The sequence below is a fragment of the Plecotus auritus genome (genome assembly GCF_963455305.1).
Source record: "Plecotus auritus genome assembly, chromosome: 7".
Taxonomy (NCBI): Eukaryota; Metazoa; Chordata; class Mammalia; order Chiroptera; family Vespertilionidae; genus Plecotus; species Plecotus auritus.
The window spans coordinates 96,769,582-96,841,670 of NC_137774.1; the positions used below are offsets into that span (position 1 = coordinate 96,769,582).

General features: G+C 40.0%; 1 protein-coding gene across 1 annotated transcript; it reads right to left on the reverse strand.

The window, feature by feature from the left end:
• Nucleotides 1-15,966: 15,966 nt before the first annotated feature.
• Nucleotides 15,967-43,256, reverse strand: PRRC1 (proline rich coiled-coil 1). The gene is made up of 9 exons (XM_080679062.1): nucleotides 43,123-43,256; nucleotides 37,350-37,512; nucleotides 36,692-37,081; nucleotides 34,644-34,804; nucleotides 31,540-31,642; nucleotides 26,368-26,531; nucleotides 23,645-23,748; nucleotides 22,041-22,143; nucleotides 15,967-18,757 (listed from the first exon to the last, which is right to left on the reverse strand). The coding sequence occupies exons 2-9, from the start codon at nucleotides 37,492-37,494 to the stop codon at nucleotides 18,548-18,550; spliced, it is 1,380 nt and encodes a 459-aa protein (XP_080535188.1). The 5' UTR covers nucleotides 37,495-37,512; nucleotides 43,123-43,256; the 3' UTR covers nucleotides 15,967-18,547.
• Between the last annotated feature and the right edge of the window lie 28,833 nt (nucleotides 43,257-72,089).

Sequence of the window (72,089 nt, forward strand, 5' to 3'; positions counted from 1 at the left end):
TGGTCAGTGCATGTCATAGTGACTGGTTGACTGTCCCCTGGTGGTCAGTGCACACCATAGTGAGCGGTTGAGTGGCCTTAGCATATCATTAGCATATTACGCGTTGGTTGGTTGAATGGCCAACCAGACAACCAGACACTTAGCATATTAGGCTTTTATTATAAAGGAGGATAACATGGCCTAACCATATGCCTATGGAATCAGCTCTAAAGCTAAGGGCTACCTGGGAGTCATATAACATACATACATCAGAGGCTATTTTCTGCAACCATATTGGTGTCCTTGGGTATTTCAAAAACAGCTGGCAGAATTAGTTTTAGATGTTGAATTGGTGCAGTAGAGTACCTAATGAGTGCCAGGTAAAACATGCCCTTTCTCACAGCATCATTTTTGTGTGCAACTGGCCTTGGGTAACATGGCACTATTTCTAGCAGTCCAGGGTGCATTCTATCAGGCAACTGGACTTGAAAACTAGATATGTGTAAGTATGTGGCTATAAAACCATTTGAAGTGTGTGTTTATGGTATTGGTGATACCTCTTCTAATTTCCCAAGTATTACTTAAATATTTCACATTTTTATATAAAATATGTAATTAAGATGAAAAAAGAAAAATTATTGTTGTAAAACTTTTCTTTAAATTTACTCTGATTTCTGACAGCATTCAAACTCAATTTTCTTTGAAGAACAGTTATCAGAAAATAATTTCTATGTTGTGTCCTATGGGACACATTAACAAAGATAGTGAGGAGAGGTAGTAATTTTAATACAGGAGGTAGTAATTTTAAGCCATTTTAACAGAATTTTAGTGTAATAATTAGTCTAGTTTTAGACCTTAGCTCTACCAACAAAATTAAATATCCTAAATTAGACATACTCAATCCGTAAGAAATAGTACAAGGGTCAAATTAATAAAATGCATTAAAATTTTTCATAGGGATACCTACAGGATAAAATTGATTCTGAATATAAAAAGTAAATAACCATTCTGGTTTATACTACTTTAGACCAAAACTTTTAAATATACCCAGATTCTTCTGATGAATAAGCTTGTTTTCAGTAATAGCAATTAACAAAATCTATGTCAGCCACTTAGCTAAGTATAAATGTCACTGATCATATATAAAAATGTTAGTGACTCACTGGCTTGAGTGTGTATATAACTATTTTAGCCATTCATCTATTGATGGATACTTAGGCTTTTACGTTGTTTCTATGTCTTGACTATTATAAATAACTAGAGGCCCGGTGCATGAAATTCATGCACTCGGGGGAGTCCCTCAGCCTGGCCTGCACCCTCTTGCAGTCTGGGAGCCCCCAGATCAATGCCCTGCAGAGGGAGGCCTTGTCTACCATGCCAGGGCTCTGCAGTTGATGGCAGCCAGCACAGCGGGAGGCCCTACCCACCCAGCCCAGGCTCTGTGATCCATGCTGTGCAGAGGGTGGCTCTGCCCACCTTGCTGGGGCTCTGGGGTCAATCGCAGAGCAGAGGGAGGCCCTTCCCACTGGGCCGGGGCTCTGCCATTGATCCCCGCCCACAGGGAGGCCCTGCCCACCTTGCTGTGGCTCTGTGATCAATGCTGCGCAGAGGGAGGCCCTGCCCACCCAACTGGGGCTCTGTGATGGGCCCTCCCAGCCGTGGCAGCTTGCCTCGGCCCTCACAATGGCAGCTTTGTCTGGAAGGACGTCCGGAAGACATCAGGTCTATCTGGTCTAATTAGCATAATACCCTTTTATTAGTATAGATGCTGCTATGAACATGAGGGTGCAGATATCTTTTCCACATAGTATTTCCATTTATTTTGGATATATTCCCAGAAGTGAAACTGCGGGATCATATGGTAGTTCTATTTTTCATTTTTTTGAGGAAACTCCACACTGTTTCCAAGTGGCTGTACCAATTTACAATACCACCGAGAGTACACAAGGGTTCCCTTTTCTCCACATCCTTCCCCAGCATATGTTGTTGCCTGTATCTTTGATGCCAGTCATTCTAACAGGGATGAGGTGATATCTCATCATGGTTTCGATTTGCATTTCCCTAATGATTAGTGGTGTTGAGCTTATTTTCATGTACCTGTTGGCCATTTGTATGTCTTCTTTGGCAGAATGTAAATTCAGGTCTTTTGCCCATTTTTAATGGATTATCTTTTTTTGCTATTGAGTAGTATGAGTTCTTCATATATTTTTAATGTTTAACCCTCATCAGATACATGATTTGTAAATACTTTTTTTTTTCCCAACCAACAGGTTGTCTTTTTATTTTGTTCATTTTTGTTGTTGTCGTTGTTCATTGTTTTGATGTAGTTTCCCTTATTTTTTTATTGTTTGTGCTTTAGGTGTTATGTCCAAAAAAGTCATTGCCAGGAGCCATGTAATGGAGATTTTTTCTTATATTTTACTCTAGGAGTTTTATGGTTTTGGGTCTTACATTTAAGTTTTACTTGATTTCAAGTTAATTTTTTGTGAGTGGTGTAAAATAGGGGTCTGGGTTCATTCATTTACATGTGAATATACAGTTTCCTCAGCACCACTTATTGAGGAAACTGTCTTTTCTCCATGTATTCTTGGCTCCCTTGTCAAATATTAATTGACTGTATATGCATGGGTCTATTTATGGACTTTGGATTCTGTTCCATTGGTCTTTGTATCTGTTTTTATGCCAATACTACACTGAAATTACTATGGCTTTATAATATAGCTTGAAATCAAAAGTGTGATGCCTCCTGCTTTGTTCTTTTTCCAGATAATGCATTGTTAGTGTATAGAAACACTAATTTTTGTGTTAATTTTCTGTCCTGCAACTTTACTGTGTTGTTTGATTAGCTCTAACAGTTCTTTTTTGTGGAGTCTTTAGAATTTTCTATATATAAAATCATGTCATCTACAAATAGAGATAATTTTACTTCTTCCTTTTTAATCCTAATGTTTTTATTTGTTTGGGGTTTTTCATTTTTCTTGTCTTCCCCCCCACCACCCCGCTCCCGCATTGCTCTAAGACTTCCACTATATGTTCAGTAACAGTGGTAAGAGTGGGCATCTTTGTCTTATTCCTAATCTTAGAGGAAAAGTTTTCAACCTTTCACTGTTGAGTATGAAGTTAGCTCTGGGCTTGCCATATACAACCTTTATTATGTTAATGTATATTCCTTCTATACCTAATTTCTTCAGAGTTGTTTTTTTTTAAATATATTTTTATTGATTTCAGAGAGGATGGGAGAGGGAGAGATAGAAACATCAATGATGAGAGAGAATCATTGATCGGCTGCCTCCTGCATGCCTCATACTGGAGACTGAGCCTGCAACCCGGTCATGTGCCCTTGACTGGAATCAAACCCAGGACCCTTCAGTCCATAGGCTGATGCTATAGCCACTGATCCAAACCAGCTAGGGCAACTGTTTTTGTTTTTGTGTTGTTGTTGTTTTTATCATGAATAGATGTTGAATTTTCTCAAATGCTTCTACGTCTATTGAAAAAATCAATAGATTTTTTTCTTTCATTCTATTAATGTGATTTATCACATTGATTGATTTGCTGAGTTTGAACCATCCTTGCATTTCAGAGATAAATACCATTTGATTGTAGTGGATGATCTTTTCAATGTGCTGCTGAATTCTGTTAGCAAGTATTTTACTGAGAATTTTTGCATCCATATTCATCAGGAAAATTGTCATTTCTGGTAGTGACTTTGTCCGGTTTTGGTATCAGGGTAAAGCTGTCTTCCATAAAAGAAGTTTGGGAGTGTTTGGTCCTCTTTGATTTTTTTAAAGAACAGTTTGAGAAGCATTGGTATTAATTCTTCTTTAAATATTTGGTATAATTCACCAGTGAAGCCATCTGGTCTTGGGCTTTTCTTCACTGGGAGATTTATGATTACTGATTCAATATTTCTACTAATATTATTCTGTTTATATTTTCTATTTCTTCTTGATTCGGTCCTGGTAGATTGTATTTTTCTAACAATTTTTCTTTTTTTTTTTTTTTCTAGGTTGTCCAGTTTGTTGGTCTATAGTTGTTCATAGAAGCCTCTTAGGATCCTGTGTATTTGTGTGGTATTAGTTGTAATGTCTCCTTTTTCATTTATAATTTTGTTGACTTAGGTCATCTCTCTTCTTCTTTTGGTTACTCTAGCTAAAGGTTTGCCAATTTTATCTTTTCAAAAAACCAACTTTCATTTCTTACTGGTCTAATCTTTACCATTTCCTTCATCTGTTAACTTTGGGCTCAGTAGTTTTTTTCTAGTTCCTTAAGGCATGAAGTCAGGTTGAGATCTATTTTTTAATGTAGGCAAAAGTAGTTCAAAAAGTCTTAGAACTACTTTTGCTGTGTCTCATAAGTTTTGGTATGTGTGTTTCCATTTTTGTCTTTGGATACTTTTTTATTTTCTCCTTTAATTTCCTCTTTGATCCATTGCTTGTTCAGGAGCATGAATGCCAGGAAATCATGACATTTCAAGTTTTTCTCTTGCTAGTTTTTTTTTCTTAATTCATACTACTGGGGGCAGAGAATATAGTAGTGTGATTTCTTGGTTTTGCTAAAACACATTTTGTAGCCTAATAATATATAGCCTATTCTAGCAAATGTCCCATGGACACTTGAGAAGAATGTGTATTTGCTGGATAGAATGTTCTGTATATGTATGTTGAGGCCATTTGGCCTATAGCATTGCTCAATTCCACTGATTCCTTACTGATGCCATGTAGATGATCCACCCATTGTTAAGAGTGGGGTACTAAAATTTCTAATTACTATTATATTGCTGTTTATTTCTCCTTTTAGTTCTATTAGTTTTTGCTTTATATATTTAGGTGCATAAATACTTACATTTGTTATACCTTCCTGATGAATTGACTCTATCCTATCTAATAAAAGAGTAATATGCAAATTGACCATACATCTGCTACACCCATAAGCCACGCCCACCAGCCAATGAGGAGTATGCAAATGAACCCAACCAAGATGGCTGCGGCCACAGAGCGAGCAGGAGGCTTGGGTTTCCCCGGCAATGGAGGAAGCCAAGCTTCCTGCATACCCTGGCCAACCCAGGCCTCTGCTCAAGGCTACAAAGTTTCAATTATAGAAGATAAATAAATCCCAGATACCAGGGCCTTCGCTTGGGTCATCAGGGGGGGGGGGTGGCTGGCCTGCAAACCACCACAGGCCCCTCACCCAGGCTGCCCCATGCCCCAAGGGAACCCCACCCCTATTTCAGGACACCCATCAGGGCAAACCAGCCAGCCCCCACCTGTGCACTAGGCCTCTATCCTATCTAATAAAAGAGTAATATGCAAATTGATGGTCACTCCAACACACAAGATGGCTGCCCCCATGTGGTCAAAGATGACTGCCCCATGTGGACACAAGATGGCTGCCACAAGATGGCCAGCAGGGGAGGGCAGTTGTGAGTGATCAGGCCAGCAGGGGAGGGCAGTGGGAGGGACCAGGCCTGCAAGGGAGGGCAGTTGGGAGGGACCAGGCCTGCAAGGGAGGGCAGTTGGGGGCGATCAAGCCTGCAGGGGAGGGCAGTTAGGGGTGACCAGGCCAGCAAAGGGGGGAAGTTGGGGGTGACTGGGCCTGCAGGGAAGGGCAGTTGTGGGGGGCCCAGGCCTGCAGGGGTGAGCAGTTGGGGGGGGGACCAGGCCTGTAGGGGAGGGCAGTTAGGGGCAATCAGGCTGGCAAGGGAGCAGTTAGGCATCAATCAGGCTGGCAGGGGAATGGTTAGGGGGTGATCAGGCTGGCAGGCAGAAGTGGTTAGGGGCAATCAGGAAGGCAGGCAGGCAAGCAGTTGGGAGCCAGCAGACCTGGATTGTGAGAGGGATTGGGCCTAAACGGGCAGTTGGACATCCCTTGAGGGGTCCCAGATTGGAGAGGGTGCAGGCTGGGCTGAGGGACACACACCCCCGTGCACGAATTTCGTGCACCAGGCCTCTATTATTATATAATGTTCTTCTTTGTCTCTTATTAGTCTCTGTTTAAAGTCTGTTTTGTCTGCTATAAGTATAGTTATCCCTGTCTTTTGTTGTTGTTACCATTTGCTTGAAATGTCTTTTTTCATTCTTTCTATTTATACGTTTAAGGCTATGGTGTATCTCTTATAGGCAGCATATTATTGAATCTTTTTTTCTTTTTATCCATGCAGCCACGTCATATCTTTTGATTGATTGGATAATTTAATCCAGGGGTCCTCAAACTTTTTAAACAGGGGGCCAGTTCACTGTCCCTCAGACCGTTGGAGGGCCAGACTATAGTTAAAAAAAAACAAACCCATGAACAAATTCCTATGAGCACTGCGGGCCCGGGACGAGTCGGCTGCTAAGCAGGACAGACAGCGGCACCCGGCGAGCTGTATAAATGTCCTCAGTGGGCCGCAAGTGGCCTGTGGGCCGTAGTTTGAGGATGCCTGATTTAATCTATTTAAATTTAAAGTAATTTTGATATGTAAAGACTTACTATTGACATTTTTTTAATTCTTTTCTGTTTTGTAGATCCATATTCCTTTTTTCTTATCCTACTGTCCTTTTTGTTTTTTGATGCCTTTTGGAATCATTATGCTTTGACTTCTTTATCATATTCTTTTGTGTAATTACCACAGGTTTTTCCCTTGTGGTTACCATAAGGCTTACATAAAATATCTTGAAGTTATAACACCCTATTTTAAACTGATAACAACTTAACTTCAATAGCATTCCTAAACTTTAAACCTACACTTCTCTCATTCATGTTTTAGGTTATTCATGTTACAATATACATATTTTTAATATTTTATAACAAGTAAAATATCATTTACTTATGGTTATTTTTACATTTTAAATCTTTTTTATTTTTTTCAAATTTTAATTATTTTTACTTTTCAATTACAGTTGACATACAATGATATATTAGTTTCAGATGTACAACCCAATGATGAGACATTTATATAACTTAGGAAATAATCACCCCCCAAAATCTGGTACTCACCTGGCACCATACATAGTTATTACAATATTATTGACTATATTTCCTATGCTGTACTTTACATCCCCATGACTATTCTGTAATTACCAATTTGTACGTCTTACTCCCTTCACCTTTTTCCACCCTCAGTTCTTTGTATCTCTATGTCTGCTTATTTGTTTTTTTTTTATGTGTTTTTTTGTTTTGTTTTTGTTTTTAGGCTCCACATATAAGTGAAATTATATGGCATTTGTCTTTCTTTCTTTAATCTTACTCAGCACAATCCATGATGTTGCAGATGGCAAGATTTTTATTTGGTAATTGCTGAGTCATATTGCATTGTATATATACACTACTTTATCCATTCATCTATTGATGGACACAGGTTGTTTCCATATCTTTGCTATTGTAAATAATGCTGCAATGAACATATGGATAAGTGTCTTTTTTATGTAGAATTTTGGGTTTCTTTGGATAAATACCCAGACATGCAATTGCTTAGTTCTTTTTCTGGAGTTTTGTTCTGTTCTTTCATTTGAGACATATTTGACTCCTCATTTAGGCTGCTTCCCTGTGTTTGTGTATTATATAGAGCTGCTCTCAGTCTTGATAGAGTTTCCTAATGTGGTAGGTGTCCTGTAGGGCCCAGTGATGGATGGAGTATCTCCAGTCATCCAAGCCAGGCTCTCCAGATGCATTCACCTTGTGAGTTGTGAACACCCTCCTGTTGTAGTTGCACCTTGATTGCTGTTTGCCTACCAGTGGGAGGGATTTATCCCAAGGCCAATTGGCTACAAGGACTGGTGGTGACTACAGTGGAGGAGCTACTGTGCAGGAACCGACCCCAGGGAGCAGGACTCACTTCAACAGGGTTCTGGTGCCCCATGAGTCCGCCCACTGAGTGTGTTGCTCAGAAGGTGGTTGTGTGGTACTCCAGTGTGGTCTGAAGCTGTCCACCAAGGACTCTGGCGACTCCAGGGAGATACAGGAGAAGATCAGCCACTGCTCTTCTTGGGGCTACCCAGGATGAGCTACAAAGCAATCTGCAGATGGATGCTACTTATGGCGGCCAAGCTGTGAACGATGCTGGTTGCTACTAGTGCTGTGCCTGGGGCCACTTAGAAAGAGGTACAGGACTCCCTGAGGCCACAGGCTGCTTGTTTAGGGTTTGTGAACCTTTGAGAGATTTTAGGACAGGTCATTTGTATTGAAAAGCCACTGGAAATGGCTTGGGTGGGCCTGCAAGTTGGATGGGACAAGGTCTCAGGAAATCACCAGGACAGTGTGAACACTTAGCCCAGTTAATGGAGACTCAGATATGGTGCCATACGCCAGTTCTATGGGGGGTGGGGAGGGCGGTCAGCGAAGGAACAATGGCCTCTGCCAGTACTTGGGTCTGGAGAAAGCTGCCCCTCCAGGGCTTACCCTGATGCCAATTTAGTTCCTCACTGTATGTCCCTGGCACCTTTCCAGCTGCTGCACCAGCACTGAAACTTAGAGCAAGTAAATCTGAATAAGTCTGTGCAAGGGTCTTTTAAAAGGAATGCCTGAGACACCAGCAGGCCCCTGTCTCACTCAGCCACAACCCTGCTGATTTTCACAACCAGAAGTTATGGGGACTTCTCTATCAGCACTGGAATCCAGGCCTGGGGTGTGTGTGGGGGGGCGGGAGCCAGGGGCGGGTGGGACTTGGGACCTGGAACTGGGACCCCTTATTCCTCGGGGGGTCTTCTGAAGCTGAGATAATCCTCCCAATTTTAACCACCACACATGGGAGTGGAACAAGCCCATTACATGTCCCTCCTATTAGTCTCTATGCAACTACTTTATTTCCTTAGTTATAGCACGTCTATTCAGCTAGATTTCAGGTAATTCTGAATGATGGTTTTTCTGCTATTTGGTTGTAATTTTGATGTGGTTGTGGGAAGATGAAACTACCGCATTTACCTATTCCACTACCTTGACAGGAAGCTCCCATTTTATAAACTAGAGTTGTAAGTGCATTATGCACCACCATTACCATTTACAGAATCTATTTTTGACTATATATTTAATATTACCAGTAAATTTCAGACTACTTTCTGTTTTTATAATGTTACTTAGCATCCATTTACTTTTACTCAAAGAACTTTTTTAGCATTTCTCACAAGGCAGGTAAGTCTCCCTCAGCTTTTGTTTGTTCAGGAAAGTCTATCCTGCTTTCATTTCTGAATAACGGCTTTGCTGGGTATAGATTCTTGGTTGAGTTTTTCTCTCAGTATTTTGAATGTATCATCTGATCCTATCTTGGCCTAAAACATTTCTGTGTAGAAAACATCGATAGTCTCATGGAGATTCCCTTGTAACTTTTCTCTTGCTGCTTTCAAAATGATTTCTTATTCCTTAACATTTGACAGTTTAATAATATGTCCCAATATGTTCCTACCTGGGAGATATTATCAATCTATTTGGGGTCCTTTGGGTCTCATGGATTTCCATTTCTTTCCCCAGGTGGGGAAAGTTTTCAGTCATGATTGCTTTAAATATACTTAAAAAACAAACAAAAAAAAACCTTTATTGTTGAAAGTATTACAGATGTCTCATTTTTTCCCCATTGACCCCTTCTAGCCCACAACTGCCCCCCTCCCCACACTATTGTCTGTGTCCATGGGTTATGCATGTATGCATACAAGTTCTTTGGTTAATCTCTTCCCACCCACTCAACACTCCTGCCTTCCCTCTGAGATTTGACAGTCTGTTTTATGCTTCTATGCTTTAAATATACTTTCTGTCCCTTTCTTTCTTCTCCTTCTGGAATTCCCACAATACAGGTATTGTTTCTTTTGATGGTGTCCCATTATTTCCACAGCCTTCTTTCTTTTTCTCTCTTTTTGGTCCTCTGACTGGGTAATTTCAAATGTCCTCTATTATAGGTTAGATTATTTCTTCTGCATTGTCAAGTCTGCTTTTGAAGCTTGCTATTGAATTTTTCAATTCAGTCACTGTATTTTTCAACTCTAGGAATTGTTTGGGTTTTTTCTTTTTTGAGTTTCTGTTACTTAGTTGAACTTGTTTTGCTCATGCATTGTTTTCCTAATGCATTTAGTTGTCTATGTTCTTGTAGTTCACTAAAGAAAATTACTCTGAAATTCTGTCTTCCAGTTCATAGATTTCCATTTCTTTAGGGTCAGTTATTGAAGATCTATTACCCATTTCCCCGAAAATAAGACAGTGTCTTATGTTAATTTTTGCCCCCAAAGACACGCTAGGTCTTATTTTCAGGGGATGTCTTATTTTTCCACGAAGAAGAATACGGTACACATTTATTGTTAAATGAAAATAAAGGAAATTTATTACCTGTATACGGTACGGTAGTACGGTAGTTGTCAATACAAACCAGACAAACTGTGAATCCTACAGTATCAAGAATTTACTCATTTATTCAATGACAATCATGTCATCATCTTCTGGAACATCATCATAACAATCCAATTCCTGAATTTCCTGGTGAATTTCTTGTGACTCCATTTCTTTCAGAATCAGTGGACCAAATCTCTCATGTTTAGCAATAGCCCTGTCTTTAAATGAGTACTTCTTGTCAAGGTAGCCTGCTCGCAGTACATTTGCAATGCAACTGTCAGTGATTTTCTCCCATGAATTCTTCACCCAAGTCACAACTTCTTGCAGTTTAGGTTTCACAAAGTTTCCACGCTGATTTCTCTCCATTCTATTTTCAATGTAGTCATTAATTTCCATGCGCAAATTGTCTTTGAATGGCTTGTTTATTGCAATATCAAGAGTCTGGAGACAGGCCGTCATTCCTGCGGGAATCATTATCTGATCTATTTTTCTTTCGTGAAGAAATGTCTTCATGTCTTTAGCGCGGTGAGTGCTGGGTGCATCCCAGACTAGCAGACCTCTTTGGCTCCCTCGCATAACAAGCGGCAGCATTAAATCGACCCACTTCCTTATAACTGCTTGTGTGGCCCAGGCTTTTTCAGTTTCAAGAATAAAAACGCCCAAAACATGTTCAATCTTTTCCTTCTTGCCCTTAGAAATTATTAAAGGTGGGATTTTAGTGCCATCCAGATGAATTGCCAAAATACAGGAAACACGGGCACTTTCGTAAGCAGTGGAGGGAATGTACGCTAAGGAGGCACCCCACTGTTCAATTATTGTTTGAGATGATTGGCCCATAAACACTGCAGTTTCATCCATAGCAATCATGTTGGAAAGATTATATTTAGAGAAGTCAGCATCATCAATAAAGGACTTGAATGCAAGTGCTCGCTTAATAACTTGAGTATCTTCCAACCTAAACAATGTTGTAGATCTTCTTAAAGACAGTTCACTTCGCTGAAGGAAATTATCCAGCCAGTGTTGTGATGCTTTGAAGTCTTCGGGGGCTATGTCAAACTGTGGTGCCATTGCAAGGGCAAATTCTTGAATCTGAGCCCTATTCACAACCAAAGCCTTTGCTCTCCTGTCAACAACCCATTCACAGATCAGGTCTTCCAGCTCGGAAAATAATGGTTGCCGACCTGATCCACACTTGTGCTTTTTAGCATTTCCCTTGTCCACTTGTTCAATGAGGTTACCATACTCTGCTCACCATTTTCAGACCAATCGGATACTCAACATCTTCTCTTTGCAGAAAGCAGTAAGATTTTGGCCCCAAGAGTCTTCCACGATTCCTTTCTTGTACTCCACGGAGTAGCTTTTTCTTTTTGCGCTCATTTCTAGGAGTAAAAAAAAAAGGAATTGGGGTATCAAGGTGGGGGGAGGGGGATCACTCAAAATGACACAGGGGGGATCAGAGGGGGGAATCAAAATGGCACAGGAGAATCAGAGGGGGGATTACCATTTTAGTAACCCCTTTTGATCCTCCTGTGTCATTTTGATTGCCCCCTCTGATCCTCCTATGTCATTTTAAGTGATCCCCTTCCCCCCACCCTTGTGCCACTGAACACCTTCACCAGACATCCCCCCTACCCCTTTATCAGACATTTACCCCCTGGGGCCTGCCTGGGGACTGTCACTGGGCTTGCTGGGGCCTGGATCTGGGCTGGAGCCTGGATCTGGGCTGGAGCAGGGTCTGCCACTGACTGAGAACCTTCAGTCATCATGAAGGTGGCCGCGAGCATCAGGTAGTGTCACCAGAGACAGACCAGCACTCGCCACCTTCGCCACGTCCCGTCCGCTCTAATCCTCCTGTTCTTCTACACGCATCTGCAAAAGTCTCCTCCTCTCTCCCGCCCCGCGCTCACCGCTCACTCCGACCTCCGCTCCTGCCTCCACACAGCAGTGATGTCAGGACTCTGCGTAACGTCACTGGTTGCTAGACGCCAGTCGGGGCGGCCCTAGCGACCAGTTTACGGTAAATTAATTTTCATTCTGAGACAGAGCCTGGGCCTTATTTTTGGGGGATGCCTTTTATTTCACTCAGAAGGAAACCTGTAAGTAGGTCTTATTTTCAGAGGATGTTTTATTTTCGGGGAAACATGGTAGTTTCCTTTGATGGTATCATGTTACCTGATTTTTTGTGATTCTTAGTTCCTTACTTTGGTATTTGTGCATTCAAGTAATTTCTTCTTCCAGACTTTAGAAGTTTGCTTTGGCAGAGATAGTTCTTCACCAGGAAGCTCAGCTGAGGGTTTCTGGGTGTGTCTACTGGTAATGCTCTTGGGGGTAGTAGAGAGGGTTATCAGAATCTATTTATGAGTGAGCCCACTCCTTGAGCTCTAAGCCAGGAGTAGGGCAGAGATGTCACTGTCTGAAAACACTTGGATAAGACTACTGGATTGATTCCCTGCCTAAGTGAGGTGGTAGGATGTGTTCCACAAGTTGCCTAGGTTATCTGATCAGGTTTACTAGATATTCAGGACTGGATTCTATACTCAGTAGTAGAAGGGGCTATAAATTAGCCTCCATGCCCTGGGTGGGGCCCAAAGCATGCACAGCTTGTTGACAGGGGACTTGATCAGGCAAGGGTATGCATTAAATTCCCTGGCCAGACAAGGCCACCAGTTTTGCTCTGCAAATAGGGAAAGCCACTGGCTATGCTCTCTGTTCAAGTGCTACTCTAAGTAGGGCTGTTGGATGGGCTTCACAGTTTCCCCTGTGCTTTGGTTAAGTTCCCTGGTTGGGTGGGCTGAAAACTGTATTCAGCAATGAGTGAGGTTACAAATTCATTTCCCTGAACAGGCATTGAGAGAACCAACTCCAAAGCCAGATTCTGTTTATGGCCGGGACCCAAGCTGACCCATGCTTCGTTCCTGGCTAAAGAGGTTTCCTGGCTTTGCTCTGCAGACTGTCAGCTCTGCGTGCTGGACTCTCTGCTCAAATGTTGATGGGCTACTTAGCTTTCCAGGTGTCCCGCCAGGCTTTTTGGTTGGACAGGCCTGGAAGCGTCACTGCATGGTGAGTGGGGATATTCTCAGCTCCCCTGAGGGGAGGGCCAGTTCCAAGCAGCCTCCCAGGTTTTCCCAATCAGACCAGACTTTCTGGTGAGAAGTGAATTATCTCCCCTGACTGTGAGGAGGGGGGTAACACTCCATACCCAGCCCTGACTTTGTTCTGTGCATTCTGTACTCTGTTCAAGCATTGAACAGGTCCTCTTGCCTGTTTTTCTGTGCAGATGGAGCCGGAGTTACACTCAGCAGTGAGCTGGACTATGACTCAGCTCCCCTGCCTAGATGAGAGCACATTCGGCTCCAGGGCTCGTTAGGCATATCTGCACCCTGCCAAGTTCCCTGGTCAGACTGTGCCACTAGCTTGGTTTTGCAGGTGAGCAAAGACACTGGTTTGGATAACTACTTAGGTGCTGCAGATAGGAACTCAGTATGCCAAGATCCAAATGCTGGTTGTTGTAAGCCCATCCTCACTTCTCTGTTACAGGTTCCCAGTGGTTAAGTTCTGCAGATTTCTCTGCAATCTTCAGGAAGCGAAACAAATGGAGGCTCTTAAGTGACCCCCAACTCTGGGAGAGCTGGATGTCCACCCTGAGCTCTTTCCCACTGAAGGGACCCATAGGTCCAGGGGTTTACTTCTTGGCATAGTACTATTCTGGCCTGGGGGAAGGGCAATGTGGTCAACATATAGTCCGTCCTCTTAGCCTTGAAAACCAGTCTGCCTTGGTCTTTGATGTAGGAAGGTGCTCCAGCCTCATCCCCATGTTCTAGGATTCTCTCAGTGGTGTCTTGTAATTGAATAGTTGTTAGCTCTTCTTGCGGGGGAACAAAATCAGGAACAACCTGTCACCATCTTGGTGACATCATTCTCTTTAAAATATCTTAGGACATGCAGAATGAGTCAGGAAGCGTATTATAATAGTGGTTCTCAAAATATTTTAAAAGGTATTATTTTAAAAGTGCCTTGCTTGAAGAGTGGTTTAACAATTAGAACATTTCTAGCTTTAATCCTAAAAATTATACTCAAAGGTAAACCTAGTTTATGGTTTCCCAAATTTGGGAGAATATTCAAATATCACAGATATATTCTCATATTAGCAGCAAAGTAAAAAACATTACGTTTAAAAATAAAAAAATAGGGGATAAAAATAAGTTTTCCTTAAAAAATCCTATATAATAAAAGGCTAATATGCAGATCGACCATTGACCTAACAGCAGAACAACTGGTTGCTATGACACACACTGACCACCAGGGGGTAGACGCTCAACGCAGGAGCTGCCTCCCTGGTAGTCAGAGTGCTCCCACAGGGGGAGTGCTGCTCAGCCAGAAGCCAGGCTCACAGCTGGCAAGTGCAGCAGCAGTGGCGGGAGCCTCTTCCACCTCCGCAGCTGCACTAAGGACATGGGGAGTGGGCCTAAGCCATCAGTCGGACATCCCCGAGGGCTTCCGGACTATGAGAGGGCACAGGCCAGGCTGAGGGACACCCCCGCCCCCCGCATGGTTTTCGTGCACCGGGCCTCTAGTATATTATAAAATTAAAAGTATACTAGAGCAAAGTCCTTCTGCTATTATGTGAATTAAGCTGAATTCAACAGTCATAAGATTAACTATGCACCCATAACTTCCTAAAGCAAATACTTAGAATGTTTTGGAAGAGAATGGTTTACAGTCCGATTTTCATCTCACACATATACTACTACATTACTAAAATTCTGTGGCACACCAAAAAGTGTTATATTTTTGCTGATCTGGCTACAAAAATAGGTATATTTTTTATTGTTGTGTGGCTATTGTCATTCTTTTGACAATCTACAGGAAAAGAGGTCAGTGCCCCTGAATAAATAGGTATTGCATGTTTTTAAAATTCTTGTGCCAAATCACTGGTTTAGAGTAATTCACACACCACTGGACTTATATCTCTGTAATTCAGTTGTTGTGATGATACTGGAAAAGAAACTTAATGTTTCAGTTATCTAACCTAGAAAAGTAAGTTCCTACTCCAATGACTAACCAACAAAGGAACTTCCTCTTTCCTTTCTTACAGCTTTAAATTCTTGGAAGGATCTCCTTCATATGGCCTTACCAATTTTGTCTTTCCAAAACTTTTTTTCTTCTCTAGTTAATTCTGAAAAAACATGTAACCATAAAAGGGCCTTCCCTGGGCCTTCAACTAGTGTTTTTCTAGTCTATTGACAGTAATATTTTTTTTTGGCAAACAAAAACCCCAAATCAATATTTCAGTGTCTTTTACAATACCACTTCCTGTGCCAAATCAAAACAATAATCTCTCCTCCTGGGATTACTAGGCTCTAAATGACAAATACAGTAACAACTAAAACTTTTTTTTTCCTTTAAAGATGACACCTGTGAAGGTCAAGAATAAATTAAATGCAGGTCTCTTCATGAACACAGGCCTATTAACTCTATCTCCAGTGCATCTTCTCCCCTAAATATTCTGAGTTCTACGAACGTAGAGTTAGCAACTCTGATATATCTGAATGTTATAGTTTCCACTTGAAAGATGGTTCTTGAAGTTGCTCTTCTATAGGAATTCTTGGTAGCCAGTTTAGACAAAAAAGGAAATATGGGCCCTTCTAATATAATATTAATATGCATAAGCATTTAAAAAATCACTGTACACTTCTGGGAAATAAGTAGAGGTATTATTTATTTGTCATATTTACATACTTACAAAATTGATATTACCCAATACATCATCCTGCATAGTACCTTAAAAACCATATTCTGGGAGTAAAAATCTAAGTTTCTTAATAATTTACGTATAACTCAACATCTTCTAGAACATAGAAAGTTTGGCTTCACAGAACATGAATTCCTGTTAAGAATTTTAGCCAAGGAATAAAATAAATCCAACAACATATTAAAGTAATTTAGTTGACCCTGAGTATGTTACTAATTTGCATAATTTTTAATAGATGTACATAATACATGTTCATCTGTACTCTTATCTACTTGTTCATCTGTATGTATTACTATCTACTACCATTTTGTATATATTCATTTATCTCAATTTCTTACCTCATTAATCCTTGAGAGAAAGAGGAACAAAAAGTGGGGAAGTAATAATAAGAGAAAACCACTAGTATTGCCTAAAGCTTTCTAACTCCATAAGTCTGTGGCACAGTTCCAGATCCAGGGTTGCTGGACAAACTTAGTAACAGGAAGATCTTGAATTGAATAATCTGAGTACCTCTGTCAACTGAGGTTGATGTTAAATTACTCTTCCTGCATTTTTACCTGTTCTTTCACACTAATTAAAATGAAGACGTGTAAGCTTATAAAATTCAGTAAGGAAAAATAAATAAATCACAAACTCGACCAAAACAATAGCAGTCAAGGACTGTGTGGAAGACAGGTTTTCTTTCCTAAGAAGCTTGAGGGAGGAAAAAAGCCAACAGCTCCCAGTCCAACTCTAAGAAATGCTAGTGTGGGAGAGGTTAGGAGATGAGCAGAAAGAGAAAAGAATAGAGGGAAGCTGGATGATGGGTAAAGGGAACCGTAGTCTTAAATCGTTGGTGAGCACCAAAACACCAACACTAGCAGACTGCCTTGCTAACCCTGCTGTGGTGTGAGAGAGATAATGAGTTACTTTTAAGGATCTGTAAAATTTCCCAGTAATAGAAGGAAAGTAGCAAAAGTATTTTAATTAGGAATACTTTCCTTCATCCATAATCATAATTAGTCATCAGGCCATGCCACGATAAAATACTATTAGAAAAGTGAGCTTTTAAAAATAAAGGACAAATACAAATGGTAGAGAAAGACTTCTCTTATTCATGAAAGATGGAGAAGACATAGATGAACTGTTCCATAAATACCAATAAAGAGGAAAAAAGTATTCTGTCCCTATTATACCACAATTGGTTTCATCTCTTTTCTCTCATTACTTTGAATGACAGCTTGAATTTCACTGAATATTTAATTCATCTCAGCCCCAGGTAAAAAACTGCAAAAATACAAAGCAAACCTTACAAGTAATGACAGTGTGGGATAAGAGCTTTAACACCCTTTTTAAGATTGTGCTAATTCTTTTAACTCTAAAAAAACTGCATAGAAGAGTAAATAAATTACATTTATATAAGAAACTACTATCTTAAATGTTATTTAAACTTGCATATGTAGAGTTCAAAAGTGTAAGACAAACTATTGATTTATATAAAACTCAAAAATGGTAAATATATTTGGGAGAAAAAGAAACTTTCACTAAGTACCAACATAATGGACTAAACCAGATTGCATATAAAAGTTTCTTCGAAAAGTTCCACAAAAAGTGAAGGCAGAATTCGACAAAGTTGGAAAAGCAGTGTTTAAGGCAAACTTAAGTCAGAAGTAACCTTAATTAAATAAGAAGCATACAATCCCATTAACAACAAAGTAATTCCCTCCCAAAATTTCTCTATTACAATGGAAAAATATGAATGGAATCAGAAATAATGGCTGTTGTCGGAATTTACTAGAAAATACTGAATAGTAGTATTAAGAAAGTAACTCAAATGCTTCTGATTTAAAAAATACTCGAATCATTTGCCATTTAGTTGTCACATAACCATCAAAAAGTAAAATGTATTACCCTAATGTTCAGAGCATAAATATGTAAGATGCCAGAACTTATTTAAAAAAAAAAGAACAATATAGCATTATTCACACTATGTGTGTACATGATAACCAAAGAGAAAGTGATCCATTCTGTTGTTTTGGCCCATGTTAAAAATATGCAAACAAAATGTGCACCATCTCTCTACAGGTAGGTGTTTTAGGGTAAATTGTTGAGCACACCCTCAGCATCAGACCTGAGATCATGTACGCACACAAAAAAACCTTCAAAGAATGACAGAGATTAATCTTGAATTAAAAGAAACAATGCTTTTAAAGAATATTCAACGAGCATGTCATTAACTGTGTTATGAAAAACAAAATAATCAAGTACATATCAAGTTAAATTTCTTAACCCATGAATTTGTACTCTAAATCTGGTATCAAATTGTCCTATAAAAATACTTATATATTTGAGAACTATAGTACATGTAATTAAATGATCATAAAAGGATCTGTTTCCTTTCATTTGCTGACATGACACGATGGCTTTTTAAAGGGAAAATTACCAAAACTGCTGGATCACTGACGCTATCCAATTTCAGAAAGTAAAATGTCTTCTTTACCACCAAGATCAAGGTGAGGCCGTCTCAGGATCTAGGTAAGTCTCTCACATGGTCCTGGGGGGCAGGCGCTGTTTATACATGCCCGCTATTGCTTTGGCTGCACTGTAGATCATCTGTCGACGTGACATGCCAGTGAAAGCCAGGTGCCAATCAGTCCGGCTGACATTTGCTAAACTCTTTTCCAGGACTTCGCCCACTGTCACCAAAAGGCCTGACCACCTCAGATTGTAGTCCTGGGGAGTTAGACTTTGAGCCTATGGAAAATGAAATTTATATTATTAAATATTAAAAAAATCATTGGAAATTGCTGTGACATTTCAAAGTCTCTCAGGTTGCTCTTAATATCGATGATGATAGACCCTGAGAAACAGCTAATGCTGCCAACTGTATAAAATTCCAAAGTTATGAAAGAATCAACACGATATTGCACACAGCTAATTTGTTTAAAATATAATCAAGGTCTTAAGTCTAATGACTATATCCAACAAAGCTCAGTGTCAGAGGGCCTAAGTTCTACTTCTACATTCATTGTCACTTCAGGTTCATAATAAAATTAGTACTAAAATAGAAACATTATATCTCTTTACAGTTATGACATTCCTACCAGAAAGACGGAAACTGCATACATATTAGACTTTAATCCATTCAGAAAAGGATAGTTCAATTAATTTGTAGACGAGTACCCCCAGAAACTTTATTTTCATGTAAATAAGGCAATGCCTATAAATATACAGTCCAGGATAGCATCATTACATCATTCATTACACCTGACCCAACCTTTATCTGTTCCCACTCAAATTACATATTCACCCCACACAGAAATAAGAGAATAAACCCACTGCTGAATATCCAAGAATAAGGAAGATTTTCTGTTTTAGGGTATTAGGTATAGTCCAGATGAATATAGTTACATGTTTTGTATTACAATTACCTGAGATGCTTTTTTTTTTTTTTTTTAATTTTAGAAAACCACGTATACTCTACCTAAGACCCCTAGTTTGAAACTCCACAGCAGGTTCCCAGAGAAGGAGTACAACACTTCTGAAACTGAGAAACTGGGGAGCTTGCTCAGTCTTCCCTACCACAGTGCCCACTGCACGATCAGTATTTCACTAGGTTTCAGAGAAGAGCAGTAGCAGACTAATCACAAAGATCTCCAGAGACACTATCACAACTGTGCTTCTCACAGGTGACATGTACACGAAGCACCACAGATCTTGGAAGCTGCAGATCCTGACTCAGGACCTCTGGGTGAGGGCCCAAGAGTCTGCAATTTTAACAAGTTCCCAGGTGACACTTAGGATGCTGGGTCTAGGGATCACATTTTTGAGGAACAAGATATTGATCCTAGAAGCAAAACTCCAACATATGTGAGTTTTAATTGGGGGATAGAAGGGGTAATTTATTTGTATAAATTTTTTCTAAACTTCATTAATATGCATGCTGACTGTAATTATAATCCCTAAATAGCTGACTTTCATTCCCTTAAGTAAAAAACTCCAACAGTAAGGAAGCACAGAATTAAACTCTTAGGATAGATAAAAAAGAAACAGGGAGAGAGCTGCATAGCAGGAATAAAAGGAAGGCACATGCTTTGGTATCTTAGTTTTGAACCTCATGACAAAAAAAAAAATTAAACAATGACAATAGAAAAAAGGCAAAGTAAAGGACACTCTTTCACTATCACTCTTCAGAGTTAACCACATTAACAGCTTGTTGCATATCTTTCTAGGCCTTTTGTTTTCTATTAATGTATATAATTTTAAAGTATGTGTGCATATGTAAATATATGGATCGTACTAGATGCAGTGTATTTTTACTTGGCAATATGTCCTAAGTTTTGATATTAGTATATACAGTTTTGATGCTTTGTTCTTTGAGCATTATATCTATTATTTTCCAATATGTATTCCTAAAAATAAAATAAAAATTATCCTTTTGCAATGGACATTTAGCACAGGGGCCAGCAAACTTTTTCTGAAAAGGGCCAGATAGTAAAACATCTAAGCCAAATCGCACTATCTCTGAGGCATGCTTGTACCAGGTGCCTGAAAGGGTGAAGCCCTATATTGCTGACATCACTTTTGTTTTGGGAACCTGAACAGATCAAATAGAAGCCCACCCTGGGAGACATTTTCATATATGAAAGACTAGAAGTTATTAATAACTGAATGTGCCTGTATCTTTTATGACTGCTTGACTATAAGGGATCTGTGTTTGAAGACCACAGTGGTAGACTCTAATAAGAAATTACAAGAGTTTTGGGAGCTCTCAAAAATTGGGATGAAGACTAACTATGTATTTCTTAAGTATTAAGAGCTATAAAGATGTATTAGGTTAATGAGATGACTTTGGAAAGCTTCATTGAGGTGATTAAGGTTGAATCATATGAAACTGCCAATATTTGATTTTACTTAAAAGACAGCAATTCCATGTGGTCCAACCTAATTACTAAATCTACCATTTTGTCCAATTTTTCTAATTTATTGGTATAACAATATGCATAATATTTGTTACAATCTTGTAATCACCTTCATATTGGAGTTTAATGTTAACATCTACAAAAACGCTTTCTTGTACTTCTGAAAAGAAATTATGGTATAAGTAAAAGGTTCAATAACTTTAAAATTCCAAGCATCAATTCTTAGTCCCCATCTAAACTGTAAACCTATTAAGAGAGCCACAGGTTGCCAAAACCGGTTTGGCTCAGTGGATAGAGCGTCGGCCTGCGGACTCAAGGGTCCCAGGTTCGATTCCGGTCAAGGGCATGTACCTGGGTTGCGGGCACATCCCCAATAGGGGGCGTGCAGGAGGCAGCTGATCGATGTCTCTCTCTCATTGATGTTTCTAACTCTCTATCCCTCTCTCTTCCTCTCTGTTAAAAATCAATAAAATATATTTAAAAAAAAAAGAGAGCCACAGGTTGCTTTCAGGGATTCTATGCACACATCTGCCCAATTTATATGAGTACATACATGTATTTTCTTGGGAGAGAATCCAATAAAGTTTTGCGATGACATTTGACAATGTGCAAGAGTACAAATGGGGTAGAAATTTTATAAAATGGAGAAGAGGAAAAAGTCAACAAAAATGCCATTTAAGAGTACAAAGATTCCAATGTAAATATGCACTTCTATTTTTTTTCTTGAACAAAATGGAATATAAAATATAGAAAGAATCAAAATCATTATACATTTATGCCTCAGTATAGAAACGATGTGAACAGGTAAAGACATATGCCTTTCACTAAGGTTTCTACTTACCACCAAAGAGGAAGATGAAGACAAAGGTATTAGGGAAAATAAAGGAAAGGTGAAGATAAACCAGGAAAAGAGGTAAATCTCTTCATCTCAGGGTGAGGAAAACAGTGATTAACTACATAAATATATTACCTTTTCAAAGACAGTTGGAAAACAAAAGTAAGGAAGTACTAAAACATAGAAGAAAAAAAGCTAGAAGGCTATTTCCAACAAAACATCTGCCCACATTTTTATTTTGAAAGCTTCCCTGGAGCATATGAAAATGGAGAAAACTAACCTGTTGTACGAATTCCAAAGGCACTGGTGTGGCTTGTGTAAACGTTTCTAGATGAATGCCATGGACAGGATCTTCAACTATCAAACAGCCAATATCAAACCATCTGGAACAGAATATGAGTTTCAAGTTATGTGCTAAATAAAAGGTATAAGTAATATCATTTTGATAAAATATTAAAAGATTTCAAAAAGGAAATGTTTTTCTAATCAATTTTCAAGAAGACAATCCATAAAAATAATATATAAAATTCCCGTTGGCTTAATTCCAAGAGGAGAAAAATAATGAGGAACAATGATAAAAAAATAATTGAAAATTACTTATCATGGAAAGTTCTTGTGTAATCACTGTGGTGCTAGTGAATACACATTAGAAGAACTCCAAGGTCGTCTTTGTTCTCCATGTCCACCCAGATGTCCCCTTCAACTCAATAAATCTAAAACTGCAATACCTATCATACCCACCAAACCTCTTCCATTTCTTTCACTATTAGTGCTGTTGGATGAAGAAACTTTGGGTTCTCCTTCCTCTTCTTCCTACTAATCTTTCAACTTCACCTCACTCCCTGCCCCAGGGAGAAAGAAAAATGGCAATCTCTATTGATCAAGTTCAAATAATGCACTAAATATACTCATTTGAACTTGCAAATAAGTTTGTCATGCATAATATTTTTAATATGCCACTTGAAAAAATATGAAAAATTTTGTCTGTATAGTCAACTGGAAAAATTATTAGCAAATTAAAAAATAAGCTCAGAGGGAATAACAAATCCTCTCCTCATTTCTGATAAATCCTTCACAATGAAAACTTTTTCCATTTAAAAGATACTTGTAAGTTGACTTAAGTGAAGTCAACTGTAACCCCACCAGCATTTTAATTAACCAGAATCATAAAACCACGAGATGCCCTATCATCACTAATAATCCAGAAAATGCAAACCCAAACCATATGTAATATCACCTCACACCTGTTGAAATGGCTATTATCAAAAAGGCAAGAAATAACAACCTTTGGCAAGGATATAGAGAAAAGTGTGAACACTTACAAACTGTTGGTAGGAATATAAATTGGTACAGCTACTATGGAAGGTGTCCCAAAACATGAAAAATAATATATGATCCATCAATCTGAGTATCTATAAAAGATATATGTACCCCTATGTTCACTGCAACATTATTTAAAAGAGCCCAGGTATGGAAGCAACGTAAGTGTCCACTGAAGGTAAGTGGATAAAATGTGGTACACAGACACTGGAATGTAATTCAGCCATAAAAAAGGACGTCTTGCCATTTATGACAAGGTACATGGACCTTGAGAGCACTATGCTAAGGGAACTAAGAGAAAGACAAATATTGTATGATTTGACATATATGGAATCTAAAAACAAATTTAAAAAAACAGAACACGACATACAACGAGCAGATTGGTGCTTGCCAGAGGCTGGATGAAGGGGATCAAAAGGTACAAACTTCAAGTTATAAAGTAAGTCATGGGAATGTAATGTACAATGTGGTGACTACAATTAATAATACTGTATTGTATATTTGAAAGCTACTAAGAAAGATCTTAAGAGTTCTCATTACAAGAAAAAACAACAAGCCTCTTACTTGTCAGGAAGCAATTCTGCAATAAAGTTTTCTACTGACACAGCAATCTGTTTCTCATGGATCACTCCAGTTCGACGCAAGGTATCTATCCGTTCCTGGGCACCCTGAATAACAGTGTAGGTTAGAAAACATTGCAAATTATTCATTACTAAATATACTAATTTATGATTATATAAGCAATATATGCATACATTTATGCAAGCACACACATACTCATTCACACAATATAGAAGACAAAAGGTGAAAAAGTCCAATTGTGTTCCTCTCAGTACTCAGTTTGGAGTATACCTTCCAAATTATTTCAATTTGCATTATTGTTTTGGTTGCTACTATAAAATGGATTATTTAGACATTCTATGTTCTAAATGGTTATTTACTAATATAAGAAAACTGGTTTTTAATGTTAACTTGGCAAGGAGCCCTCCTACAGAATAAAAAAATTTTTTATCAATCTCATTTTTAGTTGATTCAAATTTTCTAAGTAAATATATTTATTTTTTCTTCTGATTCTCTTTAAATATAACCTTAAGGTGACAGTTTTAAGTTTTATTCAGGAATATTATCACCATTAATGAAACAAAATTGAGGGGCTACAAACACTATGCAGATAAATCAAGATCATGAATTAATCTTTTTACAGAAAACTAAAAACTGGACTAATGAAAACAAAAGTAGGTTGTTGTTTACTACTTTTATCTGAATCACTTCATAAATAGTGATCATGAGTGATGTGTTAAAAGAGCAAGATAAAAACTTATTTCTAAATAAAATTAGACAAATACCTATTTTTATTATAGACAGCAGAGCTTAATAGTAAATGAGATTAAGGGATTAATTCCTATTCAAGTGAAAACTGAGAAAGCTAAGATACTTCTAGAGACAACTGAATTTATTTCAGAGATAACTGAAATAAAGAACAAAGTGAAAACTAGATGAGAATGAGTAAAGATATTAACTTATAAAGATGAAGGATGAAAGATTAAATTAAATCAAGATTACAATGAAATCAAGACTGTGTATTTTTGCTTACTCTTAACTCTTACATCTCTAGTATACAGCACAGTGTCTAACCTAATAGGCCTTCAGTAAGAACTTAACTACATGAAAAACCGAACAAAAGAAAGTGCTTTTGAAGGCCTATATCGCTAATGTTAAAAATCTAAATAATTTTTGGAAAAAAATGTAATGAATAAGATAAACTTAATTCTTTATACTGAATATTATAAATTTGCCTAATTCACTCCTCCCAAGAGGTAGTTATGGCTGAATTTTAATTATAAAGTTGAAATAAATGTTAATTCAGTAAAAACTACTAATGGATTAGGGGTATGTTTAGGGACTCACTCCTAACTCTTTGAAGGTGATATCTCAGCTATGCACTACAACAAAATATTCCTAGATTTTATGCTTTCAGGGAACAGAGACTGTTTGTTCATTTCTTAGTAGCCTACGGCACTGGACTTTATACTTCGTAAGGGTCACAAAACATTTCACTGAAATTAATTAGCACCTATTAGAAATGAGCTAGGTAGACAAGTCTAATTCTTTTTTTTGTTTATGGAATTCAGAAGAGAAAATAAAGAGGGGGTTACATTCACCTCTCTTATCCTCTGACCACATTAATTAAATGTGGCATCTTTTGGGGTCACAATTATAGCAATTTTAATATCATTCCCTACCAATATCCTGAGAATGGAATTTTACCTTTATTTTCTAAAAGTATAGGGGATCAAAAATTAGGTGGTATAGAGGCCACATTGAATTAAATATCTCAGTACTAAAGTAAGATACCCAAAGACTCTAGAGCTTACCCTGTACTCTAAGGACTTATATAAGAGTCATGGTTCTAAATAAATGCTTGTAGGTATTAACTACATCTGTGTTTATAACATACAGGGTGGGGCAAAAGTAGATTTACATTGTTCATATGGAAAATAATACAAGAATAAACTGTTTTGCATACACACAACTGTAAAACTACTTTTACTTTGCCCCACCCTGTATTAATTATTCAACAATGGTCATAACTATGGCTGGCTTTTCAATAAATTTATTTAGTGCTATATTTTTCAGTTGTGCCTTTTTTGGTGATTTTGCTGTTTTAAAATGGCTCTAGGTATAGTGTGGAAGTGCTGTTAGTGTTCCTAAGCAAAGAAAACTGTGATGTACCTTCTGGAGAAAATGTGTGTTAGAAAAGCCTTATCCAGGCATGAATTTAGTGGTTAACTCTGAGAGTTTAATGTTAATGAATAAAATATATACACAAGGTGTATTTAAACAGAGCAAACATAAAACAAAGTTAGTTATTAATTGGTTGGCAAAAATGCTGTGATTAGAGGCTCCTAACCCTGAAGAAATACATACTAGTAAGTGTAAAGTATTATTAATAGTGATAGTAATAAAAAGCTTATGGGATTTGAGAGTTATTGTCTCTTTAGTAATTGATTTTAATGTTAACATTGGGTTAAGAATATCTCTTTTAGGACTACTTATTTTCTTTTTGTGCTCTCTGCATGTGTGTACTCCCTCCCCCAATTAAAAACCCACCTAAGGTTTCTTTAAAAGTCCACTATATCTTCATAACAGTTCTCTAATTAAAACCAAGCTGATTGTTTCATTATGTAAAAACCAATTAGCTCCATACAGACCACAGGATTATTCCCAGAATTACGAAGAGATTACTGCCAGTTTCTATTACTGGCAGTCTTCCTTCTATTACTTACTTTTAATCCAGCTGCATAGCCCACTGGTTGTGGGGCAATATTGGACTGAACAGCTTCCCCCATAACCACAGCTAAGCCAAAGACCTCCTGGAAGGCATCTCGGACAGCAGCAACTTTTACTTCTTTATTTGAGGTCACTACAATATCCAGTTCACCTCCAGATTCTACAAACAGCAGAAAATTTCAATTCCAAATTAAAATAATGAAATTCTCAAAATTATCACCATAAGTTGACATTTCATTTGCATAATTACTAAGCTCACAGAACAATGCAAGATAGGCATCTTATTCCAACAAGAGCTTAGCTCAGAACTACCAAATTTTCCTTAGTTTTAAAAATGAGAACTAATGTACTATCTAAGGCAGCCATGGGCAAACTACAGCCCACGGGCCGGATCCGGCCCGTTCGGCTGTTCTATCGGGCCCGCGGAGCCGAAAGAGCGGAGGGTTCTCTTGCTCTCCCCTCCGCTCCTTTACTTTGAATTTATATTAGTTCACACAAACACTAAATCCATGCTTTTGTTCCAGCCCTCCGGTCCAGTTTAAGAACGCATTGTGGCCCTTGAGTCAAAAAGTCTGCCCACCCCTGATAAGGGAATCTATTTGCAAGCAGAAGATGGCGCATACCTTCTAATGGTTCTGATTATCACATCTGCCACAAATACGGCACCACACTGTTCTGAATTCTATGAATTACTGTTCCAGAACATGTTAGTAGCTCTCCCTGATGACAGCGTGATATAGTCAAACAGCCTGGGAGATGCTGCACACTGTATTTCTTCCTTGGAAATTTATAAGGTACATTAGCATAAAGATTCTGAGAAATCCAACAGTTAAAAATCATGACTATAACCCAGTACTTCCATGCTTAATCTGTTCATGGAACACTTTTTTAGCATCTAATAATAGCTCCTAAAAGATGTTCCATAGATATCTATTTATTTGAGAAATGATGTTAGGGCCACTATGAAAACAGATTTTCTATTATACTAATTTAATTTAGTTTCATTTTCTGATTAAATTTTAGATAGACATTTATTTCATTTTAAAGGCTATAAATCAAAATGGTTTTTCTACTGTTAATTACTAGAGACATATCTATTATACACAAAATTCTAACACCATATGGATGCCATAGCTGCCAATCCTTCAGCAATCATAGGAATTAAATATCTGACTTGTGAAATATAAGTCACATATTTGGGACACTATTTACAGAAAATGACTATTACTGACATAACCTGTCAAAGACTTGCACAGAAGTTCTGCACTAAACAAGGACTACCATGAAATATGCTTTTTATCTAGAAAATAGTTTAAAATATGAGAGTTGAAATTTTATTATACATCCCCATCACTGAAAAAAAAATATACCACAAATAACTGGATATTTATAAATTATACATCTATTACTGACCTAACAAAAATATGCAAGCATGTATTAAAAAAATGAAATGCCAACTTTTATAAAACCTGAAATTTAAAAAGGCTAAAAGCAATAAGAAATTAATTTTTTAAAAATTTTAATATTGCAATTACTTTAAAAACCTGTGTACTATTTAGAGTAATTGAATCAAATGTGCCTAATTACTTTTAAGATCTTGATCTAACATTTTGTGATACATGGAATTCAAAGGCCTGGTTCTAAGCACAGCATACTTTGCTACTTGGCATTAGGCTATCACCGGTAAAAGAGATTTCTCAAGAAAGCTATCTGTATTGTAAAATATTTTGCCCCAGAAACGATGCTATGGTTTTCCTAATAAATATCTTCTGGAACAGTTGAAAATACTTCCTAAATAGCTGCGTTTTTTATTATGGATCCCCCGCCCCTTTTTTATTAGACATTACTAAGATCTAAAAGCAATAGCTCACATAAGAGGGAAGAGGAAACGTACTTTTTTCTCATTTTTTTCTTCCATGTGAGACATATCTCTTGACTCTAGCTGAGTACTACTCCACTAAGCTTTCACTTAGCATGGCCTTTCATAGCAAAGGGAGAACTAATTAAAAGAATGTATAAAGTTAAACTGTGTTAAAATATATTAGAGCATTTCTAATAGCTCTTGTGCCTTTTTGATACATTTAAAATTATTAAATGATTTCTAGAATATCTGAGTAAAAATATCGTTTCACTGTTTTATTAGGTAAGAATGGTCTTGCTTCTGCTGTCAAGACAGTGTCAGCTTTTCCACACTCAGTATTACTTTTTAAAGCTGATTAAGATTATATGGTACACATTTTCCCATGAAAAACTAAAATGGGGAAAAAATGGTGGCGGAATAGACGGATGTGTCCCGAGCTTTGTCCGGGAGCAGATAGAAAGAGCAGCTGAGGGTCGCACGCGGAGTGTTTGTTGGTGACTTAAGGGACAGCTATACTCCAGGAGAAGTTGGGGAACTGCTGGACGGGGCTCCCCTGACCAGGCAGCCCCCACTGCTGCTGGATCCCCTCCTGGAGCCACCGGCTCGGACGCAGAGACCACGCCATCTTGAAGGGGAAAGGGGATGTTATCGTAAGCCTGAAAATCTGCAACTAAGGCACCCACCGAAAAGCTGCAAACCCCAGAACACCGGTCCCCAATTGGCGCAAACAGGTGGATTCAGAGGAGCTCTACACTCCACCACGGAAAGAAACAAAAGAAACCATCAACAAAACAACAAGAAAGCCAACTTTATGGGAGAACATATTTGCAAATGTTATCACTGATAAAGGTTTAATCTCCAACATCTACAAGCAACTTATACAACTTAATAAAAGGAACATAAATGATCCAATAAAAAAATGGGCAACGGACCTAAATAGAATCTTTTCGAAAGAAGACAGAAGGAAGGCCAAGAGACATATGAAAACATACTCAAAGTCACTAATTATCTGAGAGATGCAAATCAAAACGACAATGCAATACCATCTCACACCTGTCAGAATGGCTATCATCAACAAATCAACAAACAAGTGTTGGCGAGGATACGGAGAAAAAGGAACCCTCGTGCACTGCTGGTGGGAATGCAGACTGGTGCAGCCACTGTGGAGAACAGTATGGAGTTTCCTCAAACTAAAAATGGAGCTCCCATTTGACCCAGCAATCCCACTCCTAGGAATATATCCTAAGAAACTAGAAACACCAATCAGAAAGGGTATATGCACCCCTATGTTCATAGCAGCACAATTCACCATAGCTAAGATTTGGAAACAGCCTAAATGCCCATCAGCAGATGAGTGGATTAGAAAACTATGGTACATCTACACAATGGAATACTATGCTGCTATAAAAAAGAAGGGATTCTTACCATTTGCAGCAGCATGGATGGGACTGGAGAGCATTATGTTAAGTGAAATAAGCCAGGCAATGAAAGAAAAATACCACATGATCTCACTCATTTATGGAAAATAAAGAACATTATAACCTGATGAATAAAAAGATAGATACAGAGGCAGTAAAGCACCAAACAGACTTATAACCTGATGAAGAAAAAGATACAGAGGCAGTAAAGCACCGAACAGACTGTCAAATTACAGCAGGAAGGCTGGGGAGTGCTGGGGAGGGAGGGAAATAGATCAACCAAAGGACTTGTATGCATGCATATAAGCACACCAATGGACACAAGACACTGGGGGGGGGGAGAGCGGGTGGGATGAGGGCATGAGACAGGGGGTAGGGGAGGCTGGGGGAAGGTCAATGGGAAAAAAAAAGGAGATATATGTACTAATATATGTAATACTTTAAACAATAAAAAAAAAGATTATATGTTACGTTATCTAATAATACAAACTTTGTATCTCTTCCTCCACCCTTGGGTGTTTTTTTGGTTTCTTTTTTTTTTGTTTGTTTTTTACTTTTTCTTGATGTCATGCAGACTACTGGCTTAAGAAATGGTCTTGGATTATAGTCCTATCGTTTTCTAGCTTCATTATCCTGCAGAGGTCACTGAACTTGTTTTATAGAAAAGTACCTATCACCTCACAGGGCTTGCTCTAAGAATACATAAAATAATGGCTTTCACAGTCTAATACAGTACCCATTAAAACAGCAAGAGCTCCAAAAATACTTTTTCTCATCAAAATAGGAGCTTGTGGAGACTATCATGATGTGTTCATTGTCTAACTTGATTATTATGAATACATAAAATCAATATGCATGATAGGGCCTGATTTCTAAGTCCTTTAGCAGATATAAACTCCAAAAATAATTAAGCTGATTTAATTCCTGATTTAAGGGAAGCAAAGTGGCTAGTTGTCAAAAATTGAATATGGGTTGAATCTAGTTCCACCAAGCTGTATGACCTAGGTCCTAGGATAACTTAAATCTCTCTGAACCCAGGTTCCTCATCTAAAACTTGAGGAAAATGATACCTACATTGCAGAGCTCTTGGGAGAATCAGTGCCTGGCAGAGCAAGCATTTAATAAATGGTACTTATCATTGATAGATCTTGCCCTTTGACATTTACTACATAGTAAACTACAAACATAGTCAAGACTCATTAAAACTATTGACATTTTATTGCCATTAAAAATCTATATTCAGATACCTGGTACACAGCTTTGGCTTGTAAGTTACCTTAAACAGAATTACTAATAATTGGTCACTGATATTGCTAAATGATTATATTTTTTCACATACTGGATATGTACATTAAAAATTAAAGGGCATACTGCATGTCTATGTCAACTGTCTGGAGGAATTATTGGTAATGAAGATTCAAAGATGGATAAAACAGCTTTCACAACAAACCCAGTAATCTACAGTATTATTAATAGATTAACTTCCTCTAAAAATATTACTGAGTTAAACATATACTTATTTAAAATAGATAAGAAATGTCAAAACCAAATATAAACAAAGCATCACTTCAAATATCAACAGTGAATAAAGTAAAGTCATATAAAGCAAGTGACTAACCACATTTACACTTAAAATCAGTCAGTATGCATACTAGTAATTCATATGGTTTTACTCCTCCGAAGTTTATTCTGAGGAGTTTTCAAAATGCATTTAATGGTGATAAAGAAAAAGATGAATTAAAAATACCAAGATTAAGATTTGACAATCAATATAAGACTATTAAGAGGATTTCTACTGATTATAAGACCTATGGATTTCCAATTAATGGCTGACATTAGCACATACTTTTAAAATATATGGCAGATGCTAGTCTATCTTAAGTACATACTGATATATGGAGCCATGCCGGGGTCCAGCGTTGTAATCATGCTTTCTACAGAATGTTTTGTTTTATCAAGCACAGATTTCACCATAGGATTCCCAGCTACACCCTGCATAAAACAAATTAACATATAAATACCCATTCTAAGCAAAGAAAACAATGATCACCCGATAATGAAATAAATTATTTTTTTAGGTTTCCAATGCATCACAGACCTGTACTTTGTAAAATATAAGAAAAACAAGAATATAACAATGTTAAATTGCTATTAAATTTCAAAATGCTTACTTTCAATTTCTCTTCTTATCTATCACAGACCCACAACAGACTGCAGACCACACTTTTAGTAGCACTGGTCTGGGATGATTGTATTTACATATGTGTGCATGCATATATATTTACTTAATTTCTATGTATATGTTATTTCATTTATTTATCTAAAAGACTAGGCAAAACTTGTCCATGAAGGTCCCAAATAAAGATTGTAATCAGATGTCTCCATAGACCCATACTTTGTTCCCTAATAAAAAAAAATAAAAACAGTGAAAACATTTATCTATTCCCCAAAGCAACTACCTGTTACCTTAATATAAAATATTCTGCTATGTTTCACCAGAGTTTCTTCTTTGTCCTAGTTGTTTCTTGTTTTGTTCATACCCAAATTCTCACTTTTAAGCCAGGCCTCTGGATTGTGTGTTTTTTTCCAATTAGAATTAACACTCAATATTACATTAGTTTCAGGTCTACAGCATAGTGAACAGATCTTTATATAACTTACAAAGTGATCCCTCTATAGGCCTTGCACCCATCTGATTCTTAAAGCCACATATTAGAAATAAGGAGCCAGGTCCAAGTACCTTCTTCCTGTGCTATACTTCTCCCATGGTAAAAGATTCTTGAGAGAGCAATGACTCAAGATGGCATCTGGCTAACAACCATGATTCCACCTCTTCCAACCTACCATTAAACTAAGGTGATTCAGAAAAAAACGATGAGTTCGTTAACACTGACATATAAGACTGTCAACCAACCTTATGCTGAACATCAGAAGTTATTCACAAAACCTGGAGAGCTAAACTGGGTATTCAACTGATAACTGACATAATGACATGCTGTTCACAGTGCCCTAGCCAGTTTGGCTCAGTGGACAGAGCGTCAGCCTGTGGACTGAAGGGTCCCAGGTTTGATTCTGGCCAAGGGCACGTGCCTGGGTTGCAGGCTTGATCCCCAGTAGGGGGTGTGCAGGAGGCAGCCGATCCATGATTCTCTCTCATCATTGATGTTTCTATCTCTCTCTCCTCCCTTCTTCTCTGAAATCAATAAAGAAATATATTTTTTAAAAGTTAAAAAGTGATAGTCCTTATATAAAGAAAGCCTTTAAAAAGCAGTAGAAAAACGCCATCTTCATGAAACATGAAAAATGCGGTAAGTCAGTCAAGCACATACTAATACCTAAAAATGTTTAATATACAACTAAACTGCAACCAAGCCACCAACAGAATATTGGTGGGGGGCTCATGGGGGGGTACTTGATGGAACGATTCCAAATTTCACCAAGAAAAATAAACGGAAAAAATAGAAAAGGAAATTTCTAAAGAAAAGAGAAATCAGCAAACTTATACAACCAAATACTGATGTATCTTTATGAATGCAGAGACCTGAAACTGACCTCGCTTACTCATCAACGAACACTCTGCCGTCCCCAGCTCAGCACAGAGTAGGCTTTCAATGAATATTAATATAATAGTTATAATAACTAAAGTAGTGTAGAACGATTGCAAGGACAGGCAGAGCAGTGGAATACAATGCAGAGCCCAGAAGCTGAAACTAACCAACAATTCAGTAACTGAGATAAAGGTGACATATCAAATCTCTGAGATATTATGTTGGAACAGTCGATTAAGTGGTTGAAAAAAAATTAAGATTGACTTTTATGTCATATAATAAAATAGGTATAGCTACATTAAATTGGCAAGTGTAAAAAGAAAAATAGAAGAAGAAACCAAAGAAAAATATTTATCATACATTAATAGTGGAAAAAGTCATTTTTATCATGAAAAAAATTGAAAAGAAAGAAAACTGATAGAAATGAGTCCTGAAAATTTAGAAACTTTTTTGTCAAAAAGCATATTCTTACTACACTATCAGATCTTATGAATTCATTAACAAAATTATCCCAATTCAAAACTGAGCAAAGAACATAGAGACTTCACAAAAGAAAACTATAAATTGCAAATAAATCTGAAAAAAAGTTCAAATTCAGTAACAAAGAAATGCAAATTAAAACAAGGTATTTTTTTGCCTTTCAAATTAGAAAATATTGTACTTCAAGATAATCATTGCTAGCAAAGTGAAAAATGCTTTAACAGTCTATTTTGGAATAACCTTCTTAGACAGCAATATGTATCAGTAATTTTTAGTGTTCACTTGTTGCCCTAACCGGTTTGGCTCAGTTGATAAGAGTGTTGGCCTATAGACTGAAGGGTGCCAGGTTCGATTCTGGTCAGGGGCATGTGCCTTGGTTGCGGGCACATCCCCAGTGGGGGTGTGCAGGAGGCAGCTGATGTTTCTAACTCTCTGTGCCTCTCCATTCCTCTCTGTAAAAAATCAATAAAATATATTTTAAAAAAAATAGTGTTCACTTGCACATACACTGGTAATTAATCCTGATGAAACAGATGAACACAAAGATTTGCATATAAGAGCACTCATCATAGTTTTATTGCTAAGAATTACAATTAGAAAATGCCAAATCACATTAGCAAATAAAATATGGGAAATAAATGCAATGGCATGTAGGGCAAAGCAGCCAGAAAGAAAACATTTCTGAAGATATGCTATGGCTAGGAAGATATTCCTGATATACCGTAGGTAAAGACAAACGAAAGACATCTCCACATGCCACTACCCCAATTTGATTTTTATTTAAAAAGAAATTAACATCCACATAGATATGCACAAACAAAAGACTGAGAAGAACTATAGAAAACTGGTAAAGAGTAAAAATCATTTTTTTCCTTACACCATTTTGTATTTTCAAAATTCTCTCTAATGAACGCCTATTAGTTTCATAAAAGTTAAGCATGGTTTTTAAAGTAAATACAGCTCACCTTGATAAAACCCCAGATTCCACTAGCAGATGCTTCATCCTGATCTCTAACAATTCTAGGATCTTCTTGTTCCTCTGGAAAAGTAATGGCTGACGTGGTTTCAGTTCCCGGGGCCAGAGATGTCAAACTGGCTTGCTGAGTAATGGGAGCTGGCAAAATACCTAGTTAATGGCAAAAATGTTTAATATATATAATTTATTCCATAAACGATTTCCTATAAAAAGAAGATACAATATATGAGATGAGCAGTTTAAAACAGCTTAAATAATGTATCTGTATACCCAGGCATTTCAAGATTGAGTTATGAATGCAAAGAATCACCTAAAACTATTTTATAAAATACAAATGAAACAAAATTCCAAAAAATAAATTTCCTTTTTTCATAGGCTTACACCAACTGTCCTGAAAATGGACAAATAAGATAACAATCAAAAAGTACTTCATCCTCTGGCCAGTGGTTAGAGTGCCAGCCCATGCATAGAAGGGTCACAGGTTGGATTCCTGGTCAAGGGCACATACCTGGGTTTCAGGTTCACTCACCACCCTTGGTTAGGGGCATATGGGAGGGCAACCAGCTGATATGTCTCTCTCACACCGATGTTTCCCTCTCTCACTCTCTCCCCCTCCCTCCCTTCCACTCTCTATGAAAAGCAATGGAAAAAATATCCTCAGGTGAGGATTAACAAAAAAAAGTACTTCACATTTACTCTATTTAGCACTTGGATGTGATCAGCTATAGTTCTAATCTCTTTAGTGCATAAAAATCACTGGTGTAAGCACCCAAGCCCATCACATAAAAGCATATAACAATTAGTACACATACTCTCTCTACCCTACTTTAACTAAAAAATTCACATATACATAAACAGGAGTATAAAGCTTTTACTCTGCAAAAAATTTTATTTGTAAAGGTTGATATGCAAAATTGGATAATAAAAATTACAGCAAAGTTGTTTCCTTTCCTAAAATGAGAAATGCTAGACAGAAAATAACAAGGATAAAGTTTTAATATTGGTTTCTAACAACCATTCCAGAGAGGCCAATAGAAGGTATTGCTGACCTAGAAAAGGAAATGACCCAATACCACCAATTTACAGCACACAGAAGCTTTTATTTGGTTTTAAATTTTTACCAGGTTAAATAAAACTACTCCTTGGACCATTCAGTCCTGATAATTTTTTAAGTAAAGTTTTAAAAAATTCTCAAATTTCACCTTGATGTTTCTTGGTAAGTGCACAAAATATTAGGGCAAAATTTTGGAATTTTGTCTGACAGTCCATATACTGTACGTACTACTAAGTTTTACAACATATAAAAATCACATACTAAGTTACATCAGCTTTATTTTAATAATTTAAGCAGCAAAAACATGAGAATAGGAAACTCTGAAAGTCCAAGAAATGAGTTTAAAACATTAATGCAGAGAAAGTGGAACACTTATACATGGCTGGTAAGAGAGTTGCTTTGGAAAATAGTCTGGTGGTTTTTCAAGTCAGCAATTCCATGGCTACGTACATATCCAAGATAAATGAAAATATGTCCACACAAAAACTTGTGCACAAATGTTCATAGAAGAGGTATTCATAATAGCCAGAAAGTAGAAACAACCACTGATGAACTGAATAAACAAAATATGGTATATCCATTCAATGGCATATTACACAGCCATAAAAAGGAATGAAGTATTGACATATGCTACATGGATGCACCTTGAAAATATGCCAAGTGAAAAAGCCAGTTACAAAAGGCTGCATATTATAAGATTCCATTTACATAAAATGTCCAAAATAGGCAAATTCAGAGAGAGAAAGTAGTAGTGGTTGCTTATGCTTGTGCGGATTTGGGAGGAAGTAGGGAGTAACTGCAAATAGTTATGCAGTTTCTTTTTGGGGTGATTAAAAAGTTCTAAAATTGTGGTGACGGCTGCATAATTCTGTAAATACATTAACTAATGAATTATAGGTATGCAAATTATATCTTATTATTATTTGAAAAATAAAACATTAGCTATAACCACTTATTTCAAAGTATGAGTATGAAAGGATTACCCGTTACTGGAGGTGCAGAAAATGACGGCATCAGGGGTGTCTGGGGAGCTCTTCCTGCATGTCCCCTTGTAATGTCATATGCTGATCCAACAGAAAATCCTGATGTAGGAGGACCCGAAGGGGGCGCAGATGGAAGAGTACTTGGGGCAGAGGTTGAAGTTGGGAAGTGGGATAAAGGAGGATTACTAAAGGCAGCAGCAGTTGGTGGAGACACAGGAGGTGGTATAGCAGTAACAAGTGGTGGAGCAGACGGAACTGGTGAAGGAGGAACAAAAGGCAATGATGCTGAAGGCCTCACAGGAGGAAGGGATGGCTGAGGGGTAGAGGATGCGTGTGGTGACAGGGACTGCACAGAAGATATATTTGGAGAAGAAAAAGAACTGGTTGCAGCTAGGAAAAAGGGAAGAGAAAAAAAAAAAAGACAAAATTGGAAACACTTTCACTTAGTTTTCATGACTTTTTTCTTGCAAAATGTTTAAATATAACAGACCACATCCCAAGATTTTAAAAATGTGTAATTTAAAATATACAACAAATATGACTTCCAACTCCCATAAGTAAAATAAGTTTTAATATATGCATTTTTTAAATTGACACAGAAAGGAGAAGTCTCTTCACTATCCTTAAAACACACTATATGCTAGACAACTCCATGTACCTAAAGGAACGGGGGTGGAACACATCGCAGCAGCAGTAGCAGCAGCAGCAGTAGCAGCAGCAGCAGCAGCAGCAGCCAGTCCTGCCGCAGAATTTGGTGGAGGAGTTCCAGGTGGTGTTGTCTCTATTCCACTCTCTTCCATCATTTTTTCAATTATGATATACTGTAAAATTATAAAAATGTAATAAGTATTACACAGTAGTCAAAGCATATTTTTATAGCTTGTATAGTCAGAGAATAATTTTAAAGAATAATCTTTCGGATGGGTGTTTCAGGCTTCTTAGGATATATTCCTAGAAGTGGGATCACTGGGTCAAATAGCAATTCCATTTTTAATTTTTTAAGGAAACTCCACACTGTTTTCCATAGTGGTTGTACCAGTCTGCATTCCCACCAAAAGTGTACTAGGGTTCCCTTTTCTCCACATTCTTGCCAGCACTTGTTGTTTGTTGCTCTGTAATACTTTCAACAACAAAGATAATAAAAATACAAAAATATACCAAAAAAAAAATAATCATTAAGAGACAGAGGTCTTTATGTTTATAATGCCACTTATTTTCAGATGAAGGATCTGTCAAAATTCCTAAAAAAAAAAAAAACAGTCTAGAAGAATGTTAAATAGGCAATCTGCGACATACTAATTCTGGGAAATAATTTTATGTTAACTATGTAATTAATCACTACGATTTTATGTTAACTATAATTACTCATCCAATATATTTCAAATAGTAAATTACTAATTTACTTTCTGTCACATGCATGAATTTTATTTATTTTAAATATATTTTTTATTGATTTCAGAAAGGGAAAGGGAGATAGAAACATCAATGACTGGAGCAAATCATTGATCAGCTGCCTCCTGCATGCTCCACACTGGGGATAGAGCCAGTAACCCATGCATGTGCCCTGGGCCGGCATCAAACCCGGGACCCTTCGGACTGCAGGCCAACACTCTATCCACTAAGCCAAACCAGCTAGGGCAATGCATTTTAGATTTACATCTGGGTTCCAGTCACTATTACATTTAAAATAAAAATCAGTATTTTTGAAACACTTCTCTCCCAATAAAGCATTGTATGTGGGCTACTCCTGTTAACATTGAAAAATAATAAAAAAAAATGCTCAATTCTTGATTTTCCTCACATTAATGGCTAAATATGTCAGTGTTTTAGAAAAGTTAACTATAGCAAAAATGCCACTAGATACCAGAATCCTAACAGATGATAATGATGACAAAATATGGAAAAATTCCTTTAAAAATTACAATATTTCAAGCCTAAACTCAAAACTTCAGCATAAACTCAAAACTTCTAAATACACCAAATTTGTTTTTTATGTTTTTACTCAGTTATCCTTCAGTAACGGTCAACTACTTGCCAAGCATTGTACTGGTACCTCTGGAAAAACAATGGATGCAAAAACAGGATACTTACAGTCCAGGAGATAATCCTATTTAATTTAATAAAAGAATAATATGCAAATTGACCATTACTCCAACACACAATATGGCTGCCCCCATGTGGACACAAGATGGCTACCACAAGATGGCCAGCAGGGGAGGGACCAGGCCTACAAGGGAGGGCAGCTGTGGGCAATCAGGCCAGAAGGGGAGGGCAGTTGGGAGGGACCAGGCCTGCAAGGGAGGGCAGTTGGGGGCAATCAAGCCTGCAGGGGAGGGCAGTTAGGGGTGACCAGGCCAGCAGAGGAGGGAAGTTGGGGGCAACTGGCCTGCAGGGGAGGGCAGTTTGGGGGGACCCAGGCCTGCAGGGGAGGGCAGTTAGGGGTGACCAGGCCTGCAGGGGAGGGCAGTTAGGGGTGACCAGGCCTGCAGGGAAGGGCAGTTGGGGGGGACCCAGGCCTGCAGGGGAGGGCAGTTAGGGGTGACCAGGCCTGCAGGGGAGGGCAGTTAGGAGTGACCAGGCCTGCAGAGAAGGGCAGTTGGGAGGGACCCAGGCCTGCAGGGGAGAGCAGTTGAGGGTGACCAGGCCTGCAGGGGAGGGCAGTTTGGGCAAACAGGCTGGCAAGGGAGCAGTTAGGCATCAATCAGGCTGGCAGGGGAGTGGTTAGGGGGTGATTAGGCTGGCAGGCAGAAGGGGTTAGGGGCAATCAGGAAGGCAGGCAGGCGAGCAGTTGGGAGCCAGCAGTCCTGGATTGTGAAAGGGATGGGGCCTAAACGGGCAGTCGGACATCCCTCGAGGGGTCCCAGTTTGGAGAGGGTGCAGGCTGGGCTGAGGGACACACACCCCATGCACAAATTTCGTGCACCGGACCTCTAGTCAAAGAATAATACCCATGTACAAAGAATTGTAGCCTGAGTTGTATGCTCTAGGTGTAAGAACAGTTTTGTATGACAGGAATATGATTTTGACCTGAAGGTCAGGAAAGGGTCCCCCAAGGTTCTGAAGAATGTGCAGAATTTAATTAAGACAAAAAGAAAGTGAATGTATAGGAAGTATAAAGACACTAATAAGGTAGAGGGAACAAGACACATTCAAGAAATCACATGTGGCACAAAACAGAAAAGAATGAGGACTGGAGAGACAGGAGCTCAGGCAGTGTTGAGCCTTATAAGCCAGGTTAAGGAATTGAGTTTTGTTTTTGTTTTTAATTTTAAAAAATTGATTTTTAGAGGGAGAGGGATAGATAGAAACATCGATGAGAAAGGAACATCCATCGATCAGCTGTTTCCTGCATGCTCCCTACTAGGGATTGAACCCACAATTCTAGCATGTGTCCTGACTGGGAATCAAACTGTGACCTCCTGGTTCAGGCTCAACACTCAATCACTGAGCCACATCAGCTGTGCAGCAATGTATTTTTTTAAGGACAAAAAATTACTATAGGGCATTTAAGCTGGATGTGACGTTGTCTTTTGTTTTAACATTTTGAAGAAATTTTAAATTCACAAGAAGATGCAAAAATAGAACAGAACTCATGAGTACCCTTAACCCAGCTCCTCCCAATAATAGCATCTTATATAATTCTAGTACAATGATAAAACCTAGGAAATTAACGTTGGTACAATACTAGCAATCAAACTAGAGACCTTATTTGGATTTCACCTGTTTTTATATTTGTGCACGTGTGTGAGTGTGTGTATAGTTCTATGGAGTTGCATCATAACCACCAACACAATCAAGATACAGAACTATTCTGTCACCCCCGGGAAACCCCTTGGTCACATCCTGTCACATGCTTCCACCAACCATTAGTCCTGGCAAAAAATTTTCTCTAACATTTTCTCATTTTGTGAATGTTACATCAATAGAATTGCACGCAGAATATCACCTTTTGAGACTGACTTTTTTTTTCACTCAGCGTAATGCCCTTGAAATCCATCAAGTTGCTGGGTGAATCAATAGTTAGTTCTTTTTTTACTGCTGAATAGTGCTCCATTTTATAGATGTACTAGTTTTATCCATTTATCTCTTGAAAAACATTTAGACTGATTCCAGCTTTTGACAATTCATATTTGTGCTGAGAAGATTCTTTTGATAACAGTATGCAAATTGGGCCACAGGACAGTCAGAGGAAGTGCAGAGAGATCATTAAGGATACAGAAATAGTTCAAATAGGAACACCCTAGACACCTAGGGAGGTGGGGAAGAAGGTGATTCTGACACTTTTGGTTGTCAGAACTAGAAAGGTACTACTGGAATCCAGTAGATAAAGGCTGGGGTACTGCGAAAAATCCTACAACACACAGGACAGCCCCCGCCAAGAAAAAAATTACTTGGCCCCAAATATCAATAATGCCAAGGTTGAAAACCTTTGGCCTAAAGCGGTGATAGTGGAGCTAGAGAAGAGTAGATTTAAGAAATGTTTAGGTGGTGGTGATAGACTGGATATGGGGCAATGACAAGGAGATACTTGACTTGCACAACTGGATAGAGATGGGTATCATTCACGTAGGGAACAATGGAAGAGATATTTGCTTTATATCTTTTCGGGGTTAGGGTTATGTAGTGTTTATATTGGGCATGCTGAATTTTAAGTCCCTTGAAACATCAAAGGAAAAACAATGACTTAGTTTGTAGCTTAGAAACCATGTAAACGTAGGTTCCTTTATTTTACCTAGTTTCTAAAGTCATGTTCAGAGATGATTAAGAGAATACCAAGTGAAAAGAGAATATGATCCAACCAATCATTGAAGAATAGCCAGGTAGAAGACAAGTGTACAGAGAAGAACAAGAGATGACCAGAAAGATAGGAAGAAAACCAGGAAGACGGTGGTGTCCAACAGCCAGTGTGTTCCAAGGTAGAAACAGGCAACAGTATTAAAATCTGCAGAAACAAAGAGGATGGTATCTAAAAGTTCAATGGATTTGTTAAACTGGAGATGATGTAGTGAGAGCTATTTCCATGGAAGGAATGGGGTAGAAGTCAGTCTGAACTGGACTGAGGAGTGGGAGGCAAATATGCACGATCTCTTCCCAAAGCTATCTCTTCTTCATCTTCCCATTTTCCTATTAGTCATTCATGTCCTAGTACAGACACTACCGAATCCTTACAATGGCTAGTGGAAGTCAGACTTAAAGATGACCCTCATCCCCAACATTAACAAATGTGTTGTCATAAGAACTTGCACAATGACTAAAACCTGTAGTATGGAATAATTAGTCAATTTATTTCAGCCTTTAAAAAGCTTTACTCTTTGAGAATCAGCTTAATGACAATATTGGGTAAATTTTGTATACATAATTGTTATACCTTCTACTACTAAAGAAAAGCTATTGTAGTAAAATAACAGTGAAGTGTCAAGAGTGCTTAAGGTTTTAGTGCTCAAGCCTGGGCACAAAAAGGAATATTTATGTATCAACATTAAAGTGGATGGCTACTTACACGGATACCAAAAAAAAAAAAAAATCAATGGAATAATGGAGCTTTGATAACCGTAAAAGCACTAAAAGCAATTATTGTTGATGTATTACAGGTGCAAAGGCTGGTCTCTATTACCAACAAGTGAGCGCCTGAGCAGGGTCTGCGTTTTCTGTCTTTGCATTCTCAGCTCTTATCCCCAAATAAACTTCCATAAATGTTCACTGAATTAAATAGTGGCTGACATTAGGAAGACCGGAATGCCCAAATGTGCCATGTTCACAGAAATGTACATGGTATCTCTGAAGACTACTTTGAATGACAAAAACTCTCTAAATTCTGCCAATTTGGGATACAGGCTATCCCTACAAAGTTCCTGAAGTAGGTCCCAGGAACTAACAAAGAGCAGAGTACAAAAGCCCTCTGGAGCGGCGTTAGGCACAGACCCGAGAACCTACGGAAAAATAAACTACTTCCTTCCCATTGCCGGTCCAGGTTTGTTGACCCAGCCAAGGCGGGAGCAGCCGAAATCCTGCTAATTGGAGGCAGCGGCCTCCCCACAGGCTCTGCCACGTCTCCAGGCCCCGCTGGGCTGGGCTAAGGTCAGCGGGTGCCGCTGGTGTCTCCCCCGTTGCCCGAGCGCAGGAAGGTGGAGCCCAAAGGCCAGGGGCGCCCGCCTCGGCACCTGGACGAGGGCAAAGCGCCGGAACGAGACCCCCGAGACGCACCCACAGTAGCACCGCAGCTCGCCCAGCGAAGCGCACCGGCGCCCGGACTGCACCCGGCAGGCTCCACAGCCCGCGCCGGGGATGAAAGGCCGCGGGGCTCCGGGAAGACCCCAGCCTCCCGGGGGGCCGGCAGCCCGCCCACCTCACAGGGACAGAGCCCGCTGGCGCCCTCACCCGGGGCTGCCGCCGCCCGCATGCACCCGCGTTGCTCCCAGGGTGACGCTCACCTGGGGGCCCGAGAAGCTGTCTGCGTGGCAGCTGAAAAGTGGGGGACAGGGAGCTCAGAGAGTTAAGACTACGGCTCGAAGACAAGGAGGAGGTACAGAGGAACTCGCACCGCGCGTCTCCGCCTCCAAGATGGCCACGGCGGCGCACGCCCCTGCGGCTTCCACGTCAGCACGCCGCCCGGCCCCGCCCCGTCCCACTCGCCGGGAGCCCCGCCCCAGGCCCGCGTTAAACCCCTCTGAGGACCTGGGTCCGAACGTCCTGCCCGCCCAGGCTTGGCGCTGCCTTACTCCAGAGCATTCTCCAGCCGAACTATCCTCCTTTCCTTTCCGCAGCACAACCCTTATTACCAGGCGTGTCCTGTGCCACGGCCGCCCAAAGGGATGGAGATGAGCCAGCCAAGGTCATCTAGCTCAGTCCCCAACTCCAGGAAGGGCCTCACTCCAGAAACAGGGAACTTAACCCTATGTATTTTCAAAGATTTCCAGATAACAGCAGTTGCTTCAGGAGGGAGTGGGGTGGGGACAGGTAGCAGCTACCGTACTGATTTTTCCTCCCAAGTACATGCATTACTTTAAAAAAAAAAAATGAAAACTAAAGACAAAGATTATCAACAGAAGTCCAAAATCAAGAGTCAGGAGGGCCAATCGGAAGGTCTAGAGAGAATCCTTTGTCAATCCTTTTTTAACCTCATATGTTCCACTTAAAACAGTACCTGAAACTGTCGATGCCAATAATATAGTAAAATAAATAAATTGATGACTGGAGTACAATGGAGAAAAATAAGGAATTTGAAGTCAGAAGTCCTGGTTGGGTCTGGGACCTCCCTAATGCCAGTTGTGCGGTTTTGTGACCTTGCACAGGTCACTCAGTCTCTATACACCGATTTGTAAAATGGGAGTAATATTATATTCCATTTCTCAGGCAGGTAAGAATCAAATAAAATAAGGCATATGAAAGCACTTTTTAAATTGCTGAGTGTTAAAAACATGGAAAATTGTTCCCAAATTCCATCAGGAATCCATTCATAGATTTAACATTAATTTATCTCTTGAACTTGACAGTTTTAAGCATTCTGAAATACTTCACAGAAAAGTTAATACTATTTAACTATGCCCTGTCTTCAGATCTCACTTTGCAACTACAATGGATTGTTCCCTTGGTGGTGATGCTTACCCTAGCCACTGAGAATGTGTGTAGGTGGCTATCTAGGTTACTCTCCAGAAAGTGTTGTTTGGGGTGGTGCTGAAAATAGTTACCATCTCCATCCTCTTTGGTTAACACCCTTAATAATGAAAAGGTCTATTGGTTTCTTCATTCATTCAACAAATATTTACTAGTGGCTTCAGTATGTGAGCATTGGGTACCAGAAATGCAGCATTGAACAAGACAGACAAGGTCCTAACACTTAAGGAGACTTTGTTAGGGGCAAGAAAGGAATATTGGGGACTGACTATGGTTGTGGGAAATATTGATCATGCTCTGTTAACCATGACGGCCTTGTGTTGGTTAAAGAAAGGACATTTTGACCGGGCTGGGAGTTGTAAGCCCTCGGGAGTCAACCTTGGACCAGGGAGTCAATCTTGGAGTGCGGTCAATTCTCATGGAAAGATTAACACCCTTGTTGTGAAGCATCCATCTTATATAAAAACTGGTGTTTGAAATTTTAATCCTGCTATTTGGCTTCTGTAAATGCTTGCTTGCTTAAATAATATGGAAAATAAGACTACTCCCACTTCAGAGAGGCCATTAAACCTTCCCCGGATGAAATTATCAGTCCTGGCATCAGGCCAGGCCTTTGGTTTGGGTCTCAAGGCCCCAGCACATAGGGGCTCTTTAAGAACTTGCAAAGGGGGCCGGAAACACCCCATATTTGGGAGACAAGAAGGTAAAAACACATAAATAGGGAAAGTTCCTCCATGTTGGGGCCCAGAATTTGAGAGACATTTTTCTCTGGACCCGCGCGTAATAAATGTAACTCCATCTGTCTAAGTATTGCTTGGTTCTTCTCCGGTTTTCTGTAACATTAATGGTTCCCTGAGCCGGGGAACAACTGTGCTTGACCTTTTGGCCTCTGGTGAATGGGCCAGGTTTGGGGCCCCGGGGAGCTGGATAGGCCTCTGAGAGGCACTGCTCTGATTTAGCAGAATTGAACCGGGGGATGCCGGGCACTCCCGGACCTCAGCCCAGGACCCGGCTGGCATCTGGAGAGAGTAGACAGACACTTTTGGACCTGTTGACAGAATCGGCAAGGTAGGGGCCCCAGTTGGTTAGGCCTACTCCGAGTGAGTGGAAGGGGGAGCTCGATCACCTCCCCGGAAGTCAAGGACTTCCTCAGGGACTAGCCAAGACCCCATTGGGTTAGGAGGAGAATATTTGTTATATCTTTCTATTGTTTAATTTGTTTAAAGATAGGGCGGACCTGCTGTGGTGGAATGCAAAAGTCTTTAGCAGCTGTGAGATTTCTTTTTCTCAGAGTCTTTTGCTCTCCATCAGAAAGGGAATCAGCCCATTTAGCTAATAAAAATTTCTGTGTTTGTATAAGTAAGGGTTTCAGTTTGCTCTGATTTGTGAATTTGCTATATTAAATTGAAATTTTGAAGTTCTAGGTTAAATTTAAAGGTATAAATTTATGAAATTTCAAAGAACAAAGAACTTTTTTAAAAAAATGTATTTATTTTTTTATTGTTATTATTTTTAAATATATTTTATTGATTTTTTACAGAGAGGAAGGGAGAGGGATAGAGAGTTAGAAACATTGATGGGAGAGAAACATCGATCAGCTGCCTCCTGCACACCTCCCACTGGGGATGTGCCCGCAACCAAGGTACATGCCCTTGACCGGAATCGAACCTGGGACCCTTCAGTCTGCAGGCCGATGCTCTATCCACTGAGCCAAACCGGTCAGGGCAAGAACTTTTATTTATGGCTTTCTTATCTCTTTTGGTGGTCGGAGACTTCCAGGGGCGGGGCTTACAGCTCCGCAGGGCGGAGAGATTTACAGGCCCTGTCCCTGCCTGTGACATCATAGTCCAACATGAGCCACCTGAGGCGGAACTAAGGCTGAAGTTGTTATTAACTGTCTATGGACCCCGTTAACCCTGGTTGTGTGTCTTGTGTGGTCTGTTGTCTTCGTGGTTGTGTGTTTTGTTTGGCTTGCTGTTTTCAGTTATTAGGATCCTCATAGAGGACATAACCTGGTCTTTCCCTTCCTCTCTCATCCTGATTCTGATAGCATCTGTAACTGGATTAAAGATCTTTTCTTTCAGGAGGCCCTCCAGGCTTTCAGTCAGCAAGAAATCTCCCTACACACCCTTATCCTCATCCGCTATCTTTCCAGGCCGACTAAGAGTCATTTTTCTCCACAGGTTGGACCCCAGCCTCCGGGAGGGAGGATTACTACAGCAGTAGTCTCCAAAACTCCCACTGTTTCTATTTCTCCCCTCTGTAGGAAGTGTCTTCCTCTGACTCACAATCAGAAAGGGAGACGAGCAACTGGACTGGGGGACGGGACGGGGTTGTTGGGGGGGTGGTCGGAGAAATCAAGAGTGGTAAAGGAGGAGGATGTAAGATCCTCTGGGCTTAGAGTAAAAATCTGAGGGAAAACAACGGTTACAGAAAGAAAAAAAATATCCTTAAATGTAAAAAGCCTAAATATACAGGATCTCAGACCATTTGCCTTGTTTCAGGACAGAGTAAATGGTTAATGCAGAAAAGTGGGGGGAGGGGGGGTTGGCAGTTAATTATGAAGCAGGGAGAGATAGGTTTTTGTTGATTTTTACTGGCTGCAGACCGCTCTGCTGGCGTAGGGGTCTGGTCCAGGTGTCTTATCAGAACTTCACTAAATTCAAGGTTGCAAGTTTTCTGCAAGCATAATTAATCTAGCTGCCCTGGTCTATTCTTTTTTAACCCTTTCCAATACTAAATTAGACCAATACAATATACTTGAAATTACATAAGGAAGAATATAGCAGTTTTTACTAAATACCTGCTCTTAGTTTTATCACAGAAGGTCTAGATATATTTTCTTGAAAGTAAAAGTATATTTAAAATGTGTTCATAAATATTAATCTAAAAATGCTAACTGTTCACTTTTGATAATCATTAAAGGATTGTGGTTTCTAAGAATAAAGAATCCTAATACATTAAAAAAAACTAAACTCCCAGGAGCCAAGTGGAGGAGAAACGGAGCTGAAGTCCGCAGCTGCCCTGGTGATTTAAAACTGGTTGCTAGGCAGACTCAGCCCCCGAGAGCCAGGTGAAAGAAGGGGGTCAGGGGGGCTGGCTGCCTGCAGTGGCCCTGGAAGGAGCAGCAGCAAGGAAAGTGGGGGACAGCAGACATTTACCTGACACTAGAGCTGCCCCGCTGCTGCCCAGTGAGTAATGAGTGTTTTACAACAAGCAATACAAGACTTAGGCCTTTGGCTTGCTGGCTGCAGCAGTTAAACCAGAAGCCAGTGACTGCTACTGGCCTTCCGGCAGCCCCAGGAATAGAGCAGCAGGCCCGGTATCTGTAAAAGCAGCAGATAGAGCTAGTGGAAGCTCCCTGTTTGCAAATGTACTGAAAGGGTTCAGTACCTGTTGCTGCTGGAAGAGGAGGGGCTGAGATCTCTTTCCAGTGCACTCCCTTGGGAGAGGCCTGGTCCCTGCTCTGCCACAAAGGGGACTGGCGGGAAGACAAGGGGCCTAATACCCAAGCCACTGCCACAGAAGCGCTTTGCAGTATGCAAAGCTGTTTCTAACTGCAACTCTGGCTGTTTTGGACTGGAAGCTTAAAGTCAAAGAGCAAAGGAAAGGCACTCTCCCTGGACCAGGGAGCCTTCAGGACTTTGAGATTCTCCAAGAGAGGAGTCTGACTGAGGGATGGCAGAGACCCTGTTGGGTTGGAAGGACCTAAGGCCGCATGTTAAACTTATAGATTATAGTTTTCTAGGCAGATGTCTAAGCCCAGTTATGCAGGGGTTAAGCTGCCTGTTTACAGCAAAACAACTTCTCCCGTGCCAGAATACATTTTAAGGAAATTGGACAGACGGTGTTTGTGGCTGGAAAGAACTGGCCACCATGCACAGCCCTGACAGTGGCCTGCAGAAAACTGTGTAATAGACTTAGATGATACCTGCGTCTTCATGGACATAGCTCCAGAGAGACAAGGATAATTTTGCTTTATGTGGGAAGGTCAAGAATAGACTTTAGTCACCTCCCTAAGATATTTGTATAGCCCTACCATGTGTCATATATGGTAGAAGATTTGGCTACCTAAGGTGGCCACAGTGCCAATATGGTACTTCATTGTGTTATTAATATTGCATTAACCTTACAGATTTGAATGCAGTTGCCAAAAGGACAGGTGCCCAAATGGGCAAGGAAAATACCCATCAGGGTTTGATCTCTATTGAGAGATAGTTGGCAGCCTGTATACTGTCTTGCAGGCCTGTGTGACCATGCCCATGTCAGGTGTGGCACAAACCTCAACTTTAGGAAACTGGGGAAGGCCTGTGTGGAACAGAGGGAAGTGGTGAGTACCAGACCTTTGTTACAGGAATTACAGACCCCGTGAGGTCCTGTGACATGTGAGACCCTGTAAAGGAATAAAGCTCCCTTAGTCCTTTCTAAGAGGGCATGTCACCCCTCCCAGAGACCATATGAAACTTTAAGGACAAGTCAAGTAGGGGGAACCCTACTACAGGGTCAGCTGTAACTGTCTATTTGAATATAGACACGTTTTGAATTTCTTCTTGCCATTTGAAGACAATTATATTACTCTGAAGAATCCATAGCAAGGGCTGACAAGGAAAATCAGAAGATCTCAAAGCAGGTCAGTATATTTTTCTCCTTATACAATTTCTCTGAAATTTGGCAGTGCTTAATAAATCATGGCAATACATTTCTTTGCATAAATTCAAATAAGACTGGTTTCTAATAGTGGTTTTATTGACCGGAAACTTTGACTGGAGTATCATGTTTTAAAGAGCCTTGTCTGAACTCTGAAGACTTGGAGCCAATAAGAGTGCCAAGGAAAAGCCTGGTATCCTGCTTGGGAGCCCTGAAAATGGCTGGTGCTGGAGCATCAGGCCCATGCCCTACCATCACTGGCAGTTGGTCAGAGTACAAGGGGAGCAATAAGGATGCCTCTGCGTCCCTGGGGAACCCCCACACACTCTAGGCCGCGACAAGTAGGAGGGCTACTGAGATGAGCCTTAAAACCTAGGGCAGTGGTCGGCAAACTGCGGCTCGCGAGCCACATGCGGCTCTTTGGCCCCTCGAGTGTGGCTCTTCCACAAAATACCACGTGCGTGCGCGCACGTACAGTGCGATCGAAACTTTGTGGCCCATGCGCAGAAGTCGGTTTTCGGCTCTCAAAAGAAATTTCAATCATTGTACTGTTGATATTTGGCTCTGTTGACTAATGAGTTTGCTGACCAACTGACCTAGGGCGTGGGCCCAGGTGGAGTCGCTGCAGGTGAGGGATTCACCTAACTCAGCAGATACTACAGGCAGGCTGGACGGCAGCTGGATGGCTTGGCTTCCTAGCCCTACGGGGCACACTAAGATTCAATCATGAAATTCCGGCAAAGGTAGTCAGTTACCATTCTTGTTGTGTTTATTCAAACAACCAGGCAAATTGAATACAATGGTAAATTGGTCTTGATCTGGCTCTTTTGATAAACATAGAGGTAATTTTGAGGAGAAAAATTCTATTTCAATAGAGGTTATTAAAACTGAAATGTTTTCTTTCCCTTCCACCAGACCATTTGTTACAGTTTGTCTCTGCCAGGTCACAAGCCCATCTCCTTCTGTGCCCAGGCCTCATCGTCCCTCTGACAGACAGCAAGGATCTCTTGGCTCTCAGAGAAAACTCCGTCCCTCCTCAGCACGAAGCAGCTACAGAAGAAATTCAACATCCATTTTCCCTAAAAGAATTCAGAGACAGGATCCTTGAGGTAATATATTAGGCAGTTAGACAGACATGAGCAGAGCAAGGACGATGGGCCAACTAGCGCTACCAGACGTAACTAAGTCTTTCCATCTCTACGTATGTGAGACAAGGGGCATAGCCAAAGAGGTATTCACTCAAAGTCTCAGCCCCTAGAAAAGGCCAGTAGCCTATTTGTCCAAAAGACTTGACCCCTTTGCATTTGGGTGACCTACTTGCCTCCAGGTGATAGCAGCCACAGTTGTGCTTATCGAAAAAGCAAATAAGTTAACCCTAGGGCAGGAACTAATCCTAACTGCCCCACATGAGGTCGAGGCTTTACTCTGGAACACACTGGAGTACTGGATGTCAAACACTTGAGTCAACCAGTTTCAGGCTCTCTGGTAGACAAAAGAAAAATCAGTAACAATTTATACTGATAGCAGGTACACATTTACAATGGCTCATGTACATAGTGCTATTTACAAGGTAAGGGGTCTCCATAGAAGCAAGAGAGAACTGGGCCACAGATGAAGCTGCCCGGGAGGCTGCCCTAAAATCAGTGGGGCCTCTACAGATTCTAGTGACTCTTCCAGACCCTGATCTACCCAATATAGAAAAGCTGAAGTCCATAACCAATCTTTACTCAAGTTCTTACAGGCTTTACAGTCTTCCCAGGAAGCAATCCAGAAGCACATCCGAGATGCTCTGCCTGTACCAACTTCTGATCCAGTTCATCCCTTCCACCCTGGTGACTCTGTTTGGGTAAAAAAATTTGCCACCCAAGGACTGACTCCTACCTGGAAAGGACTACCTCCATGGCAGTCAAGGTTGATGGAATCCCAACGTGGCTTCATCACACCCGGCTTAAGACAGCCAGGCAAAATAGAGAGTCCAGGACTCTTTAGACTCTCTAGAGATTATTCTGGGCCCTTATCTTATAAGCAGGCCCACTAACTTTATTAGGCAGAAAATTAAGATTGTAGTCCTCAGGGGTAAATATAACTCCCTCCCTGACAATGACTAAGAGTCAATGATTTGACTCATGTACATAAAACCAGTGAGGAATGAAGCATCCATCTTACATAAAAACTGCTGTTTGAAATTTTAATCCTGCTATTTGGCTTCTGTAAATGCTTGCTTGCTTAAATAATAAGGAAAATAAGACTACTCCCACTTCAGAGAGGCCATTAAACCTTCCCCAGATGAAATTATCAGTGCTGGCACCAGGCCAGGCCTTTGGTTTGAGGTCTCAAGGCCCCAATACATAGGGGCTCTTTAAGAACTTGCAAAGGGGGCCGGAAACACCCCATATTTGGGAGACAAAGAAGGTAAAAACATATAAATAGGGAAAGTTCCTCCATGTTGGGGCCCAGAATTTAAGAGACATTTTCCTCTGGACCCGCATGTAATAAATGTAACTCCATCTGTCTAAGTATTGCTTGGTTCTTCTCCGGTTTTCTGTAACAGTTGCCCAAACAATGGAGTCCCACTGCAACCTCCTACTTCCCGATGCCTATAGTCCAATTTCCCTGTGTAATCTTTGTGCTACCTATATAAGCAGCTGGCTTATGGGGGGCGGCAGAGCAGATTTTTGTGGATGATCTGCTGCTCTCCCATATTGCCGGCAGTATCGGAATAAACAGTCCTTTTCTGAACCTCCGAGTGCATATGGTTTGTCGCTTCCCACCGACCTGATTTCTGCCATAACAGTTTCATTCTCATAAGAGAGGGAGAGGCTAAAAACGGGAAAATGAGCAAAGCAAATACTGTTTGTGATGAGCACTTTGAAAATGGTGTGATATACAGCAATTGGGTTAAGCCACTTTGTATAAGATGAATGTGAATGGCTTCTCTGATGAAGTGGGATTTGAGCAGACCTACAAAGAAGCTGGCCAGAGGTTATTTGGACAGAAAGAAAAGAACACTCAAAGCTCTGAGGGAGAGGGCTAGATACATTTGCAGAACAGTAGGAGACTGGGAAAATGGTGAGAAATGAGGTCAAAGAGAGAGCCCAGCCAGATCAGATCCAGCCTTGTGGGCTATGACAAGGTCTTTGGGTTATATTTGGAGAGAAATGAAAAGTAGGTGGAAGGTTTTAAGCAAAGGACAAGATTTGACTTCTTTTTCAAATCACACTCATTGCAGTATGACTTTAAGAGGTGGGAGGATTAAAGCATGATGGCCAGGAATGAGATGATGGTGGCTTGGAGTAGCTACTGGGGCAGGAGGTGGTGGTGCATGGTCTGGGACATATTTTGAAGGCTGAGTGGATGATTTACTGATGGATGGGATGTGGACTGTATTAGCTTCCTAACACTGCCTAAACGAATACCATAACTTCATGGCTAAAAAAACCGGAAATGTATTCTCTCAGTTTTAGGGTCCAGAAGTCCAAAATCAAGGTTCAGGAGGGCCGATCTGAAGGCTCTAGGGAGAATCGTTTCTTGCCAATTGCAGTTTCTGGTAGATTCTTGGCTTGTGCCACCATAACTCTAATTGTTGCCTCTGTCTTCGCATGACCCTCACCCCTGTGTCCCTGTGTCCCTGTGTCTTACATCTCCCTCTGCCTTTCTCTCATAAGAATACCTCTCATTGCATTTAGGGCCAACCCTAAATCCAAATGATCTCATCTCAAGATCCTGGAGGAGCAAAACCCCATTTCCAAATAAGGTCACATTCACAAGTTCCAGGTGGATATATCTTTTGGGGGAGGGGGCACGGACTATTGTACTCACCAAACGGGGCCTGAGAGACCGGAATTAACCAAATAAAATGATGGTTTTTGAAGTTGTTAACCTTGAATTCCATTTATAATATTTTATGTTTTATTCGCCACTTCTCAAAATTTCACAAAAGAATTTTATGTGGCAGGTATTATTATTATTCCAATATTAGAAATCATTTTTTCTAACATTATTCCAAAGGAAACTAAGGCTCTGAAAAGTCTGTGTAAACCTAGAGTGGGAACTCAGAATTCTTTAGCTGAACCCTGACTTCTTCCCTGCTTCTGGAGTGGCAAGGTAAGAAAATGTGTTAGATGGAAGGTGATAAAGGGTATCAATGGAAAAATTAAATTTTGAACAAAGAACAAAGAATGCTTTTTGTTTTAGTTGTTGCTAACAGAACTCATCACATTTTTCCTTACAGGAAGCTTCTGATACATTATAGAGTTCATTTTTGAGCTATAATGAGAGAGACAGTATGATAGTGGAATTTTGCTGCTATTGCACACAGACAAACTATTTCCCACTTGAGTGAAGGGGTTTTTCTAGCTCATTTCAGAGTTAATAGATTTATCCTTAACTATTCCTAAATAGTCCATAAGCTTTCTAATATTCATGTAATAGTGAAGCATGTATTTTCAGGTGGAGAGGAGCAGGGCTGAGATTTTGAGCATCTGCAGTGTAACCAGGAGTAGGGGCAAAGCTGAATCTGGTTTGAGAGATGACGGCTCTGCTAAAAGAACAGCCAGTGAGTTCTACAACCATAAGGGACACTCCAGCAGATGTGTGTAGGCCAAGTAGAAATCAGGGCCCATCCCTATATCCAACCCATGCAATGAGGTTATTTTAAGTTCCTTTAGCAACTACGAAGGGGGCGGAGGGTTGTCCCAAATATTACATGGGACATACTTGTATTAAAGAATTGCTCATTGTTTACCTGGGGCCAGTGTGGCTCAGTGGAAATCAAATTTAGGAACCAACAAGCTGTGACTTTGTCTGAGAGACAATGTAGTAAGGATTAGGACATAGATATTGGTACCAGACAACCTGCATTTGAATTATGGCTCTAGCACCTGCTAACCTTGGGCATGTCATTTAAACTCACTGTGTCTTGATTTCTTTACTTATAAAATGAGAACTTATACTCCTATGTACCTCATGTTTTTAACTTGAGGATTAAGTGACTTAATATATGGGAAATGCTTGCAGCAGTGCCCAACATAGTATTCTTCATGTAGGTGTTAGCTCTTATTCTTTGACTTTTGAGATGTCTTAATATTCATCTGGCCATGACTGATATAAACCAAAAAGACTTTTATTTAGGTGAGTCCAAGTTGTAATTTCTGAATCAAGATTTTAATTACCTGTTTGTTTTCAATGAAAGAAAATTTACTTTAATTATAAGTAGATGACTCTACCTCCTAATCCAGTGGTCAGCAAACTCATTAGTCAACAGAGCCAAATATCAACAGTACAACAATTGAAATTTCTTTTGAGAGCCAAATTTTTTAAACTTAAACTTCTTCTAATGCTACGTCTTCAAAATAGACTCACCCAGGCCGTAGTATTTTGTGGATGAGCCACACTCACAGGGCCAAAGAGCCGCATGTGGCTCACGAGCCGCAGTTTGCAGACCACAATGAGACCTAATCTGTGCAGGACATTCCCAATTTAGGGCTGCTGACCCAGCATAATTATTATTTTTTTAAAATGTATTTTTATTGATTTCAGAGAGGAAGGGAGAGGAAGGGAGAGGAAGGGAGAGATAGAAACATCAATGATAAGAGAGAGTTATTGATTGGCTGCCTCCTGCACACCCAACACTGCGGATTGAGCCTGCAACCGGAGTGTGTGCCCTACTAGGAATCGAACCGTGATCTCCTGGTTCATAGGTCAATGCTCAACCACTGAGCCACTCCTGCCAAGCCCAGCATAATAATTAAAAGTACCCACCTTTTATTCTCAAAAGTGTTCCAGTTTGGACAATAAAATCTTAAGTTACAGAGATATTAAGAACTTCTTTTTGCACATGTGAGTTATAGTGTGAAAACGTCAACCCCTGCCTCTAGCCTGCACACACATAATATTACCAGAGTCCATTTCAATTTGCTTTAAAGACTAACTTACCTTTCTAAAATATTTATTTATGAAAACATTCTATGGCTCCTCATTGCCTACATGGTAAAATCTTAAAAAAAACTCAACATACCCTTACTTTCTAGACCAGCCGTGGGCAAACTACGGCCCGCGGGCCGGATCCGGCCTGTTCGGCTGTTCTATCCGGCCTGCGGAGCCGAAAGAACGGAGGATTCTCTTGCTCTCCCCTCCGCTCCTTTACTTTGAATTTATATTAGTTCACACAAACACTCCATCTATGCTTTTGTTCCGGCCCTCCGGTCCAGTTTAAGAACCCATTGTGGCCCTTGAGTCAAAAAGTTTGCCCACCCCTGCTCTAGACTCTTCTCCTCTTCCTGCGTCTTCCTCCACATCCCCCAGGCACCAGCTGCAAGGCTGAAACCATGTGCCAGTGCTCCTCTCAGTCCTTTCCCTTTCTGCTAAGAGGTGCTCCTCCTTCTTCAAGGACCAGATCAAAGTTTTCTTCCATCTTAAAACCTTCCCCATTGCATTTCTGTTGGTTATACATGTCTATATTCCCTATTTGTTTATATAATAACTAGAGGCCTGGTGCACGAAATTCGTGCACAGTGGGGGGGGAGTCCCCTCTGCCCAGCCTGCACCCTCTCCAATCCGGGACATCCCTCTCACAATCTGGGACCACTGGCTCCTAACTGCTCACCTGCCTGCCTGCCTGGTCACCCCAACTGCCCCCCCGCCAGCCTGGTCGCCCCTTAGTGCCCCCCTGCTGGCCTGGTAGCCCTCAACTTCCCCCCCTGCCAGCCTGCTAGCACCTCACTGCCCGCCCCCCCGCCGGTCTGGTTGCCCCCAACTGCCCCTCCCCCTCCTGCAGGCCTGGTAGCCCCACGCAGCCTGCTGCTCAGTCATTTGGTCACCCTTCACTAAACCCCTGCTGGCCTGGTCCCCCTACACAGCCTGTTCGGTCATCTGTTCGGTTATTTTGGATGTGATGGTCGCTTAGCCTTTTACATATATAGACTAGAGGCCCAGTGCACAAAATATGTGCACGGGGGGGGGGGGTTCCCTCAGCCTGGCCTGTACCCTCTCCAATCTGGGACCCTTAGGGTATGTCCGACTGCCGGCTTAGGCCCGATCCCGCACATCCCTCTCGCAATCCGGGACCACTGGTTCCTAACCGCTTGCCTTCCTGCCTGCCTGACAGCCTCTAACGGCCTCTGCCTGCTGTCCTGATGCCCCTAACTGCTTCCCTGCCAACCTGATCACCCCCTAACTGCTCCCCTGCCAGCCTGATCACCCCCTAACTGCTCTCCTGCTGGCCTGATTGCCCCCTACTGCTCCCCTGCCGGCCTGATCGCCCCTAACTGCCCTCCCCTACTGGCCTGATCACCCCTAACCTCCTCTACCTCGGCCCCCGTGGTTTTATCCAGAAGGACATCCAGAATATGTATGGTCTAATTAGCATATTATCTTTTTATTAGTATGGATAATAGTGTATGAAGCCAGGGCTGTGAGGGCTGAGCCCCTTGCACAAATTTTGTGCATCAGGCCTCTAGTTTGTTTATAAGCTCCTTGATAGTATTTTGGTTTTTAAAATATGTTTTTATTGATTTTTAGGTAGAAAAGAAGGGAGAGCTTCGAGAGAGATAGAAACATGGATTATCTTCTGCACACCCCTACTGGGGATTGAGCCCAAAACTCAGGCATGTGCCCTGACCAGGAATCAAACCTTCGACTTCATGGTCCATGGGATGATGCTCAATCCACTGAGCCACACCAGCCAGGCAATACTTTGTTGTTTTTTTAATCCCATGACATTTAAATATTTTGAATTTCTAAGAAGACTCATGTGTAGTACAGACATTGCAAAAAATCCTCATAATCAGCCTTTTTCTGCTACAGATGGTTTTACTAAAAATAATCTTGTAGAAGACAGTACAAATATATTTCTTTTGGAAATTTTGAAAATTTACTTTGAATAAGGAATCATGCAACTAAAATTAGTTTGCGGCCAAGGAAATAATGTTAATATTCAATAACATATTATAAAGGATCCTACATTTTTTCTAAACTTTTGTGATTTTACAAAGTTAAAAGTTTGCATAACTTCAACCAATAGCTTCCTGATGCTTCAGAACTCCTAAATATTTATACCTGTCAAAGTGTTCCTCAAGTTTTTGAATTCACAGAATTTCCCTATGAATTTTACATCACAGTTTAGAAAAGGAAACATAACACAATTATTTTTACATGCACTTCTGTTTTTAAGTAATGTTCAAAGTTGTATTCATTCTTTTGGCAATTCAGCATTTCTCTAAGGCTCGGAAGTAAAATGTTGGGAAGACAGCCTAAGAGATGAATGGGTCCAATTCACATAATCACATCTCTGCCTAATTGCATGGCACTAGCCATCTGGTGTCCTCCCACTTGTCTCATAGAACTACTTCTGAGAAGGTCATTAGGGTAAGGGGGCAACACGCCAGATTAGAAATCTAGTACTACTGCCGCTAATGAACAATGCAACCTGGGCGTTACTGTATCGGAGCTTCCGTTTCCTCCCCTCTCCTGACAAGTGAAAAAGAGCTAAGTGATTTCTGTAGTGGATGTTATGGTTAGCTTCCTAACAAGACAAGTAAAGAAGCTGATAAGTAGTTATCAACATAGGTGAAAAGTCCTAGATGAAATGTTAGAAAATGGAATTGAAGAGTTGATGATGATGATATTCACTGTGATTAAGTAGGTTTTCCGCCTCCTCCCTCAAATTTCAGAAAAATTTGCTCATGATTTAATATGTTTCAAATTTGATATCACCAATCAATAGATAAGGGAAAAAGCATCTGATAAAGTCAAATCTTATTTCTGATAACTCTTGGTAAATTAGAAATAGAAGGAATCTTTAACCTGATAAAGGACATCTATGAAATAACATCTATAATAATAAAAGCATAATATGCTAATTAGACTGGATGTCCTTCCGGACGACCTTCCGGATGAAGCTGGGGCTGTGAGGGAAGCTCCGGTCCTGGGTTCCAGAAGGAAGCCCAGGTCCCGGTTGCCAGAGGGAAGCTGGTGCCGGCAGCTGGTGGAAGGAAGGCCTACTCTTGCACAAATTTTGTGCATCGGGCCTCTAGTAACAAATATAATACTTAATTATGAGATATTAGAAGCATTTCACGTAAACTTATAACAATGTAAAAGAGATAAAAGTTTTACATAGCACAAAGAAGCAAAACTATTCTTATTTGTAAACATTCTTGTATGTATCTCCCACACATAGTCCTTGCATCTCTTTCCCAGGCTTCTAGTAATCTCCCCCCATAAAACTGTTTCCACATTTATATGTCCAATTATACTTCTCTCCTAAACTCCACAACTACTCAATAGCTTTACTTTGGTGTCTGATTAGGGGGCTAATTAAAACTTTTAATGTTTCAAAAATACACACAAAAGAATGTGCTCTACTTTCACTGTTTCCATTAAGTAAATAGCAGCTCTGCCTTTTCAGTTGCTCAGGTGAAAAACACCTTGGATCAAAGTTGAATCTGCCCTTGAGATGATGTGATGACGATGGCACTTTGCCTCTGTGGTCTTCCTCAGATGTAATCATGAAATGGAGCTATCTACAGCATATCTGACCAGTATTCCTCAAAGCTGTCAAAAGGAAGGGCTGAGAAACTGTCTCAGCCAATGGGAGCTGAAGGTGACCTTGACGACTAGTCATGTGGTGTGGAAATAAAGACCGCCCAATGAGAATGAGGAAAGGCTCTTTAGTCAGGGCCTGCAAGGGAGTCAGCCACCATCACTGCATTTGGCAGAGACTCCAAGGCTGGCAGAGGAGTGGAAAGCTTTCTAGTGGAAAATGAAAAGGTTTCAGGTGTGCCTGATTAGAGGCTGTGGGCAGGGCTGACTAGAAGTGGGGCACTCCATGTGATTGCTTGGGGTGCATATTTGGCTTTCTCCAGTTGGACCTAATTTAGAACTGGGGGCAAGCATATGAAAACTGTCAGCTATTAGTTAAGTCCTGGCCTTTGGGGGCTGATTGCTACAGAGGCTGCTGTTTGGGTTCCAAGGCAGGTTGCTATATATTATGGGTCAGAGTTCTGAATTAAAATATGGACTTTAGTTAATAATTATAGAGCACTATTGGTTTATTAACTGTAGGAAATGTACCATTGTGAATCTAAGATGTTAATAATAGAGGCAACTGGGTGTGGGATATGAGGGCTCTGTACTATCTTCTTGAGTTTTCTGTGAATAAAAAAGTCTAAAAAATAAAGTTCATTGAAACAAAGAAACAAACAACCTTTGAGATATCCTTGGCTCCTTACTTTCTCTGACCCTCCACCTCCAATCCTTTAGCAAATCTTTAGTATTTGACCCCACCCCCTCTGCTCTACTGTTGTCATCTTGGCCCTAACGTTATCATCTCTCACTTGGAAGTCTTTACAAGCTTCCTAACGGCCCACCTGCTTGCACTCCTGCCTCTAAAATACTTTCTCGCAGAACTTTCCCATGGCCTAAGGTGCACAGAACCCTCCCTCTGGGACCTCTCTGCCCTTATGTCCCTCCCCCTCCCCGTCCCCCTTCCACCACGCTGGCCTCCAGGCTGTTTATCAGGTGCACCCCACCCAATCGCACTTTGGACCCTTTGTACTTGCTCCCTCTTCCTGAACACTGATTTGCTTCCTCGCGTCACTTCACTCCCAGAGAGTCCTTCCCTAAACACCCTGCTTTATGTTTCTTTTTAAAAATATTTTAAAAATGTTTCTTCATAACACTTAGCACTTCTGAACATTACCATCTATTTGTTTACTGTTCATCGCACACTGTGCATATAAATGTCCATGAGCTCAAGGACAACTGTTTCGTTTTGTTCACCACTGCATGTCCAGTATTAATCCCAAGTACTTAGTAGGCACTCAATCAACATTTGAGTGAATGAATAAGCATGCTAATGCTGCAGAGTGCTCTTGTCATTCTTTTCATATAGCTCATAATTTCAATTCCATCAAATCAAAAGTATTTTTTGCAGAGACAATTCGGTTCTTCATTTCCTTTCTATACATCAAATGTATTTCACTTAGTGAGTCCATTTGACTTGGCCTCAGAAATGTGATCTGAAATGGAAGTTAAGATTCCTTACATAGTTTGCAAGCATAGGCATGTGCATTGTCTGTGGCTTAATTTTCTACATGTGACAACATCTGTAAACATTTTGAGATATTCACCCAACCAATGTTTATTGACCAATGCACTGTGCTAGAAGCCATGAACCAGAAATAACACAAACGAATTCCTGCCCTAAAAAACAACTGCAGTCAATAGGAAAGCTATTGCACCCAAAGCACAAAAATCCAAGAAAGAAAATTTGGAGTCTTTTGACAAGTTCACACAAAATGACAGGGGAGAACACCAACCATGTGTCATACCCACACAGAGCTGTGTGAAAAACATTTACCTTTGTAATACCGTTATTGGGGTGGGAGTAACGGCCGCTGGCAACCAGGACATGGATCTGTGAGCGGATCTGTTCATGCACCATTGCTTTTATGGAGCAGGCTGTCCCCTTCTGAGACTCTCTTCCCCTGCGTCCATGATGCTGAACTAACCTCTTCTCCTATTCCTTTCTGACCACTTCTGTCTGACAGAATTTACTATATTTCAGTTTTCCTGTCTTCTTATTTGAGCACTAGGGGCCCAGTGCATGAATTCTGGTACCTTGAAAGGATCTGTGGGCTGGAGATTGTGGTGGGCACAGGGGTGGGTCTTGGCCAGGGGTGGGCAAACTTTTTGACTCGAGGGCCACAATGGGTTCTTAAACTGGACCGGAGGGCCGGAACAAAAGCATGGATGGAGTGTTTGTGTGAACTAATATAAATTCAAAGTAAAGGAGCGGAGGGGAGAGCAAGAGAACCCTCTGCTCTTTCGGCTCCGTGGGCTGGATAGAACAGCCGAATGGGCCGGATCCGGCCTGGGGGCTGTAGTTTGCCTACAGCTGGTCTTGGCCCATCCTCCGCACCCCCGCCCAGCTCCTCCTGTTGCAGCCCCAGTCCCATCTGCCAGCAGCCCGCTCCTACCGCTCCTACTGCTCCCATGTGCTGATGGTGCTAGCTCCGCTCGCACCGCTGATCACTGATCGTAGGGAGTGATTGGGGCCGGCGCCAGCAGCGGGTGCAAGTAGGGCCAGTGTCGTCAGCAGGTGCGAGTGGCGGCTGCAGGCCCCAATCGCCCCTCAGAAGCAGGGGGAGGTGGAGAAGCCCTGAGGGGCAATTGGGGCTGGCAGCTGCCACTTGCACCTGCTGACGGCGCCGAGCAATCAGGGCCGGCGCCTGGTGCCAGCAGCGGGTGTGAATGGCAGCTCTGACACTGGCAGTGGGTGTGAGCACCAGCCAAGACCGCGGCACATGGGAGCAAAGAATTTTCAGTAACCACCAGAGGCTTGCCCCAATGACAGCGACCGGCATCCTGCCTTATTCTGGCGCTCCCGCTCACCTGCTCCACCATCCCACCTGGCCGATGCCTGCCATGTTCCGTGCTCTGCCCCCTGTTGCTGACGCCTGCTGCTGATGCCTGCCATGTTCCGCACGCCCCCTGGTGGTCAGCGCACGTCATAGTGACTGGTTGTTCGGTTGTTCCACTGTTCGGTCTATTTGCATATTAGCCTTTTATTATATAGGACAGTGGTCGGCAAACCGCGGCTCACAAGCCACATGCGGCTCTTTGGCCCCTTGAGTGTGGCTCTTCCACAAAATACCACGTGCGGGCGTGCACGCACAGTGTGATTGAAACTTTGTGGCCCATGCGCAGAAGTCAGTTTTCGGCTCTCAAAAGAAATTTCAATCATTGTACTGTTGATATTTGGCTCTGTTGACTAATGAGTTTGCTGACCACTGATATAGGATTACCTATTTCACATGGAGATCATGCACTGGAGTCATTTAACAATGTCTGTCTGTTTAAATACTATCTGTCAGATTTTATTCCTGCTGTCCCCAGACACAATATGAGAGCCAACACTGGGACTCATCTCACATTCCTCCTATTCAAAAAGACAGAAACTATGGTGGGAATGCAGACTGGTGCAGCCACTGTGGAGAACAGTATGGAGTTTCCTCAAAAAACTGAAAATGGAACTCCCATTTGACCCAGTAATCCCACTCCTGGGAATATATCCTAAGAAACTAGAAACACCAATCAGAAAGGATATATGCACCCCTATGTTCATAGCAGCACAATTTACAATAGCTAAGATTTGGAAACAGCCTAAGTGCCCATCAGCAGATGACTGGATTAGAAAACTATGGTACATCTACACAATGGAATACTATGCTGCCATAAAAAAGAAGGAATTACTACCATTTGTAGGCACCTGGATGGAATTAGAGAACATTATGCTAAGTGAAATAAGCCAGTCAATGAAAGAAAAATACCACATGACCTCACACATTTGGGGATAATGAAAAACATTATAAACTGATGAACAAAAAGATAGATACAGAGGCAGTAAAGCATCAAACAGACTGTCAAATTACAGCGGTAAGGTTAGGGAGAGGTGGGGGAAATAAGAGATCAACTGAAGGACTTATATGCATGTATATAAGAGTAACCAACAGATGCAAAACATTGGGGGGTGAGGGCATGTATGGGAGTGGGGTGGGGGGGGGCAATGGTAAGATATGTACACATATAATACCTTAATAAAAAAAATGAAAAAAAAAAAGACAGAAACTAGCTTGTAGCTGACAAATCTTCACCTTCTGGCCTGCAAGAGTCACTGCGTATCACCCACCATTGCCCCCACTGCCTCCATCTTTCTGAATGCCCTCCTCTGCCCCACTACATTAGATGGAAAGGGTTTAAACTCTTGGCATATTGTTTTCAAAGACTGCCAATGCCACTGTACATTCCCTACTTATAGACAAGAGAAAGAATCTACCCTTAGACCCTCAATTCTGTCTGCCTCACTCTAATCCTTCTCCAAAGCTTGAGTTCCAGTTTCCTACTACCTGGAAAGCTCACTATCTTCTCAATTTCAATCAGGTAAGAGATAAAATCATCACTTTTCCATAAAACTATTTTCATATGTTGCCTTTTCAATTTCATTAATATTATCACTTTTATCCAGTAATCAGAAAAAGTATTTGACAGCTCTCCCTCCTTCGCAAACCATATTCATCAAGACCCCAAATTTGCTAAAGCTTTCTATTGTCTTGTGGACCATGGTAAAGCTCTGTGTAAAAGCACCTTCGAGGCAGGAGTGGAAGCAGGTGGGCCCTTAGGAAGAATTCCAAGTGAGAGATGATAAAATCCCGCTACAGTTGTAGCAGCCACACAGAGGAGGTGTGGCCAATACGGACCATGTGTACGTCAGCAGTTTCCTTTTTTCAGAGCCTGGATTCTATAAGCACAGCTTTCTCTTGCTTAGCAAACACAAATTCAGACGTTTATTTCAGATGCTAAACTTTTTAAAAGTTTGATTTTATGGTTTTTTCAAAGGTGATCTGTGGACTCGTACAAAACTCAAAGGTACAGAAAAGTGTGCAGTGACAACTTCTCTCATAAGCCTGTCCTCTCCTCAGAGACAACCACGGCTCTGTATCTCACAAGTATATATACATGTTCTTGTGGTTTTTTTTGCACAACTGGAAATACACCAGCTATACTATATTATAACTTAGTGCTTGGTGCATGTGTAAAATACTGCATGCATGCAACACACACACACACACACACACACACACACACACACACACACACACAGGAGCTCACCCATATCACTATATTTATGACACTGCATTTATACAGAGCTACATGTGCTTCCATTGATTGCACTGGATTGCCAATAATTTCTTTAACTTTTTCCAATTCCTGAACATTTAGTTCATTCCAAGCTTTTGCTAATACCAGCAATGCTATATTGATTTTACTTAGATGCCATTTTACACACGAACAAGCATATCTGTAGACTAAATCCCTAAAGTGGAGTTACTTGATCAAATGGGCTGTCTTTGGAATTTTAATAGATAATGCAAAATTGCTTTCAATGAGGATGTATCAATTTATAAAACTCTCAGCAGTGAAGTATAAGGCCTGCTTCTCTATTTCTTTTCCAAATACAGTTTCTTACCAAATATTTGAATCTTTGTTGATTTACAGGTCAAAAATATATCTTTGCATTTATGTTATGAAGATTGAGCGTTTTATGTAAAAGCCATAAACATCAAATGTATTTTACTTAGTGTGAGTCCATATGTATTTGTTTGGATGTGATCTCTATCTTAGATTATTGATTTTTAAACAGTTTATAGGAGGTCTTCATATAATAAATGAGAGCCTGGCCTGGTGTGGCCCAGTAGCTGAGTGTCAACCCAGGAACCAGGAGGTCACTGGTTTGATTCCAGGTCAGGGCATATGCCTGAGTTGCAGTTTGATCCCCAATGGGGGCATGTAAAAGGCAGATGATTCTCTCTCATCATTGATGTTTCTCTCTCTCCCTCTTCTCTTCCTCTCTAAAATCAATAAAAATATATTTTTAAAAATAGCATCTATATATGTAATACATATTGCAAATACTTTATCTTTTTTGTAATTTGGATTTTGATTTGGTGTGTGTATGTGTGATTTGCCATGCAGGAAATTTTGATCTTTCAAGAGGCAAATTTATTAGATCTTTACAATCATTTCTTCCATATTAAAATAAAACTCAGCTGGCATTTTTATTGAGGTCCCATTATATAAATAGATTGCATTAGAGAACTGATATGTTTATCATACAACATCTTCTTATCCAAAACTCTTTTTATGTGCCCTGATGGTATTTAATTATTTGAAAATATAGACCTTAAATATTTATTCATAAGTGTTTCTTAGGTATTTTATTTTTTCTTGCCATTGTCAATAGTCTTTTCTTCTATTGCATTTTGTAATTATTATTTCTTATATATAGGAAGATTATTTCTTTCACTATATTAATTTTATAACCAGTCTCCTTACTGAATTGGCTTGTTGCTAATAGCCAATGAATTGATTTGCTTTTATTTACCCATCCTTTACAATATTTACACTTATTTATTTTTATCACATAAATTTCTGAAATTGAGTACGGTTTGTGTCCTAAAATATGGCCAGTTAACTTCAATGTTTTATGGGTACGTGAAATGATTGTCAAGTTATGCAAAGCAAATATACCTACTACTTACATTATTTATGTATTCCATTGACAAATATTTCTTGTTCACTTGCTATGCCATGAACTGAGATATAGAATTAAAATATTCTATAATTAATGTCCTATTTTCCCTTGTGTTTCCTGTAATTTTTGCTTTAGTTATGTAGATACAAGGTTACTTGATTCATAGGTCTCCATAATGATGAGATCATCAAAGTGGATTGTACCCTTTATCATTTACTTCACATTTGTCTGACACACCTTTGCTCATCCTTTAATTTTTATGAGTTATTTTATCTTAGATGTATATCTTGAATTTGAAAATATAATTAAATTTTGCTTTATGATTCACTTTGAGATTTTTTTTCTTCCACTGAGGCATTTTCAACTTACTTTATTTATATGACATGTATTTTTAGTTTTCATCCGATGTATTTCATATTATATTTTCCGTTACATTGATTTTTTTTTAATTTTTATAATCTTTCATTACATTGTCTATAATGTTTTGTATGTGTGTGAGCATTGTCTGGTAATCTAGAGTTTATGTTCTTATTCTAATGATCAACCTTATAATTGTTACTTTATGAAATATATTTGATCCTCTGTATAGCATCTAATGACTCCCTGCTGTGAGTAAAGATGAAACTAGTATATGCTCATGGCCTTTCCTGACTGCTACCATCTCATGGTAGCTGATTATGTATTTTGGTAGTAGCTACCTTTATATGTTTAAATCAGACACTTGTGCTACTTGATTTATTGTCTATATGGTCCCAAGAGCCTTCCTCGGCTTCCAGTCTGTATCTCCAAACTGAAACCCTTACATCGAAGCTGAGAAGCAAAATCAGTGTCTAGAACAAGCCAGAAACCAAGTCCCTGCAGCAGACAATCTGAGGAAAGCAAATGCAAAAATTAGCGGCTGCAGGAAATTCTGAGATCTTATAGTTCCAGAAATCTGGGGAAAGAAGAACATGGAGGCATTATGGGAAAGCAGTGCTTTTCCATTAAATTTGGAGAAGCAAAGTAAAATAGACTTTTATTTTGAGAATAGTCATGAAAATGAAGTGCTCTGTGGAGTTTGTAAAGTGGTCCCGTGAAGGGGGTTCAGTGCAGCAAAGTTCATGTCTGAATGTGGGGTTTTGTATCGTACGATCCAAAAAAGAGAGGTTGCTTCTTGTTGCAAAGCTCAATATTGTACTTGCAGATGAAGCGGTAATGTGGACTTTGCTTCTTTGCAATGCCAAAGGTTGGTCTCCTTGTTAGATCATTGCTTGCATCTTCAACTCTACTTTTGATTTGCAATTCCCTAATGACATCAGATGTTAAACATCTTTTTATATGCTTATTTTTTATCTGTATGTCTTCTTTGGTGATATGTCTGTTCAGATCTTTGGGCAAAGTTTTAATCAGATTGTTTTCTCATTCTTGAATTTAGGAGTTACATTTTGAAGATGTAATTTATGTCTTTCAAAGAATTGTTCCATTCATCTGGGTTATCAAGATTGTGGGTATAGAATTGTTCCTAATATTCTTTTATCATCCTTTTAATATCTATGAGATTATGGTGATGGTCTAATTTTATTTCTGATATTAGTAATTTGTCTCTCTCTCTTTAATTCTTAGTTGGCCTTGGTAGAAGTTTATAATTTTATTGATCTTTTCAAAGAACCAGTTTTTGGTTTCATTGATTTCTGTTCTGATTTTTATTATTTTCATTTAGTTAAAAATATTTTAAATTATCTTGAGATTTCTTTGGCCCATGTGTTACGTAGAAGTGTGTTGAATAATCTCAAGCATTGGTGATTTTCCAGCTTTCTATCTGCTATTGATTTCTACTTTCATTTCACTGTGATCTGAGAGTATACTTTTTATGATTTGTATTCCTTTAAATTTTTTAAGTTGTGTTTCCTGGTCCACAATGTGGTCTATCTTGGTAAATGTTCCAGATGAAGTTGAGAAAAATATGTATTCTGCTGTGTTGAATACATTTACTTCTGTAAATGTCCATTAGATTCAGTTGATTGATGGTGCTGTTCAGTTCAACTAGGTTTTTATTGAAAAATTAAATTTATTTGTTAATAAAATATATGCAAAGTAAATAAACAATCTAACAGAATTTAAGTGTTGTTTAATAATAAGTATTCATTAATATATACACATTGAGAAGATATTCTCCTCTTGTCATAAGTAGGTTTGTTATATTTTCATCTGGTGCTGTCTAAATTCTAAGAATTAAACCATAAAACTCATAGAATAAAACACAGGCAGTAAACTCTTTGATATCACTCTTAGCAATTTTTTAGGATATATCTTCTCAGCCAAGGGAACAAAAAAACAACAACAAATGAAATTACATTAAAATAAAAAGTTTTTTCACAGCAAAGAAAACTATCAACAAAACAAAAAGACAAGCTACTAATGAGAGAAGATATTCACCAATGATACATAAGGAACTCATACAACTTAGCACACAAAAAAACAATTCGGTAAAAAATGGGCAAAGGGCCCAGCTGATGTGGCTCAGTGTTGAGCATAAACCCATGAACCAGGAGATCATGGTTCGATTCTTGTTCAGGTCACATGCCTGGGTTGTTGGCTTGATCCCCAGTGGGAGCATGCAGGAGGTAGCCAATCGATGATTCTCTCTCACATTGATGTTTTTATCTCTCTCTACCTCTCCCTTCCTCTCTGAAATCAATAAAAACATATTTTAAAAATAAATAAATAAGGTAAAAATGGGCAGAGGATCTAAATAGACATTTCTCCAAAAGGGATATACAGATGGCCAATCCTATATAATAAAGGCCCAGCGACCGAGCGGTGGAACGACCAGAACTACCAGTCAACCAGTAGTTATGACACGCACTGACCACCAGGGGCAGATGCTCAACGCAGGAGCTGCCCCCTGGTGGTCAGTGCAGTCCCACAGTGGGAGCGCCACTCGGCTGACAGGGATGAGCAGCTGCTATTGCAGCGGGAGCAGCTAAGAGGGTGGGTCCACACCTACTGACTGGGATGAGCTGGATGAGCGGCGCTCCCACCGTGGGCCGATCCCCAAAGGCCATGCCCCCCACCACTGCATGAATCCTGTGCACTGGGCTTCTAGTAGACATATAAAGAGATACTCAATATCACTAATCATCAGGGAAATGCTAATCAAAACCACAATGAGATATTGCCTCATACCTGTCAGAATGGCTATCATTAGTAAATCAACAAATGCTGGCAAGGATATGGAGAAAAGGGAACCCTTGTGCACTGTTGGTGGGTAAATTGGTGTAGTCACTATGGAAAACAGTTATTGAAGTTTCTAAAAAAATTTAAAAATATTACTACCATATTGCCCAGCAATTCCACTTCTGGGTATTTATCCGAAGAAATCCAAAATTCAAATTTGAAAAGACATATGTACTCCTATGTTAATGCAGTATTATTTACAGCAGCCAAGATATGGAAGTGTCCATTGATAGATGAGTGAATAAAGAAAATGTGGTACATAATAGTATATGCAATGGAATATTAGCCATAAGTGTTTTTTTACTATTTACAACAGCATGGATGGACCTAGAGGGTATTATGTTAAGTGAAATAAGTTAGACAGAGAAAGACAATTACCAAATGATTTCACTTACATGTGGAATCTAAAAAACAAAATATACACAACTGAAACACATAGATACAGAGAACAAACTGATGCTTGTCAGAGGGGTGGGGTTGGAGGATAGGTAAAAAGGCAAACGGATTAAGAAATACAAATTGCCAGTTTTATAAATAACCACGGGGATGTGAAGTACAGTTTAGGGAGTAGTCAATATGCATGGTGTCATATGGCCAGTGGGTACTAGACTTATTGGGGTGATCACTTTGCAAGCTATTTAAATGTCTAATCAATATGTTGTACACCTGAGCCCTAGTGGTTTTGCTCAGTGGATAGAGTGTTGGCCTGCAGACTGAAGGGTCCCAGGTTCAATTCTGGCAAGGGCACATATCTCAGTTGCAAGCTCAATCCCTGACCCTGGTCGGGGTGCATGTAGGAGGCAACTGATCCATGTGTCTCTCTCACATCGATGTTCCTCTCTTTCTGTCTCTCCCCCTCCCTTACATTCTTTCTAAAAAAAAAAAGGAAAAATATTCTCGGGTGAGGATTAACAAAAAAAAAAGTTGTACACCTAAAACTAACATAATATTGTATGAACACTGTAACTGAAAAACATTTTTTAATTACATAAAAGTAAATTCTAAGAATGTAATAATTTAATGCCTTAGTTTGAAAGTATCTTTGTGTCATTTTTTGCAAATACCCACTAGGGGGCGAGCAAATACCCTTATCAGTAACTAAGTGAAAAGAATAGGCTATTACCACAGCAACATTTGGGACTATGTCAGCTCTTTATCACTACCGACGCTCCACTTAAAGTGAAACAGCAATCTGAATAATTTCGAGGATTTTTAAACATATTTGTGTGAGATTTATTACCTAATTGAAGTTGTCTTATTGTTTCTGGGAATTTTCTCTTTGGGCCAATAGAGGGAGCTCAAAGCTTAACAATTTTTTCTCTTTCTAAGTTTTCAGAACTTGATTTTATTGCTTTAAGACCTTGAATTTTCCTTGATTTTGTTTTTTTTGAGATCAAGTGAAATGCAGGAAATTTACCTGCATATGTCTACCTGGTTAAAGAAAGTAAATTGCTTTTAAGGCATTATTTATTGTTAATAATAGCAAATATTATATCAACAAATAGTACTTAGGGAATAATTTGCTTGTTTTCCTTTTAACTATACAAAGGTTAAGAAATTACTTTAGAGATCTTGAAAAACTAAAATTAAAAAATAATGAATTGTTTTTCTAAAAAGGCACAGATAGTATACACGATCTAATACAATAAAAATATCTATAAGCAACATCCTATTGACATTTAGTAAAGGTTAACATTTTTACTCTATACCAGGTACATTTTTTTCCTAGTATAAAGATTTAAATTTCCCTTTAAATCAGATTTTAGATGCACAAGTTTTGATACATAGGGGTTTTCTTTGTAATTGGGTTCTATTTATTTTCTTTCATTAAGATATTTTTGGAGAAACCAAGATGGTGGCATAGGTAAACACCTGAACTTGCTGCCTCGCACAACCACTTCAAAACTACAACTAAAAGACAAACCGGACATCATCCAGAACCACGGGAAGGCTGGCTAAGTGGAAATTCTACAACTATAAGGGAAGAGAAAAGCTCACTGAGACTCAGAGGAGCTGCGGAAGTAAAGTGCAGAGGTACGAAGGCGCGAACGCAGAAAGGCTGGCAGCTGAGTAAGTGGTTGTCTTTTTCAATCAGGAGAGAGACACAAGCTCCCAACTGCTCTGAACTCCAGTTCCAGGTGAGACTCTGGGGACCCAGACTCATACAGGGAGAAACTGGACTGTCTGGCATCAGGCCAGAACACAAGGGTGGCTTTTTCTCAGAGGTGCTTGCAGCGATCACCACAGGACACTGAGACCCAGGGACATCTCAGGGAATCAAAAGGGCAGAGCAAACAGCAATGGCTGAAGATCAGAGTAAATTGCTGTTTGCTCTGCCCTATTGATTCCCTGAGACCCTGCCCCACCCAATTTACAACCCCACCCCAGCTGTGAGCAGAGGCTTTTGCATATGAATGGCCTGGCCCTTTGTAATCTAAAATTACCTAACAAACTGCAGTTGGGTCAGAGAGCCCCAGAACTTCCAAGGCTCCACAGCAGCTTGCATTGCTTCACAGCTGGGCCTCATCTGGGCACCTCCAAACCCCAAACAAAGAAGAGGAATCTGCAGATCTCTCCATAGCTGCTGCTGGGTGGCCTCAGGCAGAGCTAAATTTGCACCTCCTTGGAGACCCAAGAGCCAGTGTACCCAGTGGTCAGAGTAGGACCATCCAGATTACAACTCCTCAGATCCATAAGGGACACACACTCAGGGGGCAGACTCAGTGAGCACCAAAGCCCCACTGAAGTAAGTCTTGCCCCATAAGGGTGTCTCCAGCACAGAAGTTCTCCCATCGTTGACACAACTGATCCTCACAGTCAATTGGTCTGGAGGTCAATTCCTCCAAGTGATACCAACAATCAAGGCTTATCTACAACAAGACTGTGCACACAGCCCACAAAGGAGTGCACCAAGAGTGTCCACCTCAGGTAATTGGGGGTGCTGAGCCACTGGACCCTATAGGACACCTAGCACACAAAGCCATTCTATCAACTCAGGGAAGCAGCCAAAATGCGGAGACAAAGAAACAGGTCACAAATGAAAGAAATGGAGGAAAGCAAACTACTGGACATAGAGTTCAAAACCACGGTTATAAGGTTTTTCGAGAATTTTCTAGAAAAGGCCGATAAATTTAGTGAGTCCTTGAGGATATGAAAAAGGACCAACTAGAAATTAAGCATACACTGATTGAAATAAAGAATAATATACAGAGATCCAACAGCAGACTAGAGGATCACAAGAATAAAGTCAAAGATTTGAAATATGAAGAAGCAAAAAACACCCAACCGGAAAAGCAAAAAGAAAAAAGAATCCAAAAACATGAAGATAGTGTAAGAAGTCTCTGGGACAACTTCAAGCATACCAACATCCGAATTATGGGGGTGCCAGAAGAAGAGAGAGAGCAAGATATTGAAAACCTATTTGAAGAAATAATGACCGAAAACTTCCCCTACCTGGTGAAAGAAATAGACTTACAAATCCAGGAAGTGCAGAGAACCCCAAACAAAAGGAATCCAAAAAGTACCACACCAAGACACATCATAATTAAAATACCAAGAGCAAAAGACAAAGAGAATATTAAAAGCAGCAAGAGAAAAACAGTTAGTTACCTACAAGGGAGCACCCATACGAATGTCAGCTGATTTCTCAACAGAAACTATGCAGGCCAGAAGGGAGTGGCAAGAAATATTCAAAGTGATGAATAGCAAGAACCTACAACCAAGATTACTCTACCCAGCAAAGCTATCATTCAGAATTGAAGGTCAGAAAAAGAGCTTCACAGATAAGAAAAAGCTAAAGGAGTTCATCACTGCCAAACCAGTATTATA

What these genes read in the sequence shown, in the direction of transcription:
- PRRC1 (XM_080679062.1), bottom strand. Translation starts at nt 37,494, where the DNA reads ATGATGGAAGAGAGTGGAATAGAGACAACACCACCTGGAACTCCTCCA. An exon ending in TTCTGCACCTCCAGTAACGG is followed by an intron (nt 34,805 to 36,691) that starts GTAATCCTTTCA and finishes GCCATTAACTAG; the next exon opens with GTATTTTGCCAGCTCCCATT. An exon ending in GCTATGCAGCTGGATTAAAA is followed by an intron (nt 23,749 to 26,367) that starts GTAAGTAATAGA and finishes ACTGTTATTCAG; the next exon opens with GGTGCCCAGGAACGGATAGA.